A 72089-nucleotide genomic window follows, 5' to 3' on the forward strand; every position below is an offset into this window, starting at 1 on the left:
CCAAGTGTTCAAACACATAAGCCTGATGGGGGCATTTCACATTCAAACCGCAGCACCTAGTGGCTGTGGCATTCAGATTAATGTGAATAGCAAATGTTTGATGAATATACAGAGGAAAAGAAATAATGTGCCAGGCAAGGGGAAATAGGACCCAGGTAAAGGCAGGAGGGAATGTAAAACAACTGGGAAACTGCAGATAACTCATCTGTCTCCAGTGTAGGATGAGGTCAGAGAGGAGGGCTCACAGATGAAATCAGAATGATAAGCCTGGGCAACTCATGAAGATCTCAAGTCATGTCAATGACAACAGGAGATGGGGGAATCAGACTGATTTCTCAGATTTGGGGGACATAGTTTGGGGAATTGTTTGGAGAAAGGCAAGACTAGATATAACAGGACTCTTAAAGGTCTTATTAATAAAAACAAACCTGGAGCCAGGTATTGGGGTGAATGCTGAAAGATCAGAGAAACAGAACAAGCCACAGCTGTCTTACCTCGCCAACTCCTCAGCTGATCCTGTTTCCTCAGACTGGAAGCCTCTGAGTCCTCATCTGAATGAATTTCAGCTGAACTGCTGCTCAAAAGCCTAAAAGCTTAACAGACTCTAGTTCCTGGTTTTCACGCCTTATAAACCTTTCTGCTTCCTGCCATCACTTCCTGGGATTAAAGGCATGTGTCACCATGTTTGGCTGTTTCTAGTGTGGCTTTGAACTGACAGAACTCCGGATGGATCTCTGCCTCTAGAATGCTAGGATTAAAGGTGTGAGTGCCACCATTTTGTGGCCTTTATATCTAGTGGCTGTTCTGTTCTCTGACCCCAGATAAGTTTATTAGGGTGCACAATATATTAGGGAACACAATATCACCACAACTAGAGATAGGAAGTACAGAGGAGGAATGTAGGAATATTCTCTAACCCCTGTCTACAGGGCTGCTACAAAGCCTGAAGACGCAGCATCAGTGAAAAGGAAATGGAGCAGAGGACCTAACACCAAGAAAGATCTCATTAGAGCTCCTTCTGACGAGATTAGGCAAAGGCAGAACAGAAAAGGAACAAGACCAACAGTGAGGATGCTGAACAAAGCGGAGACATAGAGAAGCAGGCCACACACACGGAACAGACACTAGCCTTCCTGCAGGGCACACTGCATTCCTCCGGCTAGCACAGCCTTCAAAGAGAACAAATCAAAACAAAGAAGGCCCGAATTAATATTTTCAGTGTCATCTGTGTTGCTTTCAAAGGGCAGTTTGAAACATTTGGCAAAGTATACATGCAAACACAGTATCTCAAGGATAACTGAAGTTGATGGAAGTATGCTAATTACTATGGATTCATTTGTCATGGGCCACAAGGAAAATGCAAAGAACTGGCTGGCCAGGGCCGGTGAAAAGCCTACTTCCATTATCTGCTTCAACCTCACATCTTAAAGCAAGGGTGGAAAACAACAGTCCACATAAATGAAGCATGTGGGAATATGCAATATACTGAGTTGTGGTTAATTTTCCACAATAAAAACAAACCGAGAATTGAATTTTGGACCATGAGCCAAATGTTAAGTACATCCTATTAGCATGAAAGACCCCTCATTAATCTTTTGTTGTTAGAAATTCCCTCCATTCTCTACCTCACACAAAGATCAATCAGGCCGAAATATGTATATATAGGTATGTAGTTTATGTGTGTGTGTGTGTGTGTGTGTGTGTGTGTGTGTGTATGTATGTGGTATATTATGCATGTGTTTATATGAATAGTGTGATTATATGTGTATTTGTATGTGTGTATGTGTTTCTGTGAATGTTATCATTGTCAATTACAGCAGAGAACAACTGTCTTATACAAGAGTTCTTATAGTCTCCTGGAGGTAGATGACCCCCAAATCTGACGCTGTCTAACTCAAAACTAGTCACTGTGTCTTTTGGTGACATAAGGAAGTGTAATCATTGTTTTGTTTTCTAAGAACAACATGAAACATATTAGTTAAGCTTAAGAGGTAGAAGTATTACACTTTGAGTTGGAGCCACACAGACTTCTTTCCACATGTTTAACTGAAGAACAACTATAAATTTGGACACTGAAATGTTCCTTAGTAGTATATTTTTCTTCCAAAACTAACATAGGAGACAAATATCATGTCTAGACTGAATTGATAGTGTCTCCCCTAAATTGCTATTCACCTATAACCTCAGAATGTGACCTTATTTGTGAAAAGTCTTTGCTGAGGTAATTTGTCAAGTGAAGGTGAAGTTGGTTATAATGGATCACAGACTAACTCCATGGACAGTGCCCTTGCAGGATGAGGGGAATTTCCACATAACCACACAGAGAAGGTCAAGGGGACACATGTGAAGAAGATGCCACTTGACAAGAGGGTAAAGATTGGAGGAAGCTATCTAGAAGTCAGGGGATAGCACAGATTCTTGGCATCCGCTGGAAACCGGGAAGAAGCAAGGAAACAAACCATATTGGAGCCCTCAAGTGTACCATGCGCTGGTGACAGCTTGACTTTGAACTTCCAGTCTCCGGTGCCCTGAAACAATACATGTCTTGTTTCAAGCGACATACTCTGTGATCATGTGTCACGGTATCGTAGGAAACGAATCCAATGCCTTCTGTTTATTGTCTTCATTGCCTTTTATTTGTTTCATTGGATAAGTTCCTGTGACAGTTAATCTCCATTGTCAGCTTGAATGGATTTTCGAATCAACCAGGAGACACACTTCTGCGCTTGTCTGTGAGGGCATTTCCAGGCAGATTTAGCCGAGGAGAGAAGACCCTCCCTGATGCAGGCTATTTGACCAAAATCCGAGGGTAAGAGGAGCAGCAAAGCCTGGTGAGACCAGTGTTCTCCTCTGCTTCCTCTCCGCAGGTGCACTGTGCCCAGGTGTCCTGTGACCAGCACCTCATATTCCGGCTGCCAGGCCTGCCCATCAGGGGCTTTGCCTCAAACCATGACGCGAAATAAACATCTCCTTAGGTTGCTTTTGTTGGATGCCTCGTCACAGCAATGGGACCAGCAACTACTGCACTTGTTGACACACCACAATCCTCAAAGAAAGAGCCCTTGAGCATCTGTGCAGGGGATGGTGTTGGAGCTGAGAACGATAAACATAGTAAGTTCATCTAATAAAATTTCCACTCCATGTGCATTTTACTATGTAAACCAGTGCACTTGGACAAAAAAAAAAAAAAAAAAAAAACAGTACCTTTTTCTGGAATCAGTAGTGCCTTCTTCTAAAATGTAAAGCAATGTGCTGAAAACACCATACGAAGACTGCTCCATCCCTATGGTGAGAGCTTTGCATTAATTTCCCACTGCTGGCATAACAAATCACCACAAACAAAATGGTTTGAAACAGTTCCTATTTATTATAGTATCATTCTGTACATCAGAAATCAGACGGCATCACGGTTCTTATGGTTAGGGTCTCAAATGGAAGAAACCGGGGTTCAGAATTGCTGTGTTCCTTCCTGGGGACTCCAAGGGGAACTCTGCTTGCGTTCCTTCACATGGGAGCAGAATTCTGCTCCATAGGTTGCAGGACTGAAATCTTGTTTTCTTGATGGCTATCACCTGGGGAGACAACACACATGACCCGTAGACCCCACAGGTCACAGCCAAAAGCAGTGAGACATGTCCACTCCAGACTGTCTGCCTTGCCTGACTCCTCTTTTGTTTCTTATTCATTTTTAATTTAGTATAAAAAGTATAGCAAGCTCACATGTCTGTGACATCCTCCTGTTCCTATCCATCCCCCATCTTCCTGCCTTCCCTTACTGATCACCTTCCTCTCCATGAAGAGTCTTTGGCTCTACATTCACATCATGTGTATTCTATTATGCTGCCTCTTCTTATACAACATAGCTCAGACCCCTCTGTCCCTTCCAGGGCTCCTATATTTTGTTGGCTACATCTGTATTCCTAAATAAGACCATGAGAAGATTTTAGGCAGGATGTGAGGCTGTTCTATCTATCCTATGGTTGTCCAGGAAGTGAGTCCAAGTGTCCTTGGGAACCCTGGATTCCAATAGCATCAGTTCCCATCACTACATCTCCTTCCCCAGAGCTCTCTGCTAAGTGCTTCCAGGGTCCTATCTCAGTCCTTCTAATACACTGAGGCTCCAAGGATCTCACTACCAGCTATTAAAATTCAACAAATTTCAGGTAACCAAACAGATAAAAGGGGCTTAAATGTTTGTCAAGCTGGCATAGTATTGTTAGGAAGCATTTCTAGCTCCTGGATCATGGGGAGACTGCTCTGTTCATGAGGCTCCAGTTCTTTTCCTTGCTTACCAGGGATACACACACACCAACAGTAACCTAAGGAACCTGACTGTGAAGAAAACCAAGTCTGTACACTGAGGATTGTATTACTTAGCTGCAATTATGCTTTCAAGGGAATGTTGCTTTAAGAACCACACTCTTACTTTCTTGGACTTCAAAAACCTTCTGATAGAGTAATTGCCTGACACAGAATACCTAGGAGGCAAATTAAAATGAAAAGCCTTTTATGGAGCGGCAAAAAGTAAAGAATTAAATGCTTGATTAGAAGTTCTGTGTCAGTAATCGTGAACGAACAGATGAATGGTCCTCACTCACTCACTGCCTTCTCCTCTGCCTTCTTCTTTCTCTTATTTTGGATTATGCCAACTCCCAGTCTCACTGAAGTGATTTTGCAATCCTGTCTCCTTACTGAAAACAAGGAAAGGCAATCAATTAGTTTGGTCTGCTGAGTGTGTTCTTGCTGAAATCACTTTCTAAAAAGATTTTAATTGATCCAGCTTCACGTCATGGAAAGCTCTCGAGACCAACATACCTGAGTTCTTCCACCGTTACAAAGTTGGGTAAGTCATGGGAACCCTCCAAGCCTCAAGTGTATCAACTATGGAAATAATAACTCCATCCTGATACAGTTATGATAATTAACATGTAAGAAGCTTTCTGGCACACTGTAGATGTTCAAATATTGAGTCATTTTTCCTGTTCTCTTTGTTTAGATTGTAACTACGCCCTAGCTTTCGAGCATGAGCATGTGGGGCATAAAGACTACAAATTCTCTAAAAACAGTCTATACCTGCGTAACTCAGTGAAAAAATTTTTTGATTGGCATTCAGATTTAGGCCCAAGCATGAAATCATGAACTTACCTAAGTCAGTGGCCCTCTCTGTTGTGACTTCCACAGGTATAAGAGGCTATTTAACTGCATGGATTCTTCATCCCTAAAATGTCATGCTGACACCCGTTTATCATCACTTTGAAGATCCTACTGAGCCAACAGTAGGCATTCAACTGGCACTCGCTGAGCAAAGGTACTCAATGTGACAAGCTTAATAACAATAACTACTGAGCAGTGAAGGGGGACATTCAAAACTACCTGTTCTAAATTTCCACCAACTATTTCTAAGAGAATTTTAAAACCAGATTCTCCCTTGGAAGCCAGAAGGTAGAAACTATCAGATAATGCTTGGTTATCTCAGCAAGTATAATTGAATATGAACTGGTCTCTCTAGCTTCATTTTGCTCCCAATAACAAATAAGTAATTCATTTCTCATTTGGGACTTGGGTTCTATTTGCTTTAGAGAATGAAGCATGTGAGAATACATTCTATATCCACCACAGACTGGAAATAGACCAACTACAAGATAGACAGCACAGCCTCTTGTTATACCTGGAACCTTCTCATAGTGGTGTTCGGGAAGGAAGCGTTTTCTATTGTGTAACTCTAGTGCACCAATTTCCAAAGATGCCCCCCAGATCTCTGTCCTCTTGTTAGTCAACTGCACGTGGATCTAGGTACACCTGGGAAGGGGTTTTGCTGATGAAATTCGGGGGACTAATCAGCAGACTTTAAAGCAGGGAAATGTTGTTCATTTCAGAGAATTGTTCATGTGAAGAATAGCTCGTGAAATTGTGTGAAGCTTCTCTAGATTCATTTATGACATGGTGACTAGAAGACCTGATTTACCTTCTTAGTTTGTATTGTTGTTGTTGTTGTTGTTTTTGAACAAAGTACCTATGTTTTAAGTACATGTAGATGTGTCTTAACAGTGTATATGCCTTAACATCCACTATTCTAATTAATATATAAAATATTCCTCCTTACTCTACAAAGTTCCTACTTACCCTCTCTAGTTAACCCTCATCCTGAGGTGACCACTGCTCCAATTTTTATCAATTGGCTTAGCCGAGCCTATTCTAGAACCTCATGTACATGGACTAATATACAGTATGTATGTTTTTCTGTCTAGTACCTTTTGCTTCACCATTTTGAGACTGATCTGTGCTGCTATGTACATAAAGAATCTGTTCTGTTTTATTGCTAACTAACAGCCATTGTTGGAAAAATGTCAAATTCTCTGTGCCCATACACTTATTGGTGGAGATTTGGGTTGCTTTACAATTTTACATTTTCATGAATAAAGCTATTAGGGAAAAAAGCTTGCCTTTTATGGGCCTATTTTATATATCTCCTTGGTTAGTAACCAGCAGAGTTACTGGTCATGGAGTGGACATAAAGCATAAGATTTTGAATTTGTAAGAAATTTCCAATTGATGCTGATGATGATGCTCACATTGGGACCACATTGGGTGCATCACTGGACCAGATCTTCTACTTCACTCTGATCAATAACCAGTGAGAATATTTGTCTTAGTGGGAAAAACTGACTAATGAAATTATCAAGCCAATTAAGCAGGCCTGGAGCTATCAAGTAATCTTTGAAGCTTTGACTCAATAGCACTTCTATCTAAAATAAGAATCTCAAAAATGAGTTAAATTGCAAAGTGAGAGTGGTCTAGTTTTACTGCCCATTTTAAGATACATAGTTGATAGTTGATCACTAGATAATAGGTACAATGAAGCTGATATAAGCTCAGAGTGATTGTGCTTTTTAGATGGAGTAAAATTCCCTTTGAGGAAAAAACCCACCACCATAGTCTTTCCCAGTTTTTCAATAGTGATAGAAGCCTCTAGTGGGATACAATTTCTGTGAGTCACTAATTACTTTTTTTCAAAACCCTTTGTCAACAGCCACATCGCTCAAGCTCTACATGTAGCCTTCATCTGACTTCTAGATTGAGTGTGTAATTTTCTTACCAAAGCAAAAGTTTGGCTATTACTTGATTAGTTTAAAAACATTCTTCTTTATCATCAGAACAAATCTAAGCATCTCTGCTGGCAAGCACCACTTTAGAAACATCCTGATTCTGATAAATGGTTTTCTTAAATGTCTGGTAAGTATTATTAGCATAGACACTTGTGTGATCTCAAATGCCTGCTCTTCAGAAAGCCACCAAGCTGGAAACTAGAATCCAGGCAGGCAGGGGACAGCGGCCTCGGGCTGAGGGTGGGGTTGGTGTGTGTTTAACACCTGGATGCATGACTCCTTAGAATTTTGTCACTTTTCCCTTTTTTCATATTTTCTCATTTTCGGGTACCCAAAGACGAGCTCAATTATTTACTGTCACAAATTTGCACACTGATTATCTCAAAAATCCAGGTCAGGTGAGGAAAAAAAATAGGCAATGATACCAACTGCTCAGCTGCTTAAGTAGTCAGCTTTTTATTAACAGATATAATTGTTTTTCACACTTTATTAAATAACACGAAGAGCAGGGAAGCGCAGTATTACTGGTGATTTTTAATCAGGTTCCTCTAAGCCTAGGTTGTAATGTAATTATTCAAACAAATACAGGAGGGCAGGACAATCCATAACTGCACTAAATATCTATTAGAGTAATAATGTCTCCTTCTAAGATAAAGTACATAAATAGTACACAATTCAAGTAAATCATTTTTCTTTGTGCACCTTACTATCTTATAGAAAACAAATTACAATTACTTTTATTGAATGATTTACATGATATGTACAAAACAATGCACCATTATTCTTATAACTTTATCATTACAGTGAGCTACTTTGCTGTTATTAACAACATTAGTAGTACCTATATCTATAGCTCATCTTACGAAGCAGTTTCTCTGTGCAGAGCATATTTGTAGCGTTACTAAATTTAATTCACATGAATCCAGAATTATTCTGTTAAGGAATTGTCACTGGGAGAGCTTAGCCTAAAAGTCTAAATGTCAAGGCTGGGGTCATAGATCAGTCAGTGTTTGCCACACAAGCAAGCATGAGAACTGGAGTTTGGATCCCCAGAACACACACATGTAGGTGTCATGGCCCACCTGTAATCCCAGGGTCCCAGGGCAAGGGAGGCAGAGATAAAATTTCCCAACCAGACTAGCCAAAGAGGGGAGCTCCGAGATCAGCAAGAGACTGTGTCCCAGTAGACAGGGTGAAGAATGATCTAAGAAGACAACTGATATCAACCTTGAACCTATACATACTTGCACACGCACACACACACACACACACACACACACACACACACACACACATATGCAAAAAAGCAACTGTCAATCAGTTGAGTATAAGATCTGTCTGGTAGTTAAATGCATGTCTGTATGACTCTGAAACCCGGGCTTCCAGCTCTTCCCATATCACTACCTTCTAAGGAGTTCAAGGCCAATCAATACATGATTCAGGAAAGTGGCAGAGGTGTTCCTCTGTATGTGACTGGCCCAAATAGCTATGAAGAGTAAAATGGCTTTACATTCTGTGTTCCTAAACTTCAGCTTCTTCCTAAACTTCTTTTCAAAGTTTCCTTGGCCCCAAAAGCCTGTTGTGAAGTATCTGATTGACCTATGGCCCTATGTATCTTTGTTACTGTATCACTCACTTACTAGTAACAAAAAGTTGCACTTTTACTTTGCTGAAGTCATTCATGTATTATCACCATACTACCCTGCTTCTTACTCTCTTAAAAGTTTACCAAGGTAGATTTGTCCACAATGATTATTATCCTGCTCCAATTTATCCCAACGAGATACACCACACAGGGAGCATCCGTGTCAATATTTCTAACATCAGTCTGTTCTCTTCCACAATCACTTGCCCTGATGGCTTCATTCCTACAGATGATATGGGTGCAGTGGAAAGAAGATGGCCTCTGGAACCTGATAATCCAGGGCCGTGATGCTGGTTCTGTGATTTAATAGCTGTACCTGCACCATTAGCTTCTCTAACTTCAAATTTCATGTCTGTAAACTGCTATGAAGGGATGTTTGGAGGATTTAAGAGACAATAATATGCAAAAATCTGGTACACCAGAGACACTCAGACCATAGTGATTCACCTCCTCTTTCCCTTGTCTGTAGATGTAATGAGGGAGGCACATGCTTAACAGCAGTAATAGCTCACAAGGCAGTAGAGGAGAGAGCTGGAAGCAAAAGAGTAGAAAAGCGGTGCTAAATAAGCCAGCAGCTCATCTGCCTCTGCCCCTTTCCTTGATTCAGAAAATATTTATTGGTTATCCGCTGTGCTCCAGGCACAAAGAATGACAATAATCCTGGCACTTAAAGATCTATGACAAGAGAGTTCCAGAAGGTGGAAGCAATAGGCACTAAAGCCCAAAGACAGAAACAAAGATAAACACAAGGATCAGGAAAGAGCTTAACACAGTTGCAATGTGAGCTGCAGTCAGAGCCTGGGGAGTGATGTGAACTAGCACTGAAGGCAGACCCTCCTGAGGCTGTGGGACGTCAAATATGATCCCTGCTCTCACCCAGAGCTAGCCATCTCTTAAATTATCTTGACTGTCCTTCTATAGGATCGAATGATGTGAGTCCTGCTTTAGCCCTGCATGATCTTGCCCCTATTGGCTACTTGTCTCTCTTCCTTTATTTTTGCTTCACTGAAATGCATATCACAAATAAAAATTTTAACCAAAGCATTTTAGACATTTGAGATAACCAAATCTGTCATGGTTTCATGATGGTTAAAAGCATAGCTTTGGGGGAGAAACACCCAGCTAGACTTCCAGCTAGAGGCATGCCCTGGTTTTGCAACAGAAAGCAGGTAACTTCACTCCTCCAATCCTAGCTCTTATGTAAATGGAAGCAGATGGCTCCAAGAATGAAAGCCTTCCCCAGTGTACTCCACATGGCACCTGACACATAAGTGTCCAATGCAAGATATCCATTGATATCATTAAAAACATGTGGTATCATTTTCAAAACAAACATCTCAGGCAACTATTGCTCTTGAAAACCAGGAGGGATGAATTTTTTAACATAGTTTGTAACAGCCAACATGATTACCTGTGGCTTCCCCCAATTGGAAAACAAATATGAGTTAATCAATTTTAAGTAGTAATGAGTGTCTTAGTTGTCATGATCTCATCAACGGTAGGTGGCATAATTCTAAAGAGTTATAGTTACATTTGTGAATCATGACCTCAGCCTGGAATTGGCCTTATGTATTCATTTTACTTTTCCTTCACTTGCATTGTCATTAGGTACCTACTATGGGCTAGACCTGCTATTAGGTACCAAGTATAATATGGAGAGGGTGTCACACTCTTCCTTGTTTAACCTCTCACAGTTCAGCTAGTGTAGGAGACAACGACTAAACAGTCATTAAGTTGGTCAAGATCCACACAGGTGTAAAATACCATCAGAAGCACTTTAAAGGTAAGGAGAGGGGTCTAAGTGCTGTATATCACACTAGGCCTTGGGAAACCCTTCCTAGAGGAAGTCACACATTGACCTCACTTAAGGTGATTAAGAAGGTACAAGATACAAAGGAAGAAAGTGTGTTCTAGCCAGACCTGATTGGAGACGAGTTAGTGGGAGAGTGGTAATCCAAGAGCTGTTGGGTTATGGTTGTACTCAGAAGGCCAGTAGTAACTGCAAGATTCTGAGGTCATGTGGGCAGAGCAGGTTTAGACCTGAGAACACAGAATTCTATGGAGATGAGGTTTTCTGAACTCAGAATGAGACCAAGCACCTGGAGAGCTCCACGTGCTGCTGACATTGATACAAACCTTCCAGAGATTCCAGCAGCAGGCACTGTCTAAGCTCCCATCATCACGCTCTGTCTTAGTTAGGGTTTCTACTGCTGTGAAAAAACAACATGACCACAGAAACTCTTATAAAGGAAAATGTTTAACTGGGGCTAGGTTACAGATTCAGAGGTGTAGTCCATTTTTGTCGTGGCTGAAAGCATGGCAGTGTGCAGGCAGACATGGTGGTGGTGAAGGAGCCGAGAGTTCTACATCCAGACCCACAAGCAGCAGGAAGAGAGAGTGACACTGGACCTGGCTTGGGCTTCTGAAAACTCAAAGCCCACTCCCTCCCCACCCCCCACTACCCCACCTCCCACCCCTACCCTCCAGCCCCCGGCAACACACTTCCTCCAACAAGGCCACACCTTTAATTGTGCCACTCCCTTTGGGCCTATTGGGGCCATTTTCATTCAAACCACCACATGTTCAATCTCTCCTTTTCAACTTGGAAGCTCCTGGACTGGAAGGCTGCCTCCTCTACGTTTAGTCTGCATATGAAACTGAACCGAAACACCCAGGAGCCCGGACATTTGGTCTTCTTTCTGTGTTCCTCATTGGGTTCCCAGTGGGATTAACATTTAGGAAACAAACTTGGGTTCACTATAGATCACTCCCCTTCTCTTCCCAGATACAGTCCATGACATTGTGCCTCCCAACAATAGCATGGTGGGCTGCAGTGTCTGGATCCCCAAGAGAAAATAAATACAGTGTGCTCTGACCCCACACCTAAAAGAGGCCACTAGTCTACTCTTTTAGAGTTTCTTATTCTACATGCCTGTTGGATTTTCATATTAAAGTGCATATGTGATTCATTTTATAGCCCCTTGACAAACTTACCAAAAGCACCTGGAGTTTAAAGACTTGCCCCCTCCATTTAAAAAAAAAAAAATGCTACAAAAACCCAAACAGAAGCCTTTCTCTGAAGACTTGAGCACTCAGGTCCTTTTATCCATAGACCTGAACATGCAGCTTCTTGGTAGTAAGGCTAGACAAATGAACCAACGCGTTGAAAGTAGCATTGAAAAAAAAAAAAACAGTGCTGTTTCTTAACTGTCTCCTTTTTCATTAGTAAATTTGATGTGCTCTGGCATACAGAATATGCATTTAATGATAATCTTTGCACAGCTCTTTTAGAGGGGATGTAAGACACACTATCTTGTTTCTAATGACAGAAAGAAACCCTAAATCATGCTCTTAATGAATCCATAAAACTCTAACACCCACTGGTGTGTCTATTTTCCTAAATGCAGGTTAATTTTGGAAAGGAAAATAGTTATACAAAATAATTTAATGTCTCATTCTTCTGAGCATTTCTGATAAGTTCTGGTTCTTTTTCTAGATTGCTTTGGTAACCACTTAGACTATCTCATGGGATCATGTGTTAGGAAGACAAAGCTCCCACCTGTTGCTAGAGTTTTCCTGCCTGGCCCACAGTCAGGGCAAATCTCTCTCACCTGCCAGCCCCACAGCCCCTCAGACCCAACCAAGTAAACACAGAGACTTATATTGGTTACAAACTGTATGGCCGTGGCAGGCTTCCTGCTAACTGTTCTACGCTTAAATTAATCCATTTCCATTAGTGTATGCCTTGCCACATGGCTCGTGGCTTACCGGCATCTTCACATGCTGTTTGTCATCGTGGCGGCTGGCAGTGTCTCTCTGACTCAGCCTTCCACTTCCCAGCTTTATTCTCCTCCTTGTCCCGCCTACACTTCCTGCCTAGCCAATGGCCAATCAGTGTTTTATTTATTGACTAATTAGCAACACATTTGCCATACAGAACATCCCACAGCACTTCCCCCCCCCTTTTTTTTTCAAAAAGGAAGGTTTTAACCTTAACAAAGTAAAATTACATATAATTTGGGAATTTGGGCGTAGCTTCTCTTACTACTTCCTGCTGGAGGGGGGCACTGTATCTTATGGAAACACAAAGAAAATTTTAGGATTATGGAATAGTCCATGAGGCTGTATCGTCTGAACCAGTCGCCTTGAAACGGTTCTGGATGTTGGATCATCTGGGCCATGGTGTCATTGGAGACCTTTCAGGTGGTCTTGGCTGGTCAAACCTGATGTATCTTAATCTGGAACAAATCCATAGCCTCTGGCTTTCTGTGGAAACAAAAGCAGAGACTCTTTTCCAAAGCAACATATCCTTAGATCCAAATTTTGAAGTCAAGGTACCTTTAAAATATGCATTTTGGCATAACTCAACAACTTTTACAATCAAATGTTTTTCTGCAGTTAAAAATCCCAAAGACAACACAATCCAGATTCTCTGTGTAATATCCATTTTTACGTGGCTTATTTTTTATACTACTTTTACTGTCTCTTTAAAGACTTTATTTTTAAAAACTATTTATTTCTTTATATAACTGTATATATTCCTTTTTCTTTCTCTTTCAAGCCTACGTACATTTTTACACACATTGTAAACATCTGAATCTGTCTTATTGTGAATCTATTGCTTTAAACTGCAGCAGCTGTGGCTGCTGGCTCTGCCCACCACAGCTTCCCAACATGGCTACGTTTACCACCAGCTCTGGGAGCTATCGTGGGTCTATGCTTTTATCCAAGCAGTGTGTAGCCCAGAAACCTCTTTTTTTTTTTGTTTTGTACTAGCAAAGTCTAAATCCACTATGCAGCTTAATGTGCCACTTGCAGAGGCCTCATTCCTGCCAAACTGCAGGTCGAGCGCACACACCAGAAACCCACAAGTAGCTCAAACCAGCAGCTGCCACTCATTTGAGAGAGACAATTAGGAAGCTGTTTTTAGCTCCGTTTTAGAATCTTTTTTCTCAGGTTTTAGGTGGAAACTCTTGCCACCACGTTGGATGCCATTTGTTGCTAGAGTTTTCCTGCCTGGCCCACAGTCAGGGCAAATCTCTCTCACCTGCCAGCCCCACAGCCCCTCAGACCCAACCAAGTAAACACAGAGACTTATATTGGTTACAAACTGTATGGCCGTGGCAGGCTTCTTGCTAACTGTTCTACAGCTTAAATTAATCCATTTCCATTAGTGTATGCCTTGCCACATGGCTCGTGGCTTACCGGCATCTTCACATGCTGTTTGTCATCGTGGCGGCTGGCAGTGTCTCTCTGACTCAGCCTTCCACTTCCCAGCTTTATTCTCCTCCTTGTCCCGCCTACACTTCCTGCCTAGCCAATGGCCAATCAGTGTTTTATTTATTGACTAATTAGCAACACATTTGCCATACAGAACATCCCACAGCACCCACCTGTACTATTAACTTGTCCCCCTGCTCTGACAAAATACCTGATATGAATATATGTAAAGGAAGACAGCTTTATTTCACCTTGGTTAAGGGAATACAGTCCATCATAGCAAGGGGGTCATGACAGCATATGGTCAAGGCAGCTGGTCAGAGTGTACCCACAGTCAGGAAGCAAAGATCGATAAGTGTTAGTGCTCAGTTCACCTCTTTTTTATTCCGTCTAGGATCCTGACCCATGGAATGGTGATACACACAGTTAAGGTAGGATATCCTCACCTCTATTAGCTTAATCCAGATAACCCCTCACAGGTGTACCCAAAGGCTTGTCCCTGCAGTGATTCTAAATTCTGTCAACCTGACAAGCCCTGTTAACCATCACCCTACCCCATCCCACAAAGATTTCTACATCTTAATCTCTAGGGTAACTGTGAGTGTCAAAAGAACTGGCCGCTGTGATTAAGTTGAGGGCCTTCAGAAGGGAAGATTAACCTGGATTACCTAGGTGGGCTCAATGTAATCACAGGGTTCTTATAAAGGGAGTGACAATGTCAGAGTTTGAGAATGTCCTCTGACCACGGAGGTAGGAGCTGGAGGGAATCAGGGCTGAAGCTCTCAGCATATTGTCTATGTCTGGATGCTGCAGAAGCTGAGGAATGAATTCTCCCTCCAGAACTTCCAGTAGGAGCATGGCCCTTAGTTTAAGCTCAGTAAAACTCATTTTGGACATTTGACCTCCAGATCTATAAGATAACACTGTCCTGCTTTCACCCAGTAAGTTATAGGAACTTGTCATGACAGCAACAGGAAACTAATATAAACAGAAATAACTCTTCCCATCTACCTGTTATTTGACATCACTTTCACACACGTTATACGATTTTGTTTCTGGGAGCTGGGCAAAATGTTCCTGTTTCTCATTTCTCGTGTAAGGAAACCGAGCCTTAGAGAGTTGAATAGATGCATCCAAGAGCAGAAGAGGAATAAGGGCTGTTGAGCAGATCTGTATCCTTGTTCAACACTCTCTGCACCGGAGCATATTGTCTCTCTGACAATGGGTTCCATCTTTATCACTTCCTGTACTGTTACTTCCTCTTATTACGTCTTGACTGGCTCAAGCTCTGAGCAGACAGTGAGAGTCTCTTGTCCTACTCTCCCAGAAGCTTTGTTCTACACACCTGTCGTGTTTTATGGGATGTTAGTATGTGCTTTCCAGAACCTTGGGGATTAAATAAATTCAGCCTCCAAAAGTTCATATGTTGAAGTTCCAACTCCCAATTTTGGTACTAGAGTGTGACGTCTTTGGAAAAAATTAGGTTAATATGAGGTCGGTCGTGAAGGGATTAGTGCCAGAGGAGCTGGACTGGAATGAGGACTCGTTGGTAAGGGCCCTGGCTGCTCTTCCAGAGGACCCGGGTTTGACTCTCAGCACCCACATGGTGGCTCACAATTATCTATAACTCCAGTTCCGGAGGATCCCTACCTCCTTCTGACATCCATGGGCACTAAGCATGCACATAGTGCACATACTCACATGCAGGTAAACACCTATACATATAAAAAATAAATCTTAAGACATAAAATAAGTATTTATTTTAAGATTTAAAATAAATTTTTAGGGAGGAGCCAACACCACAGCTTCTGTTCTCCATCAGGTGAGATTGCAGCCAGAAGGCAGTCATCTGAGAGCCAGGAAGACAGCCTTCGCAAGCCAACCAGCACTTAGAAAACTGAGTGGGAAGATCATGAATTCAAGGCCAAACTGGATGATCTAGCGAGCCTGTCTCAAATGAACAACAAAAACAAAGCAGCCATGCTGACATCCTGGCCTCCAGAACCATGAGAAATAAGTGCTGTAATTTACGCCACTGAGGATTTTCCTGTAACAGCCCAAGAGAGCTAGGAAAACTCCCCTCTGTTGAGTAAGATCCTAATCTTGACAGCGTGCACACAACACACACTTGGTGGATCGCTGAAGTTGCTTGTTTTAGGACCTTCGTGATTATTCTTCTTACATCTTTCAGTAACAAAGCAGAAATGTGCTGGAGTTACAGGTGGACTATGGTTAAATTTCACTGCCATAAGTCCTAAATAGTATCATATCCAACCCTGTAATGTTTTCGGGGTTCACACAAGGCTTTCAAAATATAAACCAAATATACCAGATATTTTCTGCTCATATTAACAGTAAGCAAAAAGGTCATGCATTGGTTTTTTGGAGGGAGGGGCAGGATGTATGTCTTTTTATATTGAGTATTTCTAAGTGATTGTTTCCAACTCCATTCTTAATTCAAATTAGATATTAGCTTATCCATTGCAATCACCACCTCAAACACCCAACACTGTATTTCTCATTATTTTTCATAGTACATTCTCACTACTGCACGACTTAAATTCGGGGAGGGGACCCTTCATGCTTTTCTTCTCAAACTGCACTGTTAATCTCTGTTTCACTTTGCTGTGGTCAAAACCCTGTAGCCATTCCAGCCTTTTTTCGGCTGGACACACCATCTCCAAGAGATGGAGAGTGGACGGATGCTGCTCTCATTGACTGATACCACACATCTAATTCTAGGGCATCACTTGAAGTGACACTTTCCAGACAGAACAAATACAAGATCGGGTGTTTTATGTACTTCATTTCCTCTAATCCCCAGAATCACCTGCTGAAACAGGTGCTTCAGGGGTGCTGGATTGATGGATCAAGCGATCGATTGATTGATTTTACTATTTTTACTACTGTAAGACAAAATGCTTCTAGAGAATGTTGGATTTGCAGCAGCACACACGTTTACCTGCCTCCGTTAGCCACTTTTTCAAGCTTTTGCTATTTCCTGCTTCAGCCTTCAGGGTTCAGAGTTGGAGGAATGGCAGGTTTGCTTTTGCAGTTAGATTTTTACATCAAAATGGATTTTATTTTTGACATCAGTGGACAAACCCATTTGTCTAGCCCTCTGTTTCAGACTAGAAATCCATCATAGTTTATCTGCCAGCTGCTGGTTCACCCTGGTCATGGTCTCCTTAATGAGAAATGCTTCCTATCTTCCACGAAGTTCTGACTCCATTTGTAGTCTTCAGGTACCTGAAGAGTTTGCATTTTTAATGAATTCCTAATGTACTCACTCCTGCAAACAAGGAAATTACAACCATGGAACATTGCATTTCAGACATTAATCATAATTGCTTAATAATATCAAACAAGGAAACTTTACTGCAAACTTAGACTTCTTACTTAACTTCAGAATCAGAATAGCTGTCACATTTGCACACATTCCAACTGATGCTACATATTCCTGAATGCCTACATTATACAGTTTAGTCACAAAGAAGTATTTTGTCAGCTAATTTAATTTAATTGCATGGCATAATCATTTCACCTATTTCTCTAAAAACAGATATTTTAATAAGAAAGCTGCAAGGAGGTTATAAAAATCTCACTTTATTTCCCAATTGCCAGGAAAGGTCTCTGCTGAAAGTTCCCAGACAATTACAGATTCTGGGGGTTTCCATAGTTCTTCAATGTATTTTTTATATACCATTAGTCACCAGGTGAAGCCCTTCACTAATAGCAATACCCTTCAACAATAGCCCCAGAGAATTTAACACTGATTGATGGCAGGTCACCTGGAATTGGTTGGCAGAATTTCCAATTTTCTGTTGGGAAATTGCTTATTTCTCCAAGTCTATTCCCATTTTTACAAGTGGACAGCAAGCTGAGATTATACATTATTATGTGTCTAAATATAAAATTGTGATGGATGGTGTCACACATTTAAAGAGAGTTAAGCATTTAATTTAAGATTTAAAAAAAGTTTAAAGAAGTTTAGAATGTATTTTTAATCTTTCTCGGGAATTCACAGCTGATCCATATTGAGGGAAATATTGAAAGATTGCCCAGGGAAGATCATTTAAATACAGTGTTATTTTCATAAAAATTTACCCTTTTAGAGTTTTAAGGCAGCCACATCAGACCTTATTGTGAATTTATCTGGGGGATCTCAGGCTTATGAAGGGAGGGGATAAATAGGCTATTTTCGTAAGCATGAGGACTAATGCTAAATCTGGCAGACAGAAAGGACAGAAGGCAGCCAAACTCAAAAGCCACATTAAAACCAGAAGACTAAGATCTCCATTTACTTGAAATAACTATTTGTTTAGAAATTTAGAAATGCATATTGGGATAAATTTTAAATGTGTTTAGGAGCTAAAATGCTGCCTATTATAATAATCCTATTCTGTGAATATTTCTGTACATATAATCTGTACCTAATTCTTAAATTTAGCATTAAATAAGCAGCTTCCTATCAACACTGTGCAACAAGTGACAAATAATATAGTAATTCTGAAGTCCAGTCACGAGAGGCCAGGCTGAGAAAACCTAGCAAAGCCTTTGGTCTCAGTTCAGCATCTAATCTAAGGATTTTAAAAGTCTTTCATGGTTTTTTAGATTTTTATTCATACAGAATAGTAGTATGTAGTTTAGAGAAACACAAAGAACAAATTTTAAATTCTTACAGAAAAACAGAATAATAAATTAAGTTCCCTCTACTCACAAATAATTATCATTAACATTTTTTTTTATTTTTCATATGTATGATTTTCACATGGATATGTATACTGAACAATGAAAAGCCCGCCTGCTTTCGTAAACTATACTTTCGGTACTATGAACATATTGCCACATTTTTATTTATTTCTAAGTGCCATTTTAGAGGTCAGATATAATTTCTTTATAGTCTGCCTAATGTAAGTGACCAAAACCTACTGAGGGACATTTAGCTTGTTTAGTTTTTATTGTTCATTCAACAAACATTTATGAAATATTTGTTCATTATACAGTACCTACATTTATCCAAATTGGAAATGCAAAACCTTCTCTCTCATAGAACTTCTATTGCAAAGATTGAGCAACCAATACAGACAAGAAAAACAGCACATGAGAATTAGTACGGCAAATCAGTGGTGTGGCACTGTGGCAGAACCTCAAGGACTGTAAGGAAATGAGAGAAGACAGAGTGACAGGAAAGGGTGCAGGATGATCCCTGCAGTAAAGTGGCCTGAGAGGAGGGACCTGAGTGGGTTATGATGATGGTCACATGGTCATCTGACCAACTGGTCTCCCAGGCAAGTAATAGAAAAGACAGAAGGAGCCTGTTTGGCACGATAGTAAAAGGAGAGAGAGAGAGAGAGAGAGAGAGAGAGAGAGAGAGAGAGAGAGAGAGAGAGAGAGAGAGAGAGAGAGAGAGCTGAATTCTTTCTTACATCTTTCTACCTCTGGAAATCATTCCCTGGAGTGTATTTGTGAGATGTCAAAAATATGAATGCTTTCTCACTAGAGTTCTCTCCATATTGTGGGAACAAAAGTGTTTATTGAGAGATTTTTTTTAAGCCTCCATGTTATAGCTCATTACTCAGTAAAGCACTGAAAATGAGGACACTTCCAAGAATCTGCTGTGCAGATGTCTGCTGCTTCCACGTACAACCCAGCCTATCATTTGACATCATTCGACAGTTGTTGGTGATAAATGTCAGCATGCCGTGATTTGCATGACAGTTATTTTGCACATGTTCCTTGCCAGACTACAAGCTCAGAGAGAGTAAGACCCTGCTTGCACCCTGCACGCACGACAGCACTTCAGTTTCTGGAGAGTCTGTGACAGTGGTAGGCATTTTATCACATTTTCTTTTTATATTAAATTTACTCTTAAACAAAGAAAATAATGACCATGAATTGTTAGCCCAGCCCAGAATGCAGTAGCTGCTCATCATGGGCCTTTGATGATCGAGTGAATGAATGAATGAATGAATGAATGAATGAATGAATAATATCTTCACCAATATAATCTAGATGAGGACTAACTACTCCAGATAATAGTAATTAACTCATTTTAAATATTCAATAAGCTATCAAAAGCATCCAACGGTCTTCAGCCATAGGAGTCCCTCTTTAACAATTCTAGTTGTTCCTTGGTCCAAAACTATGTACTTTTTGTTGTTGTTTATTTTTGAGATTGTATTTTAATTACATCATTTGGCCCTTTCTTTCCTTCCTCCAAACCCTCGCATATACCTCTCCCTGCTCTCCTTCAAATCCATGACCTCTTTTTCGTTCATTGTTATTGCATGTACATATGTATTCATATTTTAAGTGTTGACTTCATACAGTGTTACTTATATGTATGTTTTCAGGGCTGACCATTTGGCACTGGACAATCACTTGGTTTGCTCTTCCCGGAGGAAGGCCACCTCTCCCACTCCCAGCTTTACTCAGTTGCTGTAGTTCTTTGTGTAGGGTTGAGGCCTTGTGGGACTTTCCTCATGCATTTGGCATATTCATTGGTGTGTCCTTTTTCTGTACACATTTAGGCAATCACATTGCGAGACTTTGTGGATATTAACTTCTGATGTTACTAGGAGATTACAATCTCACAGCGAAGTGTCTGATCCTCTGGCTCTTACAGTTTTTCTACCCCGTCTTCTGCAATGTCCCTGAGCCTTAGGTGTGGGAGGGTTTTCCAGATGTTTTACACAAATCTGCATATCGATTGGCTGTGTTATGTATTCACTGAATGGCTTGTACAGCTTGGACAATGGATTAGGAGCCACGTTTGGGGAGTGAATATGGTTCACGAGCTGAGGAGAGAGACATATATAAGCATAGTGCAGGAATGTGGACCCTCTAGTTTTTGAGAGATGCAGTTTTGCTTTCATTTGCTTTTTACTGAAGATAAGAAATAAAAGAGATATGTCAAATTTCTCTTCTAGACAACAAACTGAACAAAACTAGACCCTCTAAATCAATGGTTCTCAACCTTCCTCATATTGTGGTAAGCCCCAACCATAAAATTATTTTCTTTGCTACATCATAACCATAATTTTGCTATTGTTATGAATCATAATGTAAATATTTTTGGAGATAAGAGTTTGTTAAAGGGGTCAAGACCTACATGTTGAGAACCACTGCCCTAACACCTCAACTACCACCTCCCTATGCTTTCTGGTTTTTCTGAAGCTTTTGGCCTAACTCACTGATTCATTAATGTCAAGGTAAGCCCACCTTTCCAGCCTCAGGACCTTGGTATTTGGCTATATTATCTGTGCTCTGAAACACCTGCTTCCAGCTCAAACTCAGTGAAGTAGATGTTGACCTTGCTAAGACACCACCCACAGCGTCTCGTGTACCACAGATTGCTTCCTGTGTCTCTCTGCCAGTGATGATTTTAGCACTGGGTACCATTGTAGAACCTAGAAATAATGCCCCAGAAGTAACCCTCAACTATGAAGGCATATTACTTCCCTGATAAAATCCCTAGAGCCTTCATTCTTCAGTGAGAAGACCCCAAGGCCTGTCTGCAGTGTCTCAAGGATCTCCATTGATTCTTGGACTTGGTTGCCTAAAGCACATGCCCATTAAGTAAAAGACCTATGTTTGGTTGATTTTCATTCTCTGCTTTACTTCCTCTCTCCCTCACATAGAATAGAAAACTTGGCATCAATTTCCAAATTAAATACTTACACACAAAAACTTGTCTCAGGATCTCCTTAGAGGACAACCCAGGTTATGATGTTGGGGATTGGTGATGGTGACAGTGTCTATGATGTAGAGCTGTTGGAAGGGTTCATTCAGTTAAAATGAGTAAGAGTGCCCTCTTGGTTGTCTCTGTAGGTCCATACTTCTCCTCTTGGTATGTATTTCAATCCCCATTCAACTGACAACACACCCCAAGATTTCTTACCAAGATCCTCACCTTCTTTGGGAATCCCCTTCAATTGCCCCTCTCTGAAATGAGCTAACCTGAGTTACCCTCAACAGCATCAGAGGCAGCAAAGTGAAACTGGATTTTCCAGGTCAGCCAATTTTCTAGATAAATATATTTAAAGGTAAAATTTCCAGATAGGCATCTAATAACAGGAGCAGATGATGCATCTAACCAAACAAGGATGTGGCTAGTAAGGTCACTCTTTGTTCAAGTCAGTATCAGTGTGATGAATTTGAGTTAATTTTCAACTTAGATTAATTATAGCATGGTTCCTGAAAACCTGATTTTACAAATGAGTGAGGCCCTTAGCCTGTTATGTGCAGTGGCTTTGCTGAGTAAAACATTTTAGAATGCATTTGGTTATTCATTTCTTGGTACTCATTTTTATCTTTTTTCCAGATTACCAGACAATATGAAAGAGTTGTCTATGTAATAGACAAATCTGTGTCAGATGGTATAAAAGCTGTATGATATTAACCCACGTTTAGCATGTACAGATCTCTAAGCAGCTTGGTGATTTCTATTTAAAAATAACATTTTGTAACTGAAGTTATAAATATGGAGATGTCTTCATGAGGGGCTAGTCTGATATGATTTGTGATCTATATAATGACGGTATCATTTTCATTTCAGTTTTTAATCATAATAAAGTATACATAATATAAAATGTATCATTTTTCAGCCTTTTGAGACAAGGTCTGGGTATGTAACCTCGGTTGGCCTGATATTCGTTGTAACACAGCAATCCTCCTACCTCAGTCCCCATACGAGCTACCACACCCAGGTCATGCTAGCCTTTTTAAATTGTGCTGCTTATATTGTTAAGTACATTAATATCATCAAATCTCCAGGACATTCTTTATCTTACAAAACTAAGACTTCATTAAAGAGTACCTTATTTGTTCCACATTTCTGATGTCTGTCTATGAATTTGGTCATTCCATATATTTCAGATAAATGGAATCATGTAGTGTTTGTCTTTTCTATGATCTATTCTACTTAACATAATATCTTCAAAGTCCATCCATGTGATAGCAAATATTAGGATTTGCTTTCTTTTTAAGGCTGATAATGTTGCATTCCATGTTACCTATTTATCTAATGACGAACTCTTAGGTGCCCCCATCTTTTGGTTGCTTCAGATAATGTTGCTCTGAACATGAGCATCCTACTTCCAGTTCTCTTGCATACACACACAGAGTGGACAGCTGGATCACACACAAATACCATGTTTAAGTGTTTGAGAAACTGCCATACTGTCTTCTACAGCAGTTGACCCATCTTAAATTCACACCCATGGTGCACGGGGCTTCTGATTTCACCACTGTAGTTAATCTCATTGTTTAAGACTATCTATTGAGCTCCATTTTCTTTCAACTTCCTTATAAATAGTAAAGATCTTAGTTGCCCACTCTTGTTTACCTTTGAGAAATTAAAACAAAACCAGAAATGACTGACTGAATGTTTCTGTTCCTAAGGTGCTGTGGGATGTTTTGTATGCTGTGAATGTGTTGCTCTGATTTGGTTGATAAATAAAAAGCTGATCAGCCAGTAGCCAGGCAGGAAGTATAGGTGGGACAAACAGACAAGGAGAATTCTGGGAAGAGGAAGGCTGAGTCAGCAGATGCCAGCCCACCGTCCAGGGAGTAGCATGTAATGGCACACAAGTGAAGCCACGGAAAACATGGCAACATATAGATTAAAAGAAATGGGCTGAGTTTAAGTGTAGGAGCTAGTCAGTGGTAGGCCTGAGCTAACGGTTGAGCAATTTTAATTAATAGAAGCTTCTGGGTGATTATTTTATAAGCAGCTGTGGGGTCCATGGGGCTGAGCAGGACTGGAGAAAACTTCAGCTACACAAAGGAGTTCTTTAAAGTGAGTAAGAACTTTGCTCTGACCTCAAAGATCTCCCTAGCTACTATAAGCTAGTACGTAATTATACTTGTAAGTTACCATGTTATGACAGTGTCACCCATACGCAGGTAGAAACACTGTAGGAACATGTACAAAGAGATGACCTGAAAGAACATCAGTTGAAACTTCAGAGAAAATGACATTTGTGAGAACTTTAACATGAAGCTGTAGGGTGAAATCCTGTTGGTGATAATGCTTTACAAATTCTACTAAAATGGCTGGGGTTTGAAAGACTGAAGCTAAACTGATCCCTAAATACATGAAATTCTTGTTTATGTCTGTATTAATAATACATGAAATTAAATCTTCAATTATGAAAATATAAAATACAGTGGAAACAGTCTACCTATCAGATACTATTTGCCTTTTATACTTAGCCATATCTAGACCCAAACAGACAGAGTTTGACATTATAATCTGACCATTATAATTCTGTCATGTGAGATTATGACAGAGCAGAAGGTAGATGCCCTATGGTCAATGTGATATGGACTGTTTATTAATAAAAAAAAACTAATGACCCATGCTTCCATTAGCTATATCATGTTATAGAACCCTTGTTACTGTTAACTAAGGGCTTCTCTGCATGAGACATCATCATCGGCTTTTCTGAAAGACAATCACCATCGTCCTTGTATGACTAAAACTGAAGTCACAAAACTTGATGCAGATAGACTCCAAGAGCATCTGGATGAAAAGTTCTATCAAACTATAAACCCATGTAAACATATATGCTCTGTGTGTGTGCACACGTGTGTATGTGTGTGTGTGTGTGTGTGTGTGTGTGTGTGTGTATGTGTAGTATGTGTTCATTGTGTAGGATGGAGGACATATGTCACTGGCAGGTACATATATTAAGAGAGAAGAGTGGAAGACCTTTGAGAGAAATCATTACTTCTTGCATTAATCAGGAAAGTTCACTCAAAGATGTTTGGGGAAAGTTCAACTTTTAAAGATAATCTCTTCTTTAGACGTCACACAAAGATCTAATCATTAAGGTAGTAAATCATAGATTAAATTCAGTCTTCATAACCTAGATAGCAGAAAAAGTTATTTTTTTTCACATTTACAATGCAGGAAACTTACTACCCGAGTATTGTTATCAGGCGTCTGCTCATTTTCAATCACAGAAAGGAAATGTGATGCACCAGCCTTTCCACAATATTTGGGTGCAATGTTATTTTCTCTGTCCCCAGAGCCAACACTTCCGTAATTATTTGATATATAAAAAAAAATTATCAAAAGCATTGGTGCACATCAGTGAGAACTTTCAACCACCTTGAAAATGACTTTTAGAATATTTCATTAGCAGACTGTCTCTCAGAGCCTAGGTTGACATTCATGTTTCTTCATACCAGGCTTTCATCCATAAAACCCTTTGTTCTGCTGAACAGTTTCCAGACAATGTGGGCAATCACAAAAAAAGCATCCATCCCAGCATTTGATCAGTCTTATTCAAATCTCATCTATTAATACTTTTTTTGAGATCTTTTCTAAGAATTTTATTTCCTTTCTTTCAGTACCATCATATTATTTCTTTAAAAAAAACTCTAAATTTAATAAAATGGAAGCTTGATATTTTGTAGGAAATAAGCACAATTCATAGCTAAATTTTATCCATTTTTATTACTTTCAATAATGTATGAGAAAATAACCACTGTGTTCAGTTTGAAGATTTAATTTTAAATACATAAGATTGAATTTCTAGCCCTCAGAATATTATGGAGGAAGCTTTTACTTAAACAGATTGCACACACCCAGAAGTAGCATATTCAAAATAAAATAATTTGAATATTCAAATACATAATTATTGATATTTTAATAAAAATAAAATGTTAAACAAACTATTCAGAATCACAAAGTCTTTAGACCAGATGCAACATGGAGGACCATCATGATTAACATCTACAATTCAAGAATCATACTACTTCAGCTCTTCCAGTATTTATGCAAAATAGACATTCTAGTAAATCTATGTGTAAGCATAAAAATACAACTATTTCCTAAACAAGTGAAATGTTGATGTCTCTTGGCATGTGAGAGTCCATATTTTGTGAAGTACACATATTACAGAAGCAGAAAAAAGCTGCTTTTGCTTCGCAGTTATGCCTACTAGCCCTATTTTAGTAATTTAAACCATTTGGAAAGTGTATTAGTTATTTTTCCCATTGATGTGGTAAATGTTCTGGTCAAAACAACTTAAGAGAGAACAGGGTTGTGTGGAGCTCGCCGCTCAAGGGTACAGCCCATCCTAGCACTGAAACCGAGTGTCAGGAACTGGAGGCAGCTGGACATGTTACATCTGCAGTCAGGACCTACGCCCAGGGAATGGTACCGCCTACTTTTAGGGTGGTCTTCCCACCTAACTAACCTAATCTAGACATTTCCTCAGAGGCAGAGCCAAGGCCGTCTTAATCTAGATAATCTCTCACAAGCTTGACCAGAGACTTTTATCATTGTCCATTCTAGAGTCTGTCAAGTTGACATAATCAGTATTAACCATCATAAACCGTTCACACAAGCCATGAAAATCAATGAAACACTAAGCTCAACTTGATTTAATAACTCTGGGTTGGGTTTTTTCTCTTTCTTTCTTATGATTCTTTGGGGTTTTTTTAAGATTGTTTTTATTTTTGTGCATATGAATATATGGCTAAATGTGTGTATGTGGTACATGCGTGTCAGATCCACTGTGGCCTGATATGGGTGCTGGGAATAGAATCCAGGTCAAGAACAGCAAGTGCTCTTAACTACTAGTCATCTCTCCAGCCCTCTTCTTATTTTAAATCGATTAATTTCTTGTCTGTGTGCTTCTGCCTGTAGGAAGGGGAGTTGCAGAAGGCCACCCTGGACTGGCTAGACTCCTTCTTCTCATTAATATCCTTGAGATTTTAATTTTGCCTTCTTTGGGGAACCTTGAACTTCTAGATTTTACTTCTTTGTCATCCAGATTAATTTGCTATTATGGGACTTAATGTTATTTGTGTTTTGTGAGTAAACAATTTTTTTTCAAATAATATAACTTCAGAGAGAGAAATAAACATTGTCAAAAAAAAAAGGGTTGGAAAACCACCAAAGAATTGGAAAAGTTAATTCTTCCCATGCTTCTCTCTTTTAAAGTAGTACCGAGATGGGCTGAAGAGAGGGCCTGGAGAGATGGCCCAACCGCATGGCCGCTCCTCCAGAGGGTCCTGGTTTGACACTCAGCATCTACACGGAGGCTCACAAGTGTCTGTAACTCCAATATCAGGGTATCTGGTGCCCTCTTCTGGCCTACACAAGCACTGCTTGCATGTAGAGCACAGACATGCAAGCAGGCCAAACATCCATGCATACAAAATAAAATGAAAATAAATACGGCTAAGAGTATTTCTTAAACAAGAGAAGTATACTAGCATAGTCATAAGTTCTACAGAGTATGGTAATATCAAATTGGAGCTGGAATATGATGGTGCCCATCTGTAATCCCAGCACACAAGAGGCGGGCGGGCTCATCACAAGCTTCCGACAGAAGGCAACACTGTCTCAGAAACAAAAGGTGATATCAAGATGGAAATGGAACCAGTTAACACTGAGGAAAGAGCCTTCAAAGGTCCAAAGATCCTCACAGAATGAAAGAGCTCACAAATGGACTTCACATCATCTGCAGGAACTTGATACAACTTGTCAAACATGAATCGAACTCTCCTGCAAGGGAGAGTTAAAGTTTGTTTAAGGAAAACGATTGAAAAGAAAAGAGGTAACAACACAATGTCTATAATGTGTATAGAAAGAAGCTAAGCAGACTCTACAAAAGCAACAAAATTCCACTGGTGAGTTAGACTATGCCTTTGAAGTGTCTTATGGTACTAAACATTAAAAAAAAAAAAACCTTTTCATTGTATTTGTGTGTGTGTGCGTGTGTGTGTGTGTGTGTGTGTGTGTGTGTGTGTGTGTGTTGTGTTGTGTTGTGTACCATGGCACACATGTAGAAACAAGTGCCTTAACTGCTGAGCCATCTCTCCAGCCCTGGAATTTCTTGTATTCAGTAAGTTCTCATTGAATACTCTCTGTGTTTCACTCTTGAGTGTGATAGAGTTGGTATTGATATTTAAAGTGGGATACTTCTACAGTTAGGATCCTAAGGGTGCCCTACAGTTCCATATGTCAGAAATGTGGGCCCATGTTTGGCACTATTGGGAGGGGAAGGAACCTTTTTTTTTTTATACTCTTTTTTCTTTTTATTTTGCAATACAATTCAGTTCTACATATCAGCCACAGATTCCCTTGTTCTCCCCCCTCCCCCCCCCTCACCTTCCCCCCAGCCCGCCCCCCATTCCAATCTCCTCCAGGGCAAAGCCTTCCCCACAGACTGAGATCAACCTGGTGGACTCAGTCCAGGTAGGTCCAGTCAAGGGGAAGGAACCTTTAAGAAGTGCCTATTGAGAGATCTGCGCATCACTGGGGACGTGCCCTTGAAGAGGGTTATAAAACTCTGAATTCTTCCTCATTAGCACTTTTTGTCAGCTTCCCCAGTGTTTGTCCCCACCATGATGTGCTGCCTGACCCAAAACAAGGAGCCTAGCCCTTCATAGACTGAAACCTCCAGATGGGTGAGCCAAAATAAGCCTGCTGTCCTTGTAACTTACTATCCCAAGCACTTACTGTAGTGGTAGGAAGCAGGGTAAACAGATCCCTGCTTTCTCATGGGAAATGCAGACACATGGGTGAACAGTCACAACGCCCTGTGTAGAACTTGCATGTATATGCATGTCACTGAACATAGAGGAGGACCCACATTCTTTTACACACTGGTCCTCACATGTGCCTGTTACAGTGATCTGGCTTTGCCGTCCCCATCACTCTGGAAAATTACATAGTGCTCTTAGGAAATCAAAGCCTCTTCTGGGCCTATGGTTTTCTATAGTTCAACATGGAACCATGGAGGAGGGTTGCCAGCTTAACTCTCACACACCACCCCAAGTTCACTTCCAGTTATTCCTTCCCCAAACTCTGTGCAACAGTAGCCATACTTAGTTCTGGTTTCACTCTCTGCCCTCTGCCCCACTGCTGCCCCGGAAGCTGTCCAGTGACCTTTCGTGATAAACTCCAGTAGCTATTTGGCAGTCTGTGCTTGCTCCCTTTGGACCCACTCTCATCTCTTCTGCAAGCTGCCCTGTTTGCTGACCCTGATCTAAATGAATTGTATCTGCTTACTACTTTGGTTCCAACTGAGCTTAGTCAAAGCAAAGCAGAGACACCCCCCCCAAAAAAAAAAAGTGAAAGGGGGAATGGAGAGAGGGTCATGTTAGTTACCAGCCATGGTCTTTCAATCATTAAAGAAAAATTGGAGGAGGAATCCTGTCGTTTTCCATGGCATGGATGAGCCTGAAGGACAGTAAGTGAAATAAACAGGTGCAGAAAGATAAATGCCATGCTGATATATATGCAAAGGAAGATAATTCATCTCAGGCTAGAGGCTACAAAGGCTGAGGAGGAGAGGGCAGGGGAAGGTGGAGAGAGGATACTTAACAGCTACGGGGTTATAATTGATGAAACTGCTAATGTTTGACAGCACAGTAAGGTAACTCTAGTTCATCATTAAATGTGCATTTCAAAAGCTACTAGCTAAGATTTAGAAATGACAGATGTTTGAGATATGGTTTTGTCAGTTGCCCTGATCTGATTCTTATTCATTATATGTATGCATTAAAATACCACACTATACCCCAAATATATGTACAGTTACTGTATCAAGTGAAAAATTAGTTTTTATAAATAGACTCCTTTAAGGCTCCTTCGGCCAGTCTCCGCAAAGCTTCCTTGTGTTGGGTCCTGGTAACTGCTCCTCTTCTGGCTCTTGATGCTGTTAGCCAATCACATCATCACCCTCCTCTATCCCTGGCTTTTAAAAGGCACTGTGTCATGGGGGTCCCCTCAGTCTGCCTACACTTTGGCTAACAGTCTCTTTATTAACACTCTTCACCTCAAATCACCCCATTTGAGAGTGCAATCTGTTTCCTGCTAACAGCCTGACAAGCTAGAGTCCTTATCTTATTTGCCTGCTCTCCAACATTTGATACCAGTGTCCGCTGCCTTCTTATCTCTGACAACCTGCTTCGTGTCCCTAATGAGTCTGCCTTAGAGTGGCCAGGAGAAGGTGACAGCACTAGTCTCCAAGTGGCCTCCCTTGTGAGCACGTGATCCGAGTAAAGCCGTGTGCTCTCATGGAAGACAAGACCCCTATGCAATGCCCTGAGTGCCGCCAACACACAAGTGTGAATGGACTTGCACACACGCGTACGTATTGACGAGCACCCAAGTAAGCAATGGGGAAGGACTCTCCACTCTGAGTTCTCTGTCTGTAAGGAGCTCTCACATCTTCAGCACTTCAGGCTTCTCAACTCACACAGGCTTGCAGCTGCCCATGGGCTTTCCTTTCCCTCGCAGTGCCCAGCATGCTCTCTCCAGGCAGGAAACTGAGGCCATCAAAGGATTCATCTAGAAAGAGAGACTTTCCTCTACTGCCTTACGTTCACTGTTGTGTGTAGATTGACCAGCTTTTTGGGTGAGTTGGTTAGGAGCTGGGAAGGATCGTTTTACATTTTGTTCTGTTCTTTGAATTAGGAATGTTGTTTGTTTTTTTGGTTTTGCGTGTGTGTGTGTGTGTGTGTGTATGTGTGTGTGTGTGTGTGTGTGTGTGTGTGTGTGTGTGTGTGTGTGTTCAGGTAAGATGGTGAAGCCATACTTGTTATTCTATTTAGTCATTAAGGAAAGTCTGAACAGCCCTATTTGAGTCATTTAAGAAAGTCTTTGTATAAATACTATTTTCTTTTTTTATAGATAGTTTTTGATAAATGGAAAAGAAAACAATCTAAAGGAGTTTGGAAGAACAAATCTTTTCAGCAATAACCATGACGGCTGTCCTTCTGATTTCTGTGAAGAGACGGTTGGGTTCCGTCACTGCTGTCTGCCTCTTGGTCCGCTGAGCCATTTGAGGGAAGCCTGACTTGACATCTCTTCCCCAAGGCAGTGACTACTGGATGGTATCACACCCCACTCCTCAGAGTCAAGTGATTCTCAGCCCTGGTGCTTCAGCTGGCGGCCCCTCTAGACTTCTCCAGTCACCATGCCTGCACCAGGGATGTGGCTGGAGCAGATCTCCTGGGTGTCTCTGCCGGTCTAGTGCGGCTTTGTTTTGATTGGTCAGACATGTAGCCACCAGGGAGCCCTTCTCCTGTTGTGTAGCTGCTTCTGTGGGAATCGGGAACCCTGGTGACACAACGTAGTACAAGTATCAATTTGCCGCGTAAGGAATATGAAGCAATTCTAATGAGACGTCATCACAGCCTCCTTTTCATACCATCTTTGAACTAGGCGTGTATTATACACCCAAGTACATATCAGTTTGCATGCTAAACTTACACTGGGCATGTGCAATGTGTATTAAGATCTCTTAAAGTTTACAAATTGAGAAAGGGGTATAAATACTATTTTCACTCCACTGTTTCAGTAACTTTTTGGTGTGATCTGTTTTGTTTTTGTTCTTTTTGAATTTCAAACATTTTATTTTTTTCTTTTCATTTATTCTTCTATCACACAGTACATCCCAATTACAGCCTTCCCTCCTTCTATTCCTCCCAGTTCTGCCCTCTGCTCATCCCACCCACCTCACCCCACCCCAGCCAGATCCACTGCTCCTTCATTTCCCTTCAGAAAAGAACAGACCTCCAGGGATATCAACCAAACTCGGCATTAGAAGATGCAACAAGGCTAGGTACAACCCCTCATATCAAGGCAGGGTGATACAGTAGGAGGAAAAGGGTCCCAAAAGCAGGCAAAAGAATCAGAGGCACCTCTCACTCCCACTATTAGGAGTCCCACAAGAACACCAAGCTACACAACCTTAACATATATGCAGAGGACCGAAGTCAGATAAATACATACTCTGTGATTGTTGCTTCAGTCATTATGAATCCCTAGAGCCCTGTCTAGTTGATTCTGTGAGCAGTGTTCTCGTGATGTTCTCAACTCCTCTGGCTCCTACAATCCTTCCTCCCCCTCTTCCACAGGGTTCCCTGAATGCCACTTAACGTTTGGCTGTGGATCTTGGCATCTGCTCCCATCAGCTGCTGAAGGAAGTCACTCTGATGACAATTGGGCTAGGCACTGATCTATGAGTATAGCAGAATATCATTAGAAATCATGTTTTGTATTGTTTTGTTTTGTTTTTAACCAGTCATGTTTGGTTCTACTCTAGGTCTCTGGGCAATCTAGCTTCTGGTTCCTGGCCATCCAGGCATTATCAGGCTTGGGCTCCCCTCTTGTGGCATGGGCCTCAAGTTAGACCAGTCATTGGTTGGTCACTCCCACAAGCTCTGAGCCACCGTTGCCCAGTGCATCTTGAAGTAGAATAGGTTGTGGGTCAAAGGTATTGTGGCTGGGTTGGTGTCCCAGTCTAACCACTGGGTGCCTTGCCTGTACCTATCCTCCATTACTAGGAGTCCTCACTAGGGTCACCCTAATAGATTCCAGGAAGTTTCCACAGTAATAGGTTTCTACATTGCCCTCACAAATGCCCCCCAATTCCAGTTTTCTCTCCCAATACTCTCTCCTTCCACCCCTCCATCTCTCCATCCCTCACCTGATCCCTCCTGTTCCCATACTCACCTACCCCCAGTAAACCCATATAATCTATTCTATTTCCATCTCCCAGAGAAATCCATACATCACCCCCTAGAGCCCTTGTTACTTAGCCACTCTGGGTCTGTGGATTGTAGTGTGGTTATCCTTTACTTAAAAGCTAATATTTATTTGTAAGTGAGTACATACCATTTTTGTCCTCCTGGGTCTGGGTTGTTTCCTTCAGGATGATTTTTTTCTAGTTCCATCCATTTGCCTGCAAATTTCATGTTGTCATTTATTTATTCATTTATTCATTCATTCATTCTTCTCTCAAATATTACATCTAGACCATAGTTCCCCCTCCCTCCTCTCCTTCCAGTCCATCTTTCTTACCTTTCCTCTCCCACAGATCCACTCCTCCTCTGTTTTCCTTCAGAAAAGAGCAGGCCTCCCAGGGATATCAACTGAACATGGCATAACAAGTTACAATAAGACTAAGCACCTACCCTCATATCAAGGCTAGATGCAGGATCCCAGTAGGAGGAAAAGGGTCCCAAAAAACAGGCAAAAGAGTCAGAGACAACCCTCTCTCCCACTGGTATGAGCCCCACAAGAACACCAAGTTACACACCATAACATATATGCAGAGGACCTAGGTCAGACCCATACAAGTTTCATGATTGTTGCTTCAGTATCTCTGAGACCTTATGAGCCCTGTTTAGTTGATTCTGTAGGCTGTGTTCTTGTGGTGTCCTTGACCCCTCTGGTTCCTAAAATCTTTCCTCCCCTTCTTCTGTGGGGTTCCCTGAGCTCTGCCTAATATTTGGCTGTGGGTCTCTGCATCTGTTCACATCAATTGCTGGATGAAGCCTCTCTGATGACAATTATGCTAGGCTCCTATCTATGAGTATAGTAGAATATCATTAAGAATCATTTCATTTATTTTTCTTTTTGTTAGTTCCGTTTAGTTCTATCCTAGATCTCTGGCTATCCAGCCTCTGGTTCCTAGCCCTCCTGGCAGTCTCAGGCATGGGCTCTCTCTTATGGTATGGGTCTCAAGTGGGATCAGTCATGTGCGGTTGGACACTCCCACAAGTTCTGCACCACCTTTACCCCAGCATATTTTGCAGGCAGGACAATTTGTAGATCAAAGGTTTTATGGCTGGGGTGGTGTCCTAGTTCCTCCACTGGAAGCCTTGCCTGGTTATAGAAGATGGCCAGTTCAGGCTCCAAATCCCACACTACTAAGAGTCTTCATTAGGGTCACCCTTGTAGATTCCAGGGAGTTTCCAATGCACTAGGTTTCTACCTTGCCCCCAAAATGTACCCCAATTCCAGTTGTCTCTCCCAGTACTTTCCCTCTCCATCCCCCCACATGATCCCACCTGTTCCCATCCCCACCTACCTCCAGTTCACCAGCAAAATCTATTCCATTTCCCCTTCTCAGGGAGATTCATGTGTTCTTCTTGAGCCCTCCTTGTTACCTAGCCTCTCTGTCTGTGGATTGTTTATGGTTGTCCTTTACTTTACAGCTAATATCCACTTATAAGTGAGTACAGTCCATGTTTATCTTTCTGGGTCTGGGTTACCTCACTCAGGATGATTTTCTCTAGTTCCACCCATTTGCCTTCAAATTTCCTGATGTCATTGTTTTTAACAACTGAGTAATACTCCATAGTGTAAATGTACCACATTTTCTTTATGCATTCTTCGGTTAAGGGGCATCTAGTTTTTTTTTTCCAGTTTATGGTTATTGTAGCATGAATCTTAAAGGTACTTACTAATAAAATGACACCTGAGGCCAGTTATTGGGGTGAATGCTGGAAGATCAGAGAATCAGAACAAGCCACAGCTACCTCACCTCGCCAGTTCCTCAGCTGGTCTTGTTTCCTCAGACTGGAAGCCTCTGAGTCCTCATCCAGAATGAATCTCAGTTGAACAGCTGCTAGAAGCCTGAAAGTTTAACCAGCCAAATGCTTCTAGTTCCTGGTCTTCATACCTTATATACCTTTCTGCTTTCTGCTATCACTCCCTGGGATTAAAGGCTCACATCTTGGGATTAAAGGCATGTGTCACCATGCCTGGCTATTTCCAATATGGCCTTGAACTCACAGAGATCGAGGGATTTCTGTCTCTGGAATGCTAGGATTAAAGGTGTGAGTGCCACCATTTTTTAGCCTCTGTATCTAGTGGCTGTCTGTTCTCTGACCCCAGATAAATTTACTAGGGTGCACAATATTTTGGGGAACACAATACCACCACAGGTTATTATGAATAAAGCTGCTATGAACATAGTTAAACAGTGCCCTTGTGGTAGGATGCAGCATCCTTTGGGTATATGTCCAAGAGCGGTATAACTGGATCTTGAGGTAGTTTTCTGAGAAACTGCCTTATTGATTTCCAAAGTGGCTGTACAAGTTTGTACTCCCACCAGCAACGGAGGAGTGTTCCCCTTGCTCCACATCCTCTCCAGCATGAACTGTCATTTGTGGTTTTTATCTTAGCCATTGTGACAGGTGTAAGATGGAATCTCAAAGTTGTTTTGATTTGCATATCTATGATGATTAAGGATGTTGAACATTACTTTAAATGTTTCTCAGCCATTTGAGATTCCTTTGTTGAGAATTCTATTTAGATATGTAACCCTTTTTTTATTTTAAATATTATTCTCTTTTTTCCTTTTTCTCACTTTTATTCTTCTCTCACACATTGCACCTCAATCACAGTTTCCCTTCCCTCCACTCCTCCCTGTGCTTCCCCCTACCTCCCCTCTTCCTTAAATCAACTATTATTTGGTTTTTTGATGTCTAGTATCTTGAGTTCTTTATATATTTTGGATATTAGCCCTCTGTCAGATGTGGACTTGGTGAAAATCCTTTCCCATTCTGCAAGCTGCTGTTTTGTCCTACTGATGGTGTCCTTTGCCTTACAGAAGCTTTTCAGTTTCATGAAGTTCTGTGCATTAATTGTTGATCTTAGTTCTTGCATGGTTGGTGTTCTGTTCAGGAAGTAGTCTTCTGTGCCAATGCATTCAAGGCTATTCCTTATTTTCTCTTCTATCAGGTTCAGTGTGTCTAATTTTAAGTTGAGGTCTATAATTCACTTGGACTTGAGTTTTATGCAAGATGATAGATATGGATCTATTTGCATTCTTCTACATGCAAACCTCCAGTTCGGCCAGCACCATTTGTTGAAGATGTTGTCTATTTTCCATTGTATAATTTTGGCTTCTTTACCAAAAATTAGGTGTTCATAGGTGTATAGATTTATGTCTCGGTCTTTGATCTGACTGCATTAATCCGCCTGCCTATTTTTATGCCAATACTATGTTGTTTTTATTACTATAGCTCTGTAGTGGTACTTGAAATCAGAAATGGTGATACCTCCAGCAGTTCTTTTATTGTACAGGATTATTTTAGCTATCCTGGATTTTTTTGTTTTTCCATATGAAGTTGGGCATTGTTCTTTCAAGGTCTGTAAAGAATTGTGTTGGAATTATGATGGGGATTGTGTTGAATGTGTAGATTGCTTTTGGTAAGATGGCCATTTTTATTATGTTAATCCTAGTGATCCATGAGCATGGGAGATCTTTCCATCTGCTCTTTCTTCTCTAATTTCTTTCCTCAAAGACTTGAAGTTCTTGTCCTACAGGTCTTTCACTTGCTTGGTTAGAGTTACATCATGATATTTTATATTATTTGTGGCTATTATAAAAGGTGTCATTTCTCTAATTTCTTTCTCAGACCATTTGTCGTTTGTATATAGTAGGATTACTGATTTTTTTTTAGTTAATCTCATATCCAGTCACTTGGTTGAAGGTGTTCATCAACTATAGGAGTTTCCTGGTAGAATTTTTGGGGTCCCTCATGTATATTATATCATCTATAAATATCGATACTTTGACTTATTCTTTCTAATTTCTTAATTTCTATCCCCATGATCTCCTTCAGTTGCCTTATTGCTCTAGCTAGAACTTCAAGTACTATATTGAGTAGATATGGAGAGAGTGGACAGCCTGTTCTTGTTCCTGATTTTAGTGGAATTGCTTTGAGTTTCTCTCCATTTAATTTGAAGTTGGCTGTTGGCTTGCTATATATTGCTTTTATTCTGTTTAGGTCTGTCCTTTGTATCCCAGATCTCTCCAAGACTTTTATCATGAAGGCATGCTGGATTTTGTCAAAGACTTTTTCAGCATCATATGAGATGATCATGTGATTTTTTTCTCTTCCAGTTTGTTTATATGGTGGATTACACTGACAGATTTTCATATGTTGAACCATCCCTGCATCTTTGGGATGAAGCATACTTGACCATGGTGGATAATCTTTTTGATGTGTTCTTGGATTCAGTTTGCCAGTATTTTATTGAGCATTTTTGCATCAATGCTCATGAAAGAAATTTGTCTGTAATTCTCTTTCTATGTTGAGTCTTTGTGTGGTTTGGGTATCAAGGTGACTGTGGCCTCATAAAAAGAATGGCAATGTTCCTTCTGTTTCTATTTTGTGGAATAATTTGAGGATAATTGATATTATCTCTTCTTTAAAAGTCTGGTAGAATTCTGCACTGAAACCATCTGTCCCTGGGCTTTATTTGGGGGGGGGGGAGGTACTTTTAATGATTGCTTCTATTTCCCTAGGGGTTATAGTTTTATTTAATTTGTTTATTTGGTCTTGATTTAATTTTGGTATATAGTATCTATCAAGAAACTTGTCCATTCGTTTTAGAATTTCCAGTTTTGTGGAGTACAGGTTTTTGAAGTATGACCTGATGATTCTCTGGATTTCCTTGGAGTCTGTTGTTGGAAAGCTCTGCTGCTCAGAAGTTGCAGTCTACCATAACCTGGCACCTCTATCTGAGCTAGGCAACATGGAAAACTCCCCCTCACCTCCCATCACCCCCCTCTATCTCCTACTCCCCCCACACACTCCTGGTGGAGGGCTTCCTGCTCTCTACCTGACCTTATTTGGAGAAAGTCTCTAGGCCTAGGTGCCTGACTTATCTCAAGGATGACCCTTGACACAGTTCCCTGCAGATGCTCTTCCCCTGCTGCCCATATAGTAATTAGGTGACATACTCTAGCTATTTTGATAGGGCCGTGCTGCTACTGGTCCAGCTATATGATAGGAGCATGCCACTTAATGCAACCTGGGCTGTTCCCCAGCTACTGTTCCCAATCCCATACATCCCCTATACTCTGGGATAAAGTTGAGCTGCCTCACTGAAAGCTATTACCATGGTGCCCACAGGCTATACAAAGCCCCTTTGTCCTTGTGGACTGGTGGCTAATGGACCATGAGGAAAAGGGGGACCGCACATGTTGTTATGTCCTCCTTTTTATTTCTGATTTTGTTAACTTTTACATTCTCTCTCTGCCTTTTAGTTACTTGGATAAGGGATTTTGTTGAGTATTTTTGCATCTATGTTCATAAGGGAAAATGGTTTGTAATTCTTCCTTTGTTGAATCTTTGTGCATTTTGTGTATTTCCTTTGTTGAATCTTTATGTATTTTGTGTATTTCCTTTGTTGAATGTTTGGGTATCAGGGTAACTATGTCCTCATCAAATGAACTTGGCAATGTTTCTTCTTCTCTATTTTGTGGAATAAATTTAGGAGAATTGGCTTTAACTCTTCTTTGAAAGTCTGGGAGAATCTGCTCTAAAACCATCTGGCCCTAGGCATTTTTGGTTGAGAGACTTTTAATGACAGCTTCTATTTTCTTAGAGGTTATAGGTCTATTTAATTTGTTTATCTAATCTTGATTTAACCTTTTAACATTACAACACTAAGCACAAACTAGGTTTTTTATTTTTTTTTATTTTACTGGGTATTTTAAGACAATATTTCACAGAGTTTAGGCTGTCCTAGAACTCACTCTGTAGCCTAAGCCACCTTCAAATTCTCAAAGATGCCTATCTCAGCTTCCTAAGAGCTGGGACTATAGGTATTTGCCACCATGGCCAGACATAACAAAAAAATTACATTGATCTATTGGTTGTCTTTCAGGTGCAATTCAGAGAGCACATGCATGACACTGTGCATGACTGAAGGTCAGAGGACAACTTGCAGAAGTTGGTTCTCTCTTCCCACCATGTGGGTCCTAGGGATCAAACTCAAATCATTAGCTTTGTCAGGAAGCATCTTTACCCATGAAAGTCATCTCAGCATCCTCTTCAAGTGTGGGCTGTGATCTATAATATAAATCTGGTTTATACCACCACACAGCACATGTGTGAGTGCACACACACAGAGACATACACAAACAACTAAAGTAATATTTCATAGTAAAACATTTTCTGTTATAGATGATTAACTCCGATTTTTTTCTATTTTATTGCTAATGTTTATTTAACTCATTTATTTTGTGCTCAAGTAGGTGGTTTGGTTTTTCCTTTAGAAAAAAAGTGATGCGGTATTTCTTTGAATTTATTGATTCTAAGACTTCTTTCTGAAGTTGTTATTATTTTCTCTTTCTTTTTGCTTTATTTTTACTTTACTAAAATTCTGAAGTAACCAGATATATCCAAGAGCTACTAATGAGGTCGCCATATTTTTTGCAAGTCTTGATGCTCTGACCTAGTAATATTCATATTACTCTTTATTTAAAAATTTTTGCATACCATTTATTTTGATCAAATTCTTTCCCCTCCCCCAATTCCTTCCAGATCCTCCCCACCTCCCTACTCACCAAACCTCATGTTCTTTTTTCTCTCTCATTCACATGCTCAAAAGAAAGAAAAAGAAAAACATAAAACATGAGAAGCCCAGTTGTTCATCAGAGTTGTCCAAGACACTCTCAAAACATACACAGCCTACTGATGTTGTCCTTGGTTTCCCTCCAGAGGTGGAAAGTAAGTCCCTACTGTAGAAGACACCATGCACTTCAGACTCAGGGCCCAGAGGTCCCTAAGCTGGAATTGACCTGGATGCCACTGCCCTGAGAACTAGCTTTCATGGTACCAGAAGGTGCTAGGCAAGCTTCCAAAGGAGGGAAGTTGCCAATAGTCCTACCCAGATGCCTATAAACCACAAAAACAACCAGCACAGCATGATAACCCTGAGTACAGTAATGCCGTGCATACTCTGATGGTAACCAGCTCTCTAGTTGTACTTAGAGAGGGAAACTGTATCTGGTACTGGAAACTTAGCCAAATACTTAGGGCTAATGAAGCTCTGCATCTTGGATGAGGACCTCCAATCACCACTTTACTAAACAATCGTGTCTCTAACAACCATCTATAAACATTTGTCCTTATACCCACAGATAAATGTAGTGTTCACCCCTCATCAAAGAAACTTTTCATTGCAAGACGGAGACTACTACAGAAAATATGCAGAGTTGTGGAGCCCAGTCCCATTGGATACATCTACAAAATAGTTCCTGCACCTAACGTTCAGGGAACATTGCAGAAAAGAGTGTGGAAAGACTGCAAGAGACAGATGGTCAGGGACTTTGCTGTGAGAGTGTATCTCCTAGTAACATTAGAAGTCACCATGCCTCAACATGAGCTGAACAAAACAATAGACCCACTAAGATGGATGGGGGAAGCCCACAAGGCCTCAACCCTATGCAGAGAACTATAGGCAGTTAAGGAAAGCTGAAAGCAGGAGAAATACTTTTCCCCCAGGGAAAGGCACACCAATTGGTCATCCAATACCAAATGGTCATCCCTGAACACATACACACAAGTGACATTACACAGACTAATCACGTTATCTTCTTAAATATAAAGAATATACACAGGTTCATGAAAAACAATTTAAGAAAAAGAGGCCGTGAGTTTGAAAGAGGGCAAAGAGGGGTATATGAGAGGGTTTGGAGGGAGGAAAGGGGGGAAAGTGATACGATTATATTATAATCTCAAGAATAAAAGAAAAAATAGGAAAAAGGCATAAAACAAAAAAAAGGTCAAAACAAAAAAAAAGTAAGACAAAATAGAATTACTCTTCCTTTATGAAGTTAACATAAGTCAATACATGGATGATATTGTGGATTGACCTGAAATGTCCACTTTCCTAAGGATTTTACTCAACCAGCTAAAGCTTTTGCAAATTTTCTAATAAGACCTTCTTTCAACTAATCACAATGTCCTGAAGCAGAAATTTTTGACAATGTTAGAATTTTTCCTAATCTCAACTATCCACAAATGACCCTTAGTCATATAATTTTCTTATTTCATATAGCAAATTTAGAATTTATTGTTTCTGATTTCTTTTATACCATAGTTCTTATTTTTAAGAATTGTTAGCTACATCAAAGTCTAATTGAGATCAATTGAATGCTATGGCTATTTAATTACTGGCAAAGCAAAGAAAATCATTATTTAACTTTAATAAATGAAGATATATGTAAGTATCCAGCAATTTGCAAGTAAAAATTTGCAATTTGATTTTTATTGATAAATTCTTTCCTGTGTAGCAGTTTTCCATTTAATGAGCTATTAGTAGGAAGATTGATACCAATTATATTATCTATTAAATACTACCACTTTTAAGTGTGAATCCTTAATTATTTTGCTGTAGGCTGTTTTGATAAATGTGGATGAAATATCTGTACACTCTTAGATAGTTAATATACCAAGACTTAAACTGGGCATCCCTTGCTTATGTAAGTTTCATCTAATTATATGGCCAGTAGGTATATGTCTCAAATGCTCAATATTTTTCTCTTTACAATCAACTTATGCTTAATTAAAAAGTAGTGACAAACTTGCTAACTCTGCATTAACTACTCACTTGTGATACAAATTTAATAGGAGGTCTAAATTATTTTAAGTGATTTAAGGATTTCCAATATACTCTCTCAACCTCAAAGTTATTTGATTCAAAAAAGCAGGAAGTGAAAACATCATGTTAATTAAATGTTTTCCTGTTTAAAAAAAGGGAGGTTTCCCTTTATTTTAACATTGTAACACAGTACATTAACACTAAATTTACAGAAAATAAATGACCAGCATTATATTTGTTATTTATTAAGTGCTATTTGTTTGTAATAAAATATGATTTAAAATGAGAGGGGCAGTGTGGGAGGAAACCCTACTTTGCTATTTGGACAGAATCATTATGGTTTGACATCCATCATCTGGGCTGGGCATGACCACTGCTGTCCTGAAACATAGCAGCTGTGATCACCCATACTTGAGACCCTCATGAGAGTGAGCATATTAACACTCCCCTGTGGAGAAAGAGGTTAGGCTCTCAGAAACTACCCTCCTCTCCTTGGAATCCCGTAAGTGGGTAAACAGTAGACCGAGGGCTGGGATTTTTCAGTAGTGTAACTAACTCTTACTAAGCTACCCAGGGGACTTCCCCTTAGTGTGGCTGCCACTGAATCTCCCATGCTGCTAGGAGCAACCTTCTTAGGTCTGTTGGTACCCTCTATACCTTGGGTGAATAAGAGTTTCTTTACATATCCCCAGGAGGTGTAGCCCAACCAAGGCCATGGGCAATTGGACTTTGAGATCCAGCCACCTGTGAGACTCTTCTGATCATGGGGTCATTGGGCTGCTAAACTCTCTGGCTTTTCCAGCCTACTTCATCCCTTGAAAAGGAATCCTTTCTTTCTTTCTTTCTTTCTTTCTTTCTTTCTTTCTTTCTTTCTTTTTTTCTTTCTTTCTTTCTTTCTTTCTGTCTGTCTGTCTTCTTTTCTGTCTTTCTTTTTTTGTACAATTTAGACTTTGTCTTTTTTTAATTAAAAAAAAAAAACTTTTACTCATTTTACATACCAACCACAGATGCCCCTCTCATCCCTCCTCCTGTTCCCCCACACATACATAATCCCCCCCTAGCCTACCCCTCATCCCTTCCTCCAAAAGGATAAGTTCTCCCATGGGGGGGGGGCCGATAGCAAAGCCTGGTACATTCAGTTGAGGCAGGACCAAGCCCCTCTCCCCTGCCTCAAGGGTGAGCAAGGCATCCGACAATAGGTAATGGGATCCAGAAAGCCATCTCATGCACCAGGGTAGATCCTGATCACACCACCAGGAGCCTCTCAAACAGACTCAGCTATACAACTGTCTCCCATATGCAGAGGGTCTAGTCTGGTCCCATGCAGGTTCCACAGCTGTTGGTCTGAAGTTCATCAGTTCCTATGAGCTTGGTTCAGTTTTCTCTGCAGATTTCCCCATCATGATCTTGACACCCTCCCCCCCCCCCCCCCGCCTTGCTCATATAATCCTTCTTCCCTCTCTTCTACTGGACTCCTGGAGCTCTGCCTGGTGCTTGGTTGGGGAATCTCTGCATCTGCTTCCATCAGTTACTGGGTGAAGACTCCATGATGACAGTTAGGGTATTCACTAATCTGATTACCAGGGTAGGCCAGTTCAGGCACCCTCACCACTGTTGCTAGTAGTCTAATCTGGGATCATCCTTGTGGATTCCTGGGAGTTTTCCTAGCACTAGGTTTCTCCCTAACCCCATAATGTTTCCCTCTATCAAGACATCTATTTCATTGCTCTCCCACTCTGTCCCTCCCCCAACTCAACCATCGTTCATAGCAGTATTATTCATAATAGCCAGAACCTGGAAGCAACCTAGATGTTCCTCAACCAAAGAATAAATAGAGAAAATGTGGTACATATGCACAATGGAGTATTACTCAGCTGTTAAAAAAAAAAAAAAGACATCCTGAAATTTGCAGGTAAATGGATGGAACTAGAAAATATCATCCTGAGTGAGGTAACTCAGACTCAGAAAGACAAACTTGATATGTACTCACTCATAAGTGGATACTAAATGTAAAGCAAAGGATAATCAGACTACAACCCACAGCTCCAGAGAAGCTAGGAAACAAGAAGGACTGTGGTGATATATTGTGTACCCCAATAAAGCTTGCCTGGGGATCAGAGGACAAAGCCAGCCACTAAATTAGATGCAAAGGTCAGGCAGTGGTGGCACATACCTTTAATCCTATCACTTGGGAGCCAGAGATCCATTCGGATCTCTGTGAGTTCAACGCCACACGGGAACAGAGCCAGGCATAGTGGCACACGCCTTTAATCCAAGCACTTGAGATCTCATGCCTTTGCTACAAAGTATTTGGGAAGCACACACCCTTTAATCCCAGCACTAGGAAGGAAGGAAGATGGCAGGGCACAGAAAGGTATATAAGGCATGAGTAAACAGGAAGTCTTGCTCTGGAGACTGAGGATTTCCTAGCGGTAAGAACTAGTGCCTGGCTTGCTCTGCTTCTCTGACCTTTCAGCTTTTAGCCCAATATCTGGCTATAGGTTTTCTATTAATAAGACCATTTAGCAATTCGTATTACAGAGGACCCTAAGAGGGACGTAGGAATCACCTTGTGAAGGGGAAACAGAGGAGATCTCCATGAGTAAACTGAGGATGAGGGGGAGCAATAGAGGGGAGAGGAGGGGGATGAGAATATGAGGGTATCCTTTCTTAATCCTCTCACTGTGCTTGCTAGTATCTATACATTTCTGTCTAATTCTTTGTTCTGAGAAATTAACAACCTAGAATGTCTCCAGGGGTGCCCTCCCATTGCCAATTTCCACCGCTGTCAATTGTAATTGATCCAAGACTATGACAATAATAGATTTTGCCGGGCGGTGGTGGCGGACGCCTTTAATCCCAGCACTCGGGAGGCAGAGCCCGGCGGATCTCTGTGAGTTCGAGGCCAGCCTGGGCTACCAAGTGAGTTCCAGGAAAGGCGCAAAGCTACACAGAGAAACCCTGTCTCGAAAAACCAAAAAAAAAAAAAAAAAAAAAGAATAGATTTCACCAAAATGTTTGTTGGAGACTTCATGGATGGACCTGAAGTTCAGTGAAATCAGGCACAGAAAGGCAAGCATGATCTTATGCATACATGGAATCTTAAAAATATTATTGCACAGGAGTTGAAAACAGAATGATGGTTATCAAAGGCTCAGGAAGGAGGGTGCAATGCTGAATCTATTTCCCCCTAGAGTGACATAACCATGAGGCATTATGAAGCAGAATGGCTGTGATAGCATCCAATATACCAAAGCAATATGACACTGTATTGTGATCTACAAGTACGTTGGGCCACATTCACAGATACCTGTCCAGTATGTGGGTTAAATGTGGCCTGTGGACCACAGATTAGAGCTGAATACTGTCATTCACAGCAATGAAAGAAACAAAACAATATGTCTGATAGCGGGGTCTGTGGTAATAGAGTCTGTTTGCATTCTTTCCCAGAAGGAAAGTAGGGCAAAGTCATCAGACCCTCCCCTAAGATTCCAATCACCATTCCCTCCTAACCTCCACAGCTGCACATAATCTCAGTGATATAGAAGGATGATGATTGGCTGAGTGTTGAGACATCATAATGCAGCCTTCCAGAGGCATCACCCAGGCTAGAGTGGAAAGTTTCAGTGATGCAGCTGCTTTGGAATCATCCATGTCCCTGTAAGTAACCCTTCACTCATGTTCCTGTAAGTAATCCCAATAAGTTTATTTTAGAGAACAAGGAGATATCTCAAGTCAATTGAGTGCTTGCCTTGCAGGCACAACAACCTGAATTTGATCCAGGGACATGTATTCTAAATGTCTGACATATTGGTGTGCACCTGAAATCTCAATGCTAGGAAGGCAGAGACAGAGGATGTCTGGGGCTCACTGGCTGGCCAGCTTCACCTGCTTCCTGACTTCCAGACCAGAGAGAGACCCTGTCTCAAAAAAATGATATGTATCTTCTGAAGAATGACACCTGGGGCCCTTCTCTGGCCTCTGCAAACACACACATATAAACCTGTATACACACTCATACATAAACGCACAATAAAGATAAAAAAAAAAAAACAAACTTTAAGGGCTGAAGAAATTGTTTTATAGTCAAAAGCACTTACTGCTCTTCCAAAGGAACAAAGTTCAATTCCCAACACCCATACTACATGGCTCACAACTGCCTGTCACTCCAGCTCCAGGGGGCCTGATGTCTCTGGCCTTTACGGACACTTGCTCTCACGTGCACATATACACACATGCACACGATTAAAAATAATAGAATGAGACCCATTATAAAATTTTAAGTAAACTTATTAGTTTGACAAGAGAGTCTTGGATAGGATCATTTCTTTGATCTCTTGGTACTCTATCTATAGTAAATAAACCTACTATTGCATCACCCTAAAAAATTAACACAAAAGAGGGCAAGGAAGTGTTGCTTGATGGGTATTGAATCATAGCTGAACAAGAAAAATAGATCTTGATGTCCTGTGACACACCAAAATAAACATAATTAACAACAAATTATATCTCAAAATAGATTAGAGGACCCTGAATGCCCTTATAAAGAAAAGATCAAAAATTATTGCAATGGATATATGAATTACTCCAAGCTGGTCACTACTCAAGATATATGTGCATCACCATTTGCCTCCTAAATATTCAAAAATTATGTGTCAATCAAAATTAAATTAAATTTAAAAGATATAAAACACTAAAAAATTTAAATTGATAAAATAAATTTTAGTATGATGGGCTTCTATGGCTGCAGTAAAATGGTATTATAAAATACTTTATTAACCTAGAATTCTGAAAATAAGTGATTGACAATAAAAGTATAATCCAATTAACAAAGCTCCTTTTGTTAAAAATAGTAAATATATATATATATATATATATATATATATATAATAAATATTGTAGGCATATGTGTTCTAAATAAGGACTAAAGCCAATATATGAAAAGCAGTCATGTCTTAGTAGTAAAACTATGAGAGATTTAATTTCCTTACTTTTTGTTTCTCTGAATTTTTAAATTCTTCCTCAAACATATCTAACTTATATGATCAAAATAAATTAAAGTTTAGAAATATGAAAGCAGAGATTGCCCCCAGGTGCTTCAGATCATGTTTTTCCCTTTCTATAATGAGCAAGTGTTGCTTCGATAATTGAAAAAACAAATTGTATTTTTTAAAAATAGCATAGTTATAATGCACAATGAGAAAATAAGTTTGACTCCAGAAGAGGCTTTATCAAGATGGTTTTAAAAAAAAAATAGCTACTGAAGCACTCAGCAGTCAAAATATTCCACTGAAGAAGCATCTTTCTCTCCCTCCAAAATAATACAACATCAGCATTCTTGATAAGGATTTCCAATAATGACTGCCCTTGATGGTCTTGTTATCTACAAAGGCATTTCTTCTTTGGATATGCAAAAATAAAATGTAAACTATGTCAAAGTATACTCACCATCTCTGTCATTGCTGCCAGAAATTGTCATTTACTATCCTCTCTGGATAAATCTTTCATTATAAAAAGTCAGAAGTTGGGTGTTAATTCAAATGCTGTCAATATATCTAAGTATATTGTTAATCATACTGATAGAGAATAGATTTTTCTACATACCAATAAGCAATCTCAAAGTGCTTACTTGGTAAGCAAGAAAAATATTTCTAGTGGCCATAAGAGTACTTTTAGTGTCCTAAGACCAAAAAGGGCCTTCTAATACACATATTTTCTAGAACTTTCAGCCTCCCATAGTTTAAATATAGTATTTCAGTTAGTTGCTTGGTTTTCTTTATGTAGGAATAAAAAATTCCAGCATTGTATTTGTACTAAATATGTCAACCTTTTATGAATAAATGCTAAAGGTCTAATGTACAACATTGTGACTATATTTAATGCTATATTGTGGGCTTGAAATCTGAGAGCTATTAAATGTTTTCATCACACACACAAAAAAAAAATTGTGTAGAAGGATGTCTCAATTATTTTGACTGTGAGAATCATCCAGTGTAAAATATCAAATCATCATCTTGTACTCCTTGAATATATGTAATTTTTGTTTGCCAATAATCCTTCCATAAATTTTAGAGAAGTAGTATTTCTCTGTAGAACCTCATAGATTTATCTTCTCTACTCACATCTGTTCTTCACAAGATCAATAAGTGCTGGATAGTTTTGTATCAACCTGACACAAGCTAGAGTCATCTGAAAGGGGGGAATCTCAGTTGAGAAAATGCCTCAATTAGATCCAACTGTATGGCACTTTTTTAATTGGTTTTTGGTAGTGTAGGGCATGGCCCATTGTGGGTGGGGCTATCCCTGAGCTGATGGACCCAGATTTATAAAAAAGCAGGTGAAACAAGCCATGAGGAGCAAGCTGGTAAGCAATACTCTCCCGTGGCCTCTGCATCAGCTCCTGCCTCCGGGTTCCTACCCTCACTGCTTTTGATGATGAACTATTATATGAACTGTGAGCAGAATAAACCCTTTCCTCCCCACGTTGCCTTTGGTCATGATGTTTCATCACAGCAATAGTGATCCTAACTAATGCAAATATTTTCTTCATCTATTACCTTGATAACTATGTTGTTTTACCTCTCCTTGGAAGTCATTTCTCAGAAACTTGAGGTATAGACTTGAGTCATGAAAGCCAGCTAGTACTACTTTATTTTGAAGCTAATAAGATCAGTCTTAAAATCATGGTTGCCCATTTCACAAATTGTGAGTCACAAACAAAAACAGTATAGATGAATCAAACTAACTTTTATCAACTAAAAAAAAAAAAATGTAACATAATCTTGAACATAGCAGCCATGCATGCCTTCAACAAATACTGAAACCTAGGAAAGTGTTAAACATTCTTAGACATTCTAGAAGCACACAAGTGAATAAAGTAATGTAATTTCCTTTTTAGAACCCACAGAGCTCCAATTACCAGAATTCTTAACTTATTGCCCAAAGCAAAAATTTTCTAGACACTCACTTGATTCTTGATGGATTTTTAAGATTTATTTGTGTGTGGTGTGTGTGTGTGTCTGTGTGTGTGTGTGCACACGTGCGTGCACTTGCGTGTGCACATGCATGTGCTACATGTATACAGATGCTTCTAGAGGCCACAGAAAACATTGGAGTCTCTGGAACTAGAGTCGTACACAGTGGTGTGCCACTCAACTTAGGTACTGGGAGCCAAACTAAGGTTCTCTGGAAGAGCAGCAAGTACTCTTAACTACTAAGCCATTTCTTCATCCCACCACCGCCACCACTTAATGGATTTTTAATTTACTTCAAGAGCATCCAAAAGATAAGGGTCCCCACACCCTTTGTCTACATTTCTCTGAGCTTTCTGGTCTTCCAAACTCCTATCAGAACAGCCTTTTCAACTCTGCATGTTAAGGCTGTTCTATTACAAAGCTGCAAATTCTCCTATACTCTTTCTGTAAACCAGCTCGAAAGGCCTAAGACCCACATGGTGGAATTTATCACACCGGGGACCCCACTTCTGGTACCATTTTTCTGGATAAAATACTTACTGTTGCTATAGCAAAATATCTGAGTAAAACAAATAAGGAAATGTTATGTGGGCTTACCTTGTCAGGAGATACAGTCTATCATGGCGGTAGAAATATAGTAGCAGGAGCAGGGGGTAGCTAGTCACATCACATCCACAGTCAGGAAGTAGAGAAGATGCTTGTATTCAACACTACAATTTATCTTTTGTATCCAACCTGGCAACACACACTTAAAATGATACCACTTACATTTAGAGCAAGTATGCCCTCTTCAATTAACCTAATCTAGATAATTTCTAATAGGCATACACACAGGCTGGTCTTTTGACATTCTAGATCCTCTTAACTTGACAACCAATATTAACAATCACACCATTCAATGTTGATTTATCACTAATAAAGCTCCATCTTGATTATCTCTGCATCTTGAAAATCTGCCACCAGGAGGAAAACTGCATGATAGATCTTGTTCTTATAAAATAATTGTTTACTTCTGCAAACAGAGAAAAAACACAGTATCTGTCCATCCATTCAGCTATTCATTGAACAATAATGGTTTCCCAATATTTAACAAAGTGTAATATACAAAGAATCTATCAATAACATTTACGAACTGAGCACTATAATAGTATTCCTCTCAAGGGTGAACAATGTACCATCCAGAGTGATAAAAAGCTCCCAATTTAGTAGAAAGACTTAAAACATAAATATAAAGAATGAATTACAGAGATTGGCATATATTATTGCAATGTTTGTCTTTTTAACTCTTGTTTATTACTATGTATATGCATTTGCTTGGAAAATTATAAATATTTTAAGACAGGAATTTATACTTAATAATCAAACTAGAACAAGCCTTAACCTTACACCCGTGTGTTATCTAGAGACACTTTGAAAATCTGATCATCTTACCTGTCACTGAAAAATGCTGCCTTTTTCTAATAAGGTTAAGGAGGCCACATACTTCATTTCTTTCAAGATGTGCTGTGTTGTGCCTGGAGCTGACACTTCATATACCATCTAAGGTTTCATATCAACAGCAATCCTCCCCACCCAGCATCCAGGGGCAACTGAAAATAAGCCTTTTCAACATCACGCAGGGGATTATTTTTTAAAGAAAGTTTTTTAAAGGGATAAAAATAAAATAAATTTATAGCCTTGACTTTCCAACTTTTATCTGCACACTTCTTATTCAAACTATGTCCCTTGGGTCTTTCTCTGCACAGAGGGAAATGTTTCCTTCCTCTGCATGAGTAGGATGCCTGCATTTCTCCCTATTCCCAGCCCCAGTAGGATGTTGACTTGTGATCAACAGAGAGAAAAGATCGTGGAGAAATGGGCTATTTATCCACATGGCATGTTTCCTCATGAATGCCTTTTTCCTGGTCTGTAAGAAAAGTTTCCATGACAACCAAGCCACTAACGTTCACCCCCCACTAGCTGACGTGCTTCCCTCCCAATTGATCAGCCGGATATTGTGTTAAGATTACTTTGCCCAGACTGGGCACTCTTCAGGGATTATTTGCCTGTTTATTTTTTTATTAACTGGACCCTTGGCAGGAACTATTTACATGAGCCTTTCTCTTTGATCCTTTAAAAACATAATCTTAACTAAACAGAACAGTTTTTAGACAACATTAGTCATGTCATAGGAAATAAACTATGAGCAGGAATCTTCATTCTCCATAAACAATACATAGGTGCTCTCAAATGACTAAATTTTATGTTGGCCCCTCCCTCTGTCCCTGCCACATGGTCTACCAGATGCCTTTTATTCACTAAGTGTTGAACATTTCATCACTCAAACTTTTTCAAAGTTTTTGTATTTAAGTCACTGAGTTAAGGCAGAACCCACATCCCAGTAATTTAATAATCTTCTTGCTTTCAAATTTTCTATATAAAAAGGTAAGGAACTGAAGGTAAAATATTATTAAATCCCAACCCTTAAGCTTGTGCCTTTAAGAAAAACTAGATGAAAATGTGCTAAAATATTTCTAACTATTATATTTAGCAGGTACAAATATAGATGTATCTCTGCTGTAATTTTTTGAGATTGATTTTTTTTTCCATTTAGCTAACTGGATGAATTTTTCTGATGAGTATCTACTACGTTCAAGGCACTAGAATAGCCTTCAGGATCAGGTCAATTGATAAATCTCCTTTATATTTAGAGAGATGAAAAGAAGAGATGAACCATGCAGAAAAAAAACAGCTGGCCAGGGGTTTGCCTACCCAAGCATGCACATCAACATGGGCTACGGCTACTTTCTACAATGTAATAGAAATCAGACAGGTTGTGGGAAAGGGCAAACACAAACCTTTTTCTCCTGAGGTTAACCTCCTTGCTCCTGAAAACCTTATAGGTGCCTAATCTCACGTATATTGTCATCGCCATTACTACAGTTTAAAATGCCTCGTGGTAGACAAGTTGTATCTGGCATGGATTGGCATGAATGAAACAGAGACACCTAGTGGGGAGTCACGGCTTTGTGATTCCATGAATGCTGAGATTCTCGACTGTTTGTGTCCCTATGGAACATACAGAAGCTAGGCTCATGCTGTTTGTTTGCATGCTGTCTCCATGAGGCATGAGATTTCTGTGCCACAGTGGCTATTACACCTGTCTAATATTGGTCTTATTGTTTCAGACCTAAACTCCTGTGAAGCAGATGGACAGGAGGAGCAAGCACAAGGAATGGGTAGACAAGGAGTAGATTACTACATGGCTTGCTGTGATGGCTATTCCCACTGAAATGTTTGTACAGTCTCCTCCGGAACCCACAGGATTTCTGATTAAAGTGGTGCCATGAGTAATCTATCTGCAGAGAATATGAAAGAGACAGTCTATTTTAGAAGAGTTGAAACCAATTCCTCAATTGTATTTTCACTAGCAGAGCTAGTAGCCTAGAATGTGTGTTTGCTGAGAGATGTACCTGTAATGCACAATGAGATGTACTATGTTAATGCATAGCACATTTCAGAGAAGAAAGGTGGTATTTTTAAAAACTTAAAAGTTCTACATAAAAGGAAAAATCATTTGTTTTTTGTAGTACTACTGCAAATAAATATTGGGGTATAACCCAAAACCATAGTCAAAGCAATCTTCTCACTATAGTGAGAAACCTATAAGTCACACATGAACTAGAAATCACTGGGGAACTTGGTAGACATTCCCAGTTGTGTGGTGGAGCTACCTCATTACTACTAAGAACTGTTAGATTGTCAGATATTTGTGGAGCAGATTATTAAATACTGCTCTAATTAAAAATCAAATTGTATAAAGTTTCAATTAAATAAAATATATTAAAACAAATACTGTAGACAACTCAAAATATCCCTTCAAAACTGAATGACTTGCTCCCCAGCTGTTGGATATCTAGTAGCAGACTACATTGGCTATCAACCCTCGTCCAGGAAAGCCTTGATGAAAAACAGCCCTCTCACCGAAGAGCACACACAGCCAAGTACTGATCAAGTCTGGTATATCAAGGTCTAGCCACTGACCATGACTGAGTCTTCACGTACAAATATGTGTTGGATGAATGAAGTTTTCATGAGTTTGGGTGATGGTCAAGCTCCTCTCTGTCCAATCCTCCTCCTAAAGAACTTCCTTATAATCCTGCTGCACACTGATTTCCAACTATGACAACACCCAACCAAAAATATTAATTCGTGGTCTACTGTGTTTCAGAAACCAGAATCAACATTAGCAAATAAGATATACTCTTCTTCCATAAGCTACACATAACTTAAAAGGACAAAAATTCATCTGTTAAAATGTTAAAAACTCGAGATGTCTAAGAGGTTTGGATCATTTGCTGCTTCTCCAGGGGTCCCAAATTCAGTTCCAGGCACCCAGGTCAGGTGGCTCACAACCACTTGTAACTCCAACTCCAGGGAATTTGACATCTCAGGCCTTCCATGGGCACTTGCATGCATATGCACACACACACACACACACACACACACACACACACACACACACACACACCAGTACACATACAGACACATAAATAAAGATAAAGCAAGTCTTTAAAAATAAAATTCTGTGTAGAGATGGGAATATATTTCAGTAAACCCAGCACTGGGGAAGCTGAGACAGAAGGTAGCCAAGGCAGGCCAGCCTGGCTACATAACCAGACCATATCCCGAGAGAGAGAAGAGAAGATGTAGAAGAAGAGAAGGAAGGAGATTGGTGAAGGGAAATATATCTGTTTAGGTTTTTGTTTATTTGTTTTGTTTGTTTCTTCGAGACAGGGTTTCTCTGTGTAACAGCCCTGGCTGTCCTGGAACTCACTTTGTAGACTAAGCTGGCCTTGAACAACTCACAGAGATGCACCTGCCTCTGTCTCTTGAGTGCTGGGATTAAAGGCATGCGCCACCACCGCCCAGCTCTGCATAGGCTACAATGTCTCAGTGACCTCTAAGGGAGAAGATAGGAAGAAGTGGCATGCCATGTAAAGATGCTCCCAAAGAGACTTGACGTGTTAAGGATGCTGAACTGTATTTTATGTTAAAGGAAAAGAAAGGCCTGTGAGAAGGTCTGACGTACTTGTGTTTTCTAAAAAGCTCTGTATAAGAAGAGCTGTGAACAGTAAATGTTGGATATTTTTAACTGAATCTTTGAACTGTTAAGGAACTGCAGAGGTAGGGCCCCTTCCATTAAGAGAAGTGACCCCACTCCCATGGAACTTGGATTCCAGTCCTAGTACCCACATAGCAGCTCACACAATCTGGAACTCTAGTCCCAGGAGACCAGACACCCTCTCTGGACTCCTTAGGTACTGCATGCACGTGGTGCACAGACCGAACACACATACACGTAAAATAAAATGAAAAAGATATTTAAAAGGAGAAATTTGTGTTCAGGTACGGTGCCACACATCTGTAACCCCAGTACTCAGGAAGCTGAGGCAGACAGATGACAAGTTTCAGGCCAGTAATGTGGCAGTGGATTTGAGGAGGGGACAGAGGGCAGAGACCTGTGAAGAAGCCTCTGTAGCAGTCTTGGTGGGGGTAGGAGCATTAACCAAGCTAAAATACAATGAACTAGCATTTTGGAGTTGGCACTGAAAATATTTAGGACATGGAGTCAATAGAGAGGTAGGATATTCAGAGAAGACTCAAATTTCTAATTTGGAAAAAAAAGAACAAAAATACAAAGTGTGACTACTAGAGAAGAACACCTCAGTGATTTCTAGGTATGTTGACTCTGACCTGTTTATAGGGCACTGGAAAGAATATAAAGTTAGCAGTCAGGTGAGTCTAGATGAGGAAAAGGAGACAGCAAGGAGTGGGACAGAGACAGACAGACAGACAGAGGCAGAGAGAGGGAAACAGAGAGACAGAGAGAGGGAGAGACAGACAGAGACAGAGACAGAGAGATAGAGACAGAGAGACAAAGAGGAGAGAGGGGGAGAGAGAGAGAGAGAGAGAGAGAGAGAGAGAGAGAGAGAGAGAGAGATATGAAGGTGTATAAGTGGGTAGAACACTTGCCTAGCATACACAAAGCCCTGGGTCCAATCCCCAGCACCACATGCCTGTAATGTCCGCATTTGGGAGATAGCAGAAGGATCAGGAATTCAAGATCATCTTTGGCTACACAATGCACTGAAGACCAGCCCAGCCTACGTGAAACCCTGTCTCAGAAGAAAAGAAAATCAGAAGTACAGAGAAGTTTGCCTGCCTCGCTTGTCTGGCCATCTGTAGCATTTCTTACACTCTTAGGTCTCAAGAGTGTGCCATTAGTCAGCAGTCCTGAGACAGTGAGGTGTATTTGACGAACAAGGCTTCAATGTCAGGCAGACTAGGCTTGTACTCAATACACTATACACTAGTATAAACACTTGACAAGTTACATGCTAAAATGTCCTACTTTGCAAGGTTTCCTGAGCTTAAGTGAAGTTCCTTACATAAAAGCATGCTACAGAGGAGGCTTCCTCCAGCGACTCTCCAGGGCCTGCCCACCAGATTCTAAAGACCTTTGCATTGTTCTCAGCGACACTTTCCACTTCAAACTCCTAACACTCACGTATATTATTTCACTTACCTGATACCGATAAAATCCAAACCCCACCCTCCCTCTCTCCTGCTTGGACCTGCAGAGTTTGTGATCCTCCCCGGCCTCTTAGGCATCTGATCTGCTTCCTTTCAATTGAATGTGGCAGCAAGTCATGAATTGTTCTCCATCCGTGTTTATTGCAAACAAATAACAGTTATCTCCGAGGGGCCTGCTTGGTTTTATCTCAGTCAGTCCTGCAACTGTTTAATTATTTCATTTTATTTCCCCTAAGTTAGCCCATTTCTCCTCTGTGTTGATGACGTGAATAAAGACAGAAAAGCAAATTTGTGTTACTGGATTTCAAATATTTTTACCACTGGACACAAGCTGAGGCCCTTTTAGTTGGTTTTGATTATGAAGTTCAATGACCACAACAAAAATTTCTTGGCTGAAAAAAAAAGTTTTTCCCCCAGTGTTTCTTTACAGAGAGTTGAGTTAATTTCATTGAGGGATCCCAGTCCGAGGAAGCAGGTTTGTTGGTTCCCAAAGCCAGAAGGACTTACTCCAGAGAAGGTCATGGGGTCAGACTAGAAAATGAACCTTCACTTTCAAATTAGGTAAACAAAGCATAGACTCCAAGGGGGTCCATGTCCAGGCCAACATGAAACAGGAGTACCAGAAGGACCTTCTGAGACTGAAGACCAAACACCTGAAGATCCTTAGTCCAACTCCAACAGGGAGGAGCAGGTCCTTTTCCCTCACCCTCCTACAATTCCGTCTGTATGAGCACCATCCAAGAGACCTACACAGAAGCCTGTAAAGGATCCCTCTATCCACACCCTCCATATTTTCTCCTGTCAGGCCCCTGCCTCACTCTCCCTATCATCTCAAGCCTCTACTTCCCCCTCAGTGCCCCACTTGGCTCACAACATACCCCCAAACCACATAGTTTCTCCTGTCTCTGCTTGATGGGACCTACTGGCCACAGATTTCCTCATCAGTATATCCCCCACACCTGTGTGTCTCTCTGCCAATTAAGAAGTCTCAACAGAAAACAAAATCCTGGTTATTTGCCCCCTTTTCACAAAAATCAGCCCAGGGCAATGAAACTGTGCAAGGAAAAAATAGAATGTTCTGTTTCTAAGTACTACATTTAAGAGTGCCGCTCACCTTACCCCTCACAAATCCTCAAGATAGTCCGCTTTTACAGTTGTAAAGTCACAGAGCTGGCAGATGGAAGAGCTTGGATAGACATAACTCCAATAGTTACTCTTAAACATTAATTGTACAAGCCGTGGGTATCATTTTATACCATCATATAATATACTTTGGTCATATTAACTCTCACTAGTCTTATGCCCCCTCATCCCCTTCCCTAGTCTAACTAAACGCTGTGGCAAATCAAATTTACAAAGGTAGCACAAATTCTGATTGGTCTTAATAATAAAAACCCGGAGCCAGATATGGGATAAATGCTGAAAGATCAGTAAAGAAGACAGCCCTAGAAAGACTTCTTTCCTCTACCAAATCCTCAGCCTCAAAGGGCCGTGTTCCTGTCTCCACCCTGCCTTATCACTTCCTCTCTCCATCTAACCATGTCACTTCCTGTTTCCTTCTCCCAAGTGCTGAGATTAAAGGGGTGTGCCACCACTGCCTGGCCTATAATAGCTAGCTCCACACTCTGATATCCAGGCAAGCTTTATTTGTGAGAGCACAAACAAAATACCACCACATACAAATTATACTTTTACGGTGCCGCATCTCTGATTTCTCCATGAAAAGCTGCCAACTTCTCTTTGTCTAGCCTTCTTCCCCTGAATCTATATTTTTCTTGCCCACACTAACTACAAAGTGAACGAGAGAGACATGGCAGTGAGAACTATCTCCCAAGCCCTTCATTCTCAAGTCTGGGTCTCCAGGAAACTTGGCTTTTCCCACGCATACATTGAAATATAATGCAGTTCATGATGTTGACACTAGAGTGACATTTACAAACCCAAAGCCTGTCACTCAGCTTTAAAATCTTACTAGGCGATAAGCATCCCTCTTTGTGATAAAGGGGAAAAAATTCAAATGAAAAGGGCAGTGCATTTAGTAATCATCCAGATGAATAGGAATGTCAGGTGCTATGCCGGCTGGCGTGGTACCTAAAAGGACCAAGCAGATGCCATAACAGGCTGCTCAGTCTTCTCTCAGAGATCAGACCTCAATTTCACTTTCCTGAGACTTGAGCAAGCAGTCTCTGGGAGGGCCATGAACAAAAGACATAGTCCTTGCAATAGCTCCCTTTCTGCACGTACTCTGACTGCTCAAAGTTCAGCCAGTTATTTACTGTCTGGGACCCCTCACCAACTTAGAGCTATGTGCATGAGTCAAAGACAGAGCCTGGACCACTGAGCCAGCCCCCACAGTCAGTATGTGCTAGGCCAGCCAGCCCCCATGGCAGCTCAAGGACAAAGCCTGGGACTTGTCCTGGACTGCCCCCAAAATGATAATTGTAACCCCCAACCAGTAAATTCAAAGGTTACATATCCTCACCCAATTAAAAGAGAGCAGACCCATCCTGCCCCGGAGTTCCCATTTAGACAAGAGAGCTCCCATCTGGACAAGAGAGAGAGACTTCCTGAATCTGTCAGCTCTGTCTGGACCAAGTGCGCTGATAAGACCAAGAACAAACCACAAGGAGATGGGCAGACGTCAAGGCAGAAGTACATACAACAAAATGAAGAGCAATACAGCATCACCAGAACCTAGCCCTCCTCCAACATCTAGACATGAACATCAAAAATTGGAAGAAGCAGAAGAAAACAGCCTTATGAATAACATCATGAAGAAGGGAGAGGCTTATATAGAGGAAAAGACAAAAAAAAATGGGAAGAACGCTATAAACAACTAGAGAAAAGGACAAATAAAGTAGAAGAAAACAATAAAGTCCTGGAAGAAAACAATAAAGCACTGAAAGAAAATCATGAAAAAGCAATGAAACAAATGTAGGAAACAGTCCAAGACTTGAAAAGGGAAATAGAAAAAAATGAAGAAGACACGAACAGAGGGAATGCTGGAAATAGAAAATCTGAGTAAATGATCGGGAACTTCAGATGCAAGTATAACCAACAGAATGCAAGAGATGGAAGAGAGGATCTCCGGTGTTGAAGACACAGTAGAAGAAATAGATTCATCAGTCAAAGAAAACACTAAAGCCAACAAAGTCATGAACCAAAATGTCCAAGAAATTTGGGACACCATGAAAAGACCAAACCTACGAATAATAGGGATAGAAGAAGAAGAATACCAACTCAAAGGCACAGAAAATATATTCAACAAGATCACAGAAGAAAACTTTCCCAACTTAAAGAAGGAAATGCCTATGAAGATACAAGAAGCCTATAGAACACCAAACAGACTAGACCCCCCAAAAAAAGTCCCCTCGCCACATAATAATTAAACAACTAAACGTACAGAATAAAGAAAGAATATTAAGAGCAGCTAAGGAAAAAGGCCAAGTGACTTATAAAGGCAAACCCATCAGAATAACACCCGATTTCTCAATGGAGACTTTGAAAGCCAGAAGGACCTGGACAGATGTAATGCAGACACTAAGAGACCATGGATGCCAACCTAGACTAATATACCCAGCAAAACTTTCAGTCATCATAGACGGAGTGAACAAGACATTTCAAAACAAAGCCAGATTTAAACAATACTTATCCACAAATCCAGCCCTACAGAAAGCACTAGAAGGAAAATTTCAACCTAAGGAAGTCAGATACACCCTCGAAAACACAGGCAATAGATAAAGCCACAGCAGTAAACCCCAAAGAAGAGAAGTACACACACTTCTCTTAGGAAAAATAATAGGAATGAACAATCACTGGTCATTAATATCCCTTAATATCAATGGACTTAATTCACCTATAAAAAGACATAGGCTTACAGAATGGATATGAAAGCAGGACCCATCTTTCTGCTGCATACAAGAAACACACCTCAAATTCAAAGATAGACACTACCTAAGAATAAAAGGCTGGGAAAAGACTTTCCAATCAAATAGTCTTAAGAAACAAGTGGGTGTAGCCATCCTGATATCCAGCAAAATAGACTTCAAACTAAAATCAATCAAAAGAGATCAAGAAGGGCATTACATACTCATCACAGGAAAGATCCACCAAGATGAAGTCTCAATTCTGAACATTTATGCCCCAAACACAAGGGCACCCACATATGTAAAAGAAACATTACTAAAGCTTAAACCACATATAAAACCCCACATATTAATAGTGGGAGACCTCAACACCCCACTTTCACCACTGGACAGATCTCCCAAATCGAAACTTAACAGAGAAATAAAGAACTTAACTGATGTCATGACTCAAATGGACTTAATCGATACTAAAGAACATTCCATCCTAACAAAAAAGAATATACCTTCTTCTCAGCACCCCATGGAACCTTCTCTAAAATCAACCACATACTTGGCCAAAAAACAAATCTCAACAGATACAAAACAATTGGAATAACCTCCTGTGTTCTATCCAACCACCATGGTTTAAAGTTAGATTTCAACAACAACAAAAACTACAGAAAACCTACAATATCATGGAAACTGAATAATGCTTAACTGAATCACCAATGGGTTAAGGAAGAAATAAAGAAAGAAATTAAAGACTTCCTAGAGATCAACGAAAATGAAGACACCATATACCCAAACTTATGGGACACTATGAAAGCAGTGCTAAGAGGGAAATTCATAGCACTAAATGCCCACATAAAGAAGTTGGAGAAATCTCACACTAGTGACTTAACAGCACACCTGAAAGCTCTAGAACAAGAAGAAGCAAAGTCTCCCAGGAAGAATAGACGCCAGGAAATTATCAAAGTGAGAGCTGAAATCAATAAAATAGAAACAAAGAGAACAATACCAAAAAACAATGAAACAAAGAGTTGGTTCTTTGAGAAAATCAACAAGATAGACAAGCCCTTATCCAATCTAACCAAAAGACAGAGAGAGAGCATCCAAATTAATAAAATCAGAAATGAAAAGGGGGACATAACAACAGACATTGAGGAAATCCAGAGAATCATCAGGTCATACTTCAAAAACCTCTACTCCACAAAACTGGAAAATCTAAAAGAAATGGATAATTTTCTGGATAGGTACCACATACCTAAGTTAAATCAAGACCAGATAAACTATTTAAATAGTCCAATGACCCCTAAGGAAATAGAAACAGTCATTAAAAGTCTCCCAACCAAAAAAAGCCCAGGACCAGATGGTTTCAGTACAGAATTCTACCAGATCTTCAAAGAAGAGTTAATACCAATACTCTCTAAATTGTTCCACACAATAGAAACAGAAGAAACATTACCAAACTCCTTCTATGAGGCTACAATTACCTTGATTCCTAAACCAAACAAGGATACAACAAAGAAAGAGAACTACAGACCGATCTCCATCATGAACATTGATGCAAAAATACTCAAAAAATACTGACAAACAGACTCCAAGAACACATCAAAACAATTATCCACCATGATCAAGTAGGCTTCATTCCAGGGATGCAAGGGTGGTTCAACATACGAAAGTCCATCAATGTAATACATCATACAAACAAACTCAAAGAAAAAAAAAACCACATGATCATCTCACTAGATGCAGAAAAGTCATTTGACAAAATCCAACACCTCTTCATGATAAAGGTCTTGGAGCGATCGGGAATACAGGAAACATACCTAAACATAATAAAGGCAATTTACAGCAAGCCAATAGCCAACATCAAATTAAATGGAGAGAAACTCAAAGCAATTCCGCTAAAATCAGGAACAAGGCAAGGCTGTCCACTCTCCCCATACTTATTCAATATAGTACTTGAAGTTCTAGCCAGAGCAATAAGACAACATAAGGAGATTAAGGGGATACAAATTGGAAAGGAAGAAGTCAAGCTTTCCCTATTTGCAGATGACATGATAGTATACTTGAGTGACCCCAAAGATTCAACCAAGGAACTGATACAGCTTATAAACACCTTCAGCAACATAGCAGGATACAAGATCAACTCAAAAAAATCAGTAGCCCTCCTATATACAATTGACAAAGAGGCTGAGAAGGAAATCAGAGATACATCACCCTTTACAATAGCCACAAATGACATAAAATACCTTGGGGTAACACTAACCAAGCAAGTGAAAGACCTATATGACAAGAACTTTAAGTCCCTGAAAAAAGAAATTGAAGAAGATGTCAGAAAATGGAAAGATCTCCCATGCTCATGGATAGGCAGGACTAACATAGTAAAAATGGCAATTTTACCAAAAGCAGTCTACAGATTCAAATGCAATCCCCATCAAAATACCAACACAATTCTTCACAGACCTGGAAAAAATAATACTCAACTTCATATGGAAAAACAAAAAACCCAGGACAGCCAAAAGAATCCTGTACAATAAAACAACCTCTGGAGGCATCACGATCCCTGACTTCAAGCTCTACTATAGAGCTACAGTAATAAAAACAGGTTGGTACTGGCATAAAAACCGACATGTGGACCAATGGAATCGAATTGAAGACCCTGACATTAATCCACACACCTATGAACATATAATTTTTGACAAAGAAGCCAAAAGTGTACAATGGAAAAAAGAAAGCATCTTCAACAAATGGTGCTGGCATAACTAGATATCAACATGTAGAAGGCTGCAAATAGGTCCATATCTATCACCGTGCACAAAACTTAAGTCCAAGTGGATTAAGGACCTCAACATAAATCCAGGTACTCTGAACCTGCTAGAAGAGAAAGTAGGAAGTAGTCTTGAACGCATTGGCATAGGAGATCACTTCCTAAATATAACACCAGTAGCACAGACACTGAGAGAAACAATCAATCAATGGGACCTCTTGAAACTGAGAAGCTTTTGTAGAGCAAAGGATATGGTCAACAAGGCAAAGCAACAGCCTACAGAATTGGAAAAGGTCTTCACCAACCCCACATCTGACAGAGGACTGATATCCAGAATATATAAGGAACTCAAGAAATTAGACATCAAAATGCCCAACAGTTCAATTAAGGAATGGGCTATAGAACTAAACAGAGAATTCTCAACAGAGGAAACTCAAATGGCTGAAAGACATTTAAGGAATTGCTCAACATCCCTAATCATCAGGGAAATGCAAATCAAAACAACTCTGAGATACCACCTTACGCCTGTCAGAATGGCTAAGATTAAAAACACTGAAGACAGCTTATGCTGGAGAGGATGTGGAGCTAGGGGAACTCTCTTCCACTGCTGGTGGGAATGCAAGCTTGTACAACCACTTTGGAAATCAATATGGCGCTTTCTTAGAAAATTGGGAATCAATCTCCCCCAAGATCCAGCTATACCACTCTTGGGCATATACCCAAGGAATGCTTAATCATACCACAAGAGCTCTTGCTCAGCTATGTTCATATCAGCATTGTTTGTGATAGCCAGAACCTGGAAACAACCTAGATGCCCTTCAACTGAAGAATGGATAAATAAAATGTGGTACATATACACAATGGAATACTACTCAGCAGAGAAAAACAATGACATCATGAGGTTTGCAGGCAAATGGATGGATCTAGAAAAAATCATCCTGAGTGAGGTAACCCAGACTCAGAAAGACAAACATGGTATGTACTCACTCATAGGAGGATACTAGATGTGGAACAAGGATGACTGGACTGCTACTCACATCACCAGGAAGGCTACCTGGAAAACAGGACCCCAAGAAAGACACAGGGATTGCCCAATGACGGAGAAATGGATGAGATCTACATGAACAGCCTGGACATGAGTGGGGGTAATGAAGGGTGAGGGTCGGGGGAAAGAGAGCTTAGGGGAGCGGGAGATCCCAGCTGGATCAAGAACAGAGAGGGAGAACAAGGAATAGGAGACCATGATAAATGAAGACCACATGAGAATAGGAAGAAGCAAAGTGCTAGAGAGGCCCACAGAAATCCACAAAGATACCCCACAACAGACTGCTGGCAATGGTCGAGAGACAGTCCGAACTGACCTACTCTGATGATGGGATGGCCAAACACCCTAATTGTCATGCTAGAAACCCCATCCAATGACTGAGGGATCTGGATGCAGAGATCCACGTCTAGGCCCCAGGTGGAGCTCCGGGAGTCCAATTAGCAAGAAAGAGGAGGGTTTATATAAGCGAGAATTGTTGAGACTAAGGTTGGATAAAGCACAGGGACAAACAGCCAAACGAATGGAAACACATGAACTATGAACCAATGGCTGAAGAGCCCCCAACTGGATCAGGCCCTCTGAATGGGTGAGACAGTTGATTGGCTTGATCTGTTTGGGAGGCATCCAGGCAGTGGGATGGGGTCCTGTGCTCATTGTATGAGTTGGCTGTTTGAAACCTGGGGCTTATGCAGGGTCGCTTGGCTCAGCCTGGGAGGAGGGGACTGGACCTCTCTGGACTGAGTCTACCAGGTTGATCTCAGTCCTCAGGGGAAGCTTTGCCCTGGAGGAGGTGGGAATGGGGGGTGGGCTTGGGGGGAAGGTGAGGGGGGGCGGGAAGGGGGAAAACAAGGGAATCCGTGGCTGATATGTAGAACTGAACTGTATTGTAAAATAAAATAAAATTTTTAAAAAATAACAATACAATAAAAATGGATTTACATTTAAAAAAAGAAAAGAAAAAAAGAGAGCAGAGACCTTCAAAAACTCGGGAGGCAGAGGCAGGCAGATCTTTGTGAGTTCGAGGCCAGCTTGGTCTACAGAGCGAGATCTAGGAAACGCACAAAGCTGCACAGAGTAACCCTGTCTCAAAAAAAACAAACAAAAAAATTAAAATAAAATAAAAATAAAAATAAAGCAATCCCAGTTGCACCCAAGCCAAACCCCCAACTGCCCTGAAGAGCTTGTGGTTTTGCCTTTAAATAGCTAGCCTCGCAAAGAAAGAGGAACTCCTCTGCCTCACTGTATTGGGTGTAGGAACGAGTTCCCTGCCTAGGCTTGTATCTATAGAATAAACCTTGCTGTTGCATTCTGGACATCCTCGGTCTTCAGTGGTCTCTTTGGGGTTGTAATCTGGGCATAACAGCACCCACTCACCTCTCTCCTGACTAAAACTGACCCATAATTCAGACTTCAGCTACCTGTTCAGTCCAGGGGCCTCACTTCCTGCTTTGAATGTCATGAGATGGCAAAGCTACGTATCCTGAAATCAATTCCTGAATCGACTCCAGGCAAACTCCTTGTTCTGTGAACTTTGAGATGTATAAAGAGCTTTCCATGGACCACAGACTAGACCTTTCAGGGATGCAGAGAGGGTACTAGCTTTCCTTGTCTAGAAGATGTATCTCTGAGGACAGAGCAGTGGTAAGTCTCGTCATCATGACCTGTTAGCATTTGGATCCTAATTGTCTCCCCAAAGCCCATATGCTAAAGTCTCAGACATCAGTCTGTGGCAGTACAGGGAAACGATGAAACTGTAAGAGATGGGGCCCTGTGCAATAACATTGTGTCATTGGAGGAATACCCTTGAAGAGGGTATTGAAACCCTGCAGCCCCCTCTTTGCTTCTCAGCTGCCATGGGTTTTATTCTGCCATGTTCTGCCTTACCATAAGCCCAAAAGCAACAGAGCCAAGCCACTATGGACAGAAACCTCGGAAACCAGGAGCCAAACGAACCTTTCCTCCTCAGTTGATTGTCCCGGGTATTGCATCACAGGAACAAAAAGTTGACTCACATACAACTGCTTTTGAAGCCAGTTTACTAAAACGAGTGTGGACGCTGGAACGAAAAAGATGTATCTAAGGGGAACTCTGCCCCTTTCTCTGTTTGCAACCTATGTGATGTGTTCTAATGTTGCTCGCCATCAGGAACTTCCTGTCTGAAGTAAGTGAGCAAGTGGGAGACTTGGAACAACCCAGTGAGATAAAATCTAAAGGATGTTGTAGTTGGTGTGTGATAACTGCAAAGCCCCGTACACCTTTAAATGCAGATAATGCCCCACTCTTCCTGGCAGTCTTCCAGAATACACAGCATGTTCAAAATTGAGACATGAGGAGGTTAAGTAACATGGCCACTGCCCTTCAGAGAGTTGAGGAAATTTTTTTTCTTAATCTTGCCACCTACTGTAGTTTGGATGTGACTGTCTCCCATAGACCCATATCTGTAACACTTGGCCCTAGCTGGTGATTTCATTAGGAAAGATCTCAGAACCTTTAGGACATGGAGCTTTGCCACAGGGGAAATATGTCTCTGAGGACAAGGCAGTGGTAAGTCTCATGATCATGACCTTTTAGGATTGGGATCATAAACGTCAATAGGGGTTGGCCTTCAGGTTTTGCAGCCTAGTCCAACTTCCTGTTCACTCTCTGCCTTCTGAGTGTGGACAGTCTTCTGCTCCATCACCATGCTTTCTCTGTCTGCAACCATGTCCTCCCCACGTGATGAACTGTATCTGTCTGGAACTACAGGCCAAAATGAACCCTTTCTCCCTTAAGTCACTCTTGTCGGGATATCTTATCACAGCAAGAAAAAAGCAACTAAGATAACATTCCACCTGAGAATTTCCCCCAGTCCCAGGATGTCTGTTCCCATGAACCCAGCAACAGATGCAATTAGTGGTGCCGTGCTCCTGTTGTTATGGGCCTTGGGTCATTCAAAGACTCACCAGTCTGATCATTAATAAATTTTAACAAAGAAGAGGCTTTTATTCACATACTGGCACCAGGTCTTCACCCGGACTCCGGATTCCCAGATGCAGTGCCCAGCCTCCTCAGTCAGGGGCTTTTAAACCCAAAGGACACAAAGTTACATTCTGTCTAATGCAAACAGAAGGTCATCCATGCAAAACAAGCTTTCATTTATACAAGCAAAAACAATGGTTTTGTTAATGTACAAAACCAGGTGATTACGAAATTAACCCTTAGCACCCCTTAATATTCAGAAGTCCAATTTTGCTTTATAATTCTCTTAAGCACAGAAATGTTAAACTTTTAAACATAAAGTTAGCGATTCACACAACATTAGCTATCACACCATAACTCTTTTCCCACCATTTCCTGGCTGTTCTCCCTTATGTTGCCTGTACATATCAATTTTCCATTTGAAATAGTTTGTTCCTTCCCTTTATGTGGTATTTAACAGAGTGGAACTTATGGATAAAGACATATATGGTAGGTATCAGCTTCACTTCTTCCTTCCCTGGTGCCCAAGGGAGTTACTATAATCCAGAAACACCAGGGATTGGGAAAGGGTTCATCAACACAGGGTGAAGGATGGAAAAGGGTGGTGGAGACGGACTCAGAGGCTGGGTTCTGTGACCACTTCTGTCAATGATATACCACATTGCCCATCTCTTTTCCCTTTCTCTGATTCTCTATTGAATTATGCCCAAAGTCCAGATCCCCCAAAGGATCCCCAGGAGACCGAACCCAATGCAAAAACAAAGAGTCTTTCATCGAGTTAACTCAGACCTCTCTGTCCAACTGATGCAGCAGCAGCAGAACAGGAGAGAGACCTCCAGCAGCACTGGACAAGGGGCAAGGTGTTGGAGCAGGAGGGGGGCAGATGGGAGGTGTCCAAGACTGCCAAGTACCTGGACTGAGCTAATTGGCTCTCTTGGGTCTAGGGAACTGCAACATTGTAGCTTCAGCACCTAAAGTTGTCTGTCCCCTTCTGATTGGCCCTCCCCAGTGAGGTGTTCCTGGCTCCTGATAGGCCCTTTCCTATGGCGTGAGGTGTTCACAGCTTCTGATTGGCCCTTCCCTATGGGGCAGGACATTAGCTGGGGCAAAAGATCAGAGGCAGTCAGGAGTGGGGGGACTTCCTGCTCAGGCTTTTTTGCTATGCCTGCAATTCGGCTGAGGCCTGGGTCTCTCGGAATCTGGAAAACCATAACATGAGGTCAGTTCAGTTCATCTCAAACCTCTGCATCATAATCATCTAATAAACTTTTTTAATGAATAGACTTTATTTTTAGAGAAGTTTTTATTTTATAGCGACATTAAGTAGAAAGTACAGTTGCCATACATTCTCCCTGGGCACTCTCCCCAAACATCCACATCAGCATGGTATATTTTCTAATGTGAAAAAACTAATGTTAGGGTCCTGTAGAAGTCCCACCAAAGACCACCATCCACATATGCAATCAACCAGAGCATTTATCTCAAGAAAGATTCCAGCATGCTGGGGCCGACCATCCTACACAAAGGCAAAATGACAATGACCCCGAGAGGAGCTCACAGGCTCCTTTTAAGCACAACTAAGGGGAGTTCCTAGAGCAGTTAGGTCATTTTAGATATGATTGGCTTAAGCAAGTGGCAATCATATTAGTACATTCTAATTGGCTAGTGCTGGTCAGGGGCTGGTCAAAGCTATAGCTTTCCATTTTTGGGAGGTCTAGACAAGTCCCAGGCTTTGTCCTTATTTAGTTATTACCTTGAGCTTGCTGACTGTGGCTCAGGCCTGGTCTGGCCTGATACTGCATGTACCAGGCCTCCTTGTCCTTGCTGTCGGGGGGGAGGGGGGGTATTGAAGATTGATTGTCCTTTGTTTGTGGCTCTCTCAGAAACTACTTCTTTAGTCTCAGGAAACTGAAACTGAGGCCTGAGAGAAGACTGAGCAGTCTGTTATGGCATCTGCTCAGTCCTCTCACTAACACCGGCATATTTTTGTCAAAACCTATGTGTTACATTATGGTCCACTCTTTGTGTTATGAATTCTGTGAGTAGGGACAAATATATGATGGCGTGTCTCAATGACAGTGGTGTCATACAGAGGACTTTTACTGCCCTAAAACCCCTCTTCACTGTGTCTTCGTCCATCCCTTTCTCCAAACCTCTGGAGCCACTGGGCTTTATCCTACCTCTATGGTTCTGCCTTACCCAAAATGTTACATATGCATAACTGGAACCACAGGAGGTAGGGCTTTTCAGGTGGGTTTCTTTCACTTAGTAATATGCACTTTCAAGTTTTCAGCATGAAATTTCATGCCTTCATAACTTGTCTTAATATAGCACTGAGTAATGTTCACAATAGTGATGTCTGTGACAGGGCCTCACTATGTAACTCAAACTGACTTGGAAATCACTATGTAATCCAGGCTATCTTGAACTTGTGATCTTGTTGCCTCCCGTGAATATTTTAAAAGAAAGAGGGAGAGAGGGAGAAAGAGAGAGAGAGCAAGAAAGGAAGGGAAGGAGGAATGGAGGAAAGAAGGAAGGAAGGAAGGAAGGAAGGAAGGAAGGAAGGAAGGAAGGAAGACAGGCAGGCTAAATCAAGGCCATTGAGATGCCTCAGTATGTAGAAATGCTTTCTGCCAAGCCTGACTATCTGAGTTCAATCTCCAGAACCCACAAAATGGAAGAACTCCTACAAGTTGTCTCTGACCTCCACACTTACGCCATGCTGCACACAACTATGACAATGTGCCATCTGAACACTTCCCCTAGTCCTAGAACTTTCTCCATGAACGTGGCTACTGAAGCAATTAATGGTAACACATCCTATAACCCCTTTCTACACTGTTGCTTGTCTATTCTCCTTTGTGTTGCTTGCACATACCTCATTTCCTTTTTAAATTGTTTGTTTTTCTGCTCTTTCTGTATTTACAGACCTGAACAAGAATATATATAATACTTAATGAAGTAAGAATTTAGGAAGTTGTCTTAGTTACAGTTCTATTATGAAGAAACACCATGACCAAGGCAACTTTTATAAGAAAGGATTTAATTGGAGATTTGCTTACACTCTCAGAGGCTTGTTCCATTATCATCATGGCAGGGAGTATGTCAGCAGGCAGGCGTGGTACTAGAGAAGTAGCTGAGAGCTACATCCTGATCCACAGCCAGCAGGCAGAGAGAGGAGGCAAAAGGAGACACTGGGCCTGGTATGAGCTTTTGAAACCTCAAAGTCCACCTACAGTTCCACATCTCCTCCAACAAGGTCATGTCTCCTAATCCTTCCCAACAGTCCACCAACTGGGAACCAAGCATATGAGTTTATTGGAGTCACCATCTCATTCAAACCACCACAGGGGTCTTCATGGAAACCCCCAAACAGCTCAGACTATTGCCAAGAACATTTGTTGATCTCCAAAAACTGATGTTGAGATCCTATTGCTGAAGACAACACCTAAACATCAAATAAACACAGAGAAGTCAAGCTGGTGCCTAGAGTCTTCACCCCAATTGTTTACTGTTCATGGTACTGGATGGTACTCAGCATGCTACCCAGCTACAAACCTTCCTATCTGCAATGGTGACTTGATTGCATGATATGCTGGTGCAATAGTGGTATAAGAGTTATAGAAGTAACCAACCACTATCTGATCAGTTCAAGGCCCACTCTATGAGATGGAACCCATACCAGACACTGCTTGGATGGCCAAGAATCTGAGACGCAACAGGCATGGACCTTGGGGAAAAGCCAAACACTATTGTTCTGCTAAGGGAATGTATAAGTAAAATGACTCATAACAACCTTCTTCTATAACCATAGATCAATGTCTTTCTCAGATATCATCAGAGTTCAATGGGTGCTTTAGTCAGCACAGTGCTTGCCTTGCAAACATGAGAATTTAAATTTGATTCCCAGAATCCACATTTTAAAATCAGATATGATGATGCATGCTTGTAATCCCAGTTCCAGAGAGGTAAGGAGAAGTGGATCTCTGAGGCTTGTGGGCTGACCAACCTAGCCTACCTTGTTGGTGAGTTCTAGATCAGTGAGAGATCCTGTCTCATAAAAACTAGGTGGGTGGCAGTTGATAAACAGTTGAGGTTGTCTTGTGGTCTCCACATACATGCATGTACACACATGTGCACAAGCACCTTCACACACATACACACACACACACACACACACATGCACATACACACACATATATACACATAAACACACACACACACACACACACACAAGTACACAAATACATGTACCAATGCTCCCTGTCTGTAAGTTGACTCTTAACCTTTACAGAAAAGATGTTTATTTGTTTGAAAGGGGGTATATGTTCACACTGCACTCAGAATCCCCCACTCAGTGGTAAGTCTTAGCAGAGGGAGAACATAGAAGAAGCTGGGGAGGGTCGCTGCTCCCAAGAGGCAAGTCTCTCTTTCAGCTCTTGATGAGTTGAAAGGAAGGAAGAAGAAAGTCAAGACAAAACAGTGCTTCCAGAAAACCTGCTAAATTGTCTGATATCCTTGTTTCTGCCACACTATAAAAAGTAAAGAAATTAACTTCTCAATTTCATTCTACAGAAAATAATATGTTGCCACTGAAAAGTAAGGAAACCAAGACCAGAGACCTTAAGCAGCATTGCAGTTGAGAGACTACAGAGTCAGCCTAATGCCTACCCAATGACCTATTTTATTGTGCCCCTGTGTCACCCACCCCAGTTCAGATTATCAGGGCCGTGGAGGCAGGCGTCACATGTGTCTTCCTTACCATTTTTACCTGAGTATGTGACAAACACAGACACGCAGTAGGTAATTCTTGAATTGTGCTTCTTATCCAACTTGTTTGACTTCTGTTTTCATGCACATTTGGGGTAGCATGGCCGTAGATTTGGAATGTATCTTAAATGCTTATTCAAACAGAGTGAGCGGCCTCCTTTTCAGAGGTTAAATGTAAAAGGAAATTGAGAAAAAAATCACATTTTTAATGTTTTTATGTGATTCTGCATTTGTTATTGCTTGGGGCTTGGACGGAGACATCTCTTAAAGAAGCAGATAATTCTGTAAAGCTTCTTAGATCCCAAATTCATAATCACACTAGGCCATGGTGGCTTGTTACTTGAGCCCAGCATGACACCTTTTCGTCAAGAAGAGCCAGGTTAATGGTGCTTGTGATTTATCAGCCCTCCAGATGACCACAGGTCCCATTCTACTATGCCTTAACCACATTTATAGCTTTTCAAGTCTAAGCATCAATTTCCACAACAGTTGACAAGGAATAAAAAACAGGGTCTCCCTTCAAACTAGAGTGTGTTTCTTTATAAATCCTCTCCAAGGGCTCCTAATGACACATAGCTCATATTGTAGTCATGGAATGAACCTCATCTGCCCCTGGGCCTTCTCAATCTAGAAACACATTAGATATTTGGGGTTTGCATTAATTCTCTCTTCCACTCACTGCTTTGTAGTTCCAAAGAGCTAGTAGCTCAGTGCTAATGAGGTCAAAGTCCCACGTTTGATTTCTCATGAGGACAAATGAAAATCCCTCTCTTGTTTAGACTTATAAATATCACTGAACCTTGCCAGCTCTGACTATTTTTCTCTCCTGAACAAATCCTTGTGGAGAAGAGAAGCAATCATTCCATTGCTTGGTTGTCAATGCACTCTTCTGTAAAATTGAGAATAATGGACTCGTATTATTTATCTTTCACTGTACAGTTTTAGGATTTGAGTCTGATGTAGTCCCCAGGCTCACGTTTCGTGTACTTGTGACAATATTTTGAAGGCTGTGAAGTCTTTAGGAGATCAGGGCTTGGCTGGTGGAAGAGGGTCACTAGGGTGACCTTCAAGGTTTGTACCTGCTTCCGGTTCTGACTTGCTTCCTGATCAGCCACTGTGTGAGTAGCTGTCTTCACCACTCTATACAGCTGCCACGGATGAAACAGTTCCTGTCATGGTGCCTTCCATACTTTGATCGACTGAATCCCTATGAAACCATAAACTAAATTAAGCCTTCCTCCCTGAAGTTGTTTCTGTGGGGTACTTTGTCACAGCAGTGAGAAAAGGAACTAATACAGACATAGAAGAACCAAAGGAAAGAATTTCTAAGAACATAGGCGTGTGTCACAGAGACAAGAAAGGGAGAAGAGACAGGGATGCATGGGAGCAGAGAGGGAAGGAATAAGAGATGGAGAGAGGAACGGATGGATGGTACACTCGTTAACTCTTCTCATTGCACAACTACATAACTGACAGAAGCAACCCCAAGAAAAGACGGTGCATGTGGGCTCTCAGTCCACTGTTGTGGGAAAGCCATCCCAGAGGAAACTGGAGGCAGCTGGTCACACTGTGTCCCGGTAGCTAAGCGGGGAGAGATGAATGTTGGTGCTCAGTTCACTTTCTCCTTTTTATTCACTCCAGGACCCGGCCCATGGAATGGTATCCCCACATTTAGGGGGAGTCTTCCCACATCAGTTAACCTACTATAGATAATCCCTTACAGACACACCCAGATTCACTTCCATGATGATCCTAAACTACATCAAGTTGGTATTGAAGAGATGGCTCTTGTGGTTAAAAGGCCTTGCAGCTCTTCCAGAGGACCCAATTCCAAGGACCCACGTGGCAGCTCCCAGCCATCGGTAACTCCAGTTCCATGGGATAGGATCCACCTTATTCTGGCTCTTGTGGGCATCAGACATACACACAGTGCACAGATAAACATGCAGGAAAAATACTCACACTCATGAAAAAAATTAAACTCAATTTAAACAAGTAATTGCATTGA

Source organism: Peromyscus eremicus, chromosome 5 (genome assembly GCF_949786415.1).
Source record: "Peromyscus eremicus chromosome 5, PerEre_H2_v1, whole genome shotgun sequence".
In the NCBI taxonomy this organism is placed as follows: domain Eukaryota; kingdom Metazoa; phylum Chordata; class Mammalia; order Rodentia; family Cricetidae; genus Peromyscus; species Peromyscus eremicus.